Genomic DNA, 69407 nt, shown 5'->3' with positions numbered 1-69407 from the left:
ACGCGGAATTACTTATTTATATAGTAAGTGGTAGTTTCTGTGATTTAGTCTTTGTTAACACCATTTGTTTTTGCTTACGGTAAAACTTTTAATTTGTATCTACAATATGTTTGTTTGTGGGGTTTTATTTATTTATTGCTTTATGTCTTCAGTTATATTAAGTTTCTTATTTGCAGAGTTTCCCTGTTTATGGTTGAAAAAGTCTGGTTATTGGTGGAAAAAACGAGATTCAGAAAAACCTAGAGTGTTAAGGACAATGTTATTGATGAAGATCATCTTTCAGAATCATAGCTGAAAATAGAACAGTTGTGCAGGAAAGAAATTCAAAATCAAAAGAAAGGAAAGGAAATTAAAATGTCATGATGGATACAATTCAGAATTACTTAGTAGAAGGTCAAGGTCTAGAAATTACCAAGTATACAGGTTAGAGCATGGCTGTGCTTATAATGAAAAACCCTAGCCGCTATAGTGGGAATGCTTAGTCGCATATGAGTCATATGATATCTTTCTATCAGTTATTTCTAGGCGTAGAGTCCAAATTTGGTTTATCCACAAAAGTGAATTCAACTTACAGCCGGAGTAGTTGTTTTGATTTTTTTTATTTAAAAATTTATATTTACTTGACTTCTTATATGCTCAAAAGTAAACAGTAGATGATTACTATACCTTCGTGTAAGTGAAATTTGTTCTTGCCAAGGTAAGTTGCACCTTCTTGTCTACAATGCAAATAAATATCTCCTCATTTAATTTCTAATCTAGAAATCTTTATTTGATCTCGGATCTCTTTCCGTTGACAGTAAACAATATACTGTAATAGTTAGCGACTCTCTCTCTCTCTCTCTCCCTTGCGGCAAGCACAGGGACCTTCATCTTCTTCTCAAAAAATAGGGGCCTTCTTCATTTTTTCCCCCACTATTCAGTTTAGATATATGCTTTTTTCTATAGTTTGTAGTGTTTGCTTAACAGTTCATGAATGCTGTGTCATGACATATAGAATGTCTGTTGGAGAATGCAGAGCTGCCTGTGCCAGAGTATATTCTCTCGTGCAATATTATTTCTGAATTCTTATAAAACTGTTTGCACTCAAGTTGTTGCTCAACACACGCATCTAATTTTATTGAATTATTGTATTCAAAAAACTGACGGAATTTTTTTTCTCATCCTCTCATCTCCTCCCATCCCCTTCCACCCTTCTCCTCCACCATTTTCCCCCTCTCCCAGCCATGGCTGTCCATAGCCCAGGAGGGCCCCTCTAAACCCAGAGGCAACTCTTGTGGCTGCATGGCCCCTGGCCATGGTTATTATTATTGTTTTGGTCAACATGGTTGTTATATTTATTATTATTATTATTATTAAACACAATCTCCATTAACTATTTACAAATTGAAACAATTGACACCATAGGAGGGATGAAAGATTGCATAATTTGATTTCATGCTCTTTCCTGCTTGTCAGTTTTACATAAATGTTTAATTTTTTCCATACTGGATGCTATTTTTCCACAATTGATAAGTGTCCGTAACACATAACATGACTGCAGGAGAATGCGGAGCCACATGTAAATGACTTATAAGAACGGAAGCTAAGTTTTGTAGAAATTTATTAGAAAGAGTAGCAACCTTTTACTCCGGAAAGTTTTGGTTTGTATTATGTAGTTCATTCTTTTCTGTTCTTAACAATGTAAGTGGTGATGACACTCGTCTATGGCCAGATTGCTTATCTGTGTAAACCCCGATTGTTACATTGAGTATACTGTGTATTCTTTGGTAACTTCTCAAATAACTTACTAGGCATTTGACATAATGCAGTGCTTTGCAGTTTAAGAGCATGTCTCCAGGCTTTGGGCTGTAGCATTTTGGTGTAATCTCAATTGACGGCCTCCCTCGCTTGATTAATCTGCCATTCCTGTTATATACTGTTTCAACAAGTGTCTTGCCTAGTGTCTTGGTTGTTTGGTGAACTTATAAATGTCGGGCCATGTTGTCTTACGGCCGCATTTGGTGGGTGGGACTAGACATTGACTATTTCAATTAAAATGAGCAACAATTACAAGTCCCATATAGAGGAGTGAGACTCATAAGGACTAACTTAGAGTTAACTTCAATCTCATCCAAGCCAAGCCACTTAACAAGGCGTTAACCCCTTTTTACGCGAGAATGCAAAATCATCACTAAAATAAAAGTAACAAACATTAAAATCATCCCCAAGGAAATTAAATACGAAGAAAATAGCAGAGAAGTGAGTTCATCTTCTTAACATCCTCCTCTATATCCTACGTACTTAAACATTGTCCTCAGTCAACATTATTATTCAGGGAAACAAAGCTCTCCAAGTAAATCCCAACTTCATTAACTCTAGGTAATCCGGAGATTGAAATATTCCGAAATCTTGGACCATTAGAATTGCACAAAAGCAATTGGTCCCTGAACAACACCAAGAGATCATGACTCTTCTTCCAGAAACCAGAGTGTCGTGATACAGAATATGCGATGGGGATCCTTATTTTAGTCCAAGACTCCCTCACGCCGTATTCTTTCATGATCCAAAACTCATTGTGCATTCCTCCATCAGCACCACTACGTATTACACATAAGCAATCTCTGAAGGCCCCAACATTATAATCTCTAGCATCAATAGAAGCAAGAGGTAGTGGAATTTCTCGGACATTCTCCTCTGCTAAATTGAAAGATATAATCACCGACGACCGATGTTCAACTCCAACTCTATCCATCAACAACCAATGAAGGGCTCCATTCAGAAGTATCCCCTTCTGCATGCGGTCGCATTTGTAGGGATATCGCCTTTGAATCATTCAGGGATATCGCCTTTGAATCATTCGCCAAGAGCCAGTTTTCAACGTGTAGACACTGAACATAATTCCACCTTCCAAATATGACAACATAACGACCTTGTAATCACCAGAAGAGTGATCAAAACCAAAACCAACGCCGCTGGAATAATACGTTTTTCCGACATCTGGTTTCTCTGCAAGTTTCTTGGATTCTCTTGTTGCAGGGTTAACCAGATAGAAACCGCCGTTATGTAAGAGGCACAACAATAAGCCATTGGAGTGAAACAACAAGAAAACCCAATAATTTGGCAGTTCACTACAAATATAGTGGAGATCAGTGGGCACTAGTAAATCATCATCACCATTAATTTTATCAATATGATTATCGTTATCTTTACCAAGATAATTATCAACTACTGCATCATTATTATTATTGAGAAATTCATCGAGGTTTAAAGATTGAAAATATCCTCATTCTCAATAGCTTTGTTAAGGTGCATCTTGACGAAATCGGGGTCGGCGATTCAAGAACGCCATGACTTTGATACACACCTGAAGCGGCATAATGACTTCACTGGTAACCTGGAAAGAATCTCAAGTATGATGTCGGATGGAAAGTCAGGGTTACCCATTAGCAGGTGGTGGAACACGGAAGCAGGTGGGGGGTGGGGGGGGTGGTTCAGGGTTGGGGAGGTTGGCTTTAGGGTGAATAAGAAATTTTGTGGTTTTAGAGGGCGAATGTTGGGCTAGGCTTGGGCCAGGTCGATTAAAAAATAGGGAGTTTCACTAAAATACCCAAAATGGGGGCTGAAATTATAAAAATACCCAACACCCAAAATACTTTATAAACATACCCAAAACTCATCATTACACACACTCAAAACTCATTTATAAACATACCCAAAACCCATCATTACACACATACCCAAAACCCATTTTGGGTATGTTTCTATGTTTAAATAGTGCTTGGGTATTTTTATAAATACATGTCTAGGATTGGGTATTTTTATAAATATCTATAAAAAATATTCAGTGTACCTGGGCGAAACGGCGTCATTTTGCCCGTGCATTGAAAAAAATGAACAAAGAAGTCCGAGGAGAAGTAGATCCGCTTCCAAGGGGTCGTTCAAGGGACCTCCCCGCCATTTTCTGGCTTACATAAGATCGAGTGACTCCATTGATCCCACAGTGGATCCGCTTCAAGTTCCTTTGCCCTGCGCATCTTTGGCAAAAAGAAAACTGTGCTTGAATCTTTATACCCCGAAGTCCAAACCTCAACAACCCTTTTTAAGGACTAAACATAAAAGAAAATTGTATTTTCGGATTTTCCTTTGCCCCACATTGACTGGTCATGTTAAATATTGGGCCATGCTATTGATGAAGTTCATCTTCAGAACTGAAAATAGAACAGTTGTGCTTATAAATTACCAAGTACACAGGTTAGAGCATGGATGTGCTTATAATAAAAATCTCTATAGCCACTATAGTGGGAATGCTTAGTCCCACATGAGTCATATAATATCTTTCTGAATTTGGTTTATCCACAAGAGAGTATTCAATTTGCTCTTTATAGGCTCAAAAGTAAAGAGTAGACGATTACTCCGCCTTCATATAAGTAGGGCTGCACACGGGTTGGGTCAGGTCAGTTATGAGCTCAAACCATACGCCGAACCGGCCCATGTTGGCAAGCCCAAATAATAAACCGCGCACCTGTTTGTTAGGTTCATTTTCAAATTAAATTGAAACCCGAATTAGGCGGGCCGGGTTGATTCGGTTTGGATGTCTACCGAGGCCCAACAAAAACAACAATTGAAGGTGTTTTTTTTTTTTTAAAGTTTTCCAGGCCCATTCTTCTTTTTTGGTCAGATTTCCAGGCCCATTCTCCTTTTTTGGTTAGATTTCTAGGGCCCATTCTTCTTTTTTGGTCAGATTTCCAGGCCAATTCAAGTTTTAGGGTTCCTTACGTTTTTCCAGGTTGTCTAATTTTGCATATTTAAAGGACTTGGGAAAGCTAAGGATTGTGGGCTTTGTTGAATAGAGGAACATGCACTCATATTCGTTGGAGTGCCTGCAATTTCCATTGGAGATGGCTTGCATCCCTATATCCAAAATAAAATAGACATTTAAAACAAAAAATTAAACAAGTAAAATATGAATGAAGAAATGGATTAACAGAAATCTAAATAATAATAAAAAGTCTGCTTGGAAAACAAATTAGTATATGAAGCAGGGTAAAGTGATGACTTGCTGGGTAGGCATCATCATTTGGCCCGCGGGCTCATGGGCTTATGGGAGCCCGCCTGGCCCATCGAAAAAAAGCCCCGCCCGGCCTGTTATGGGCTTTGAGAGGGCCCGGCCCGCTTGGGCTTGGGCTAGGCTTGGGCTTGGGTGTTTGAAGCCCAGCCTGGCCCATAGGCCCGGCTCGATTAAGCCCATGAAAGCCCGGCATGGCCCGCCCACAAAAGCCCTACCCATTAGGCCCGCATACATATATAATTATGTATAAATAAGGGTTTAGGATTAGGATTACATCACTTGAATGACAAATCCCCCTCTTTCATTTTTGTGTGTGTGTTACTTGTTTGAAAAATTGTGTTTGTATTGAATTCTACTCATTCCTAGTTTTTAATTGGATGATTAGCACATTAATTTGTGTCATTTATTAATACAACAATTATATATATATAATAAGACGAACAACATATCATATCACCAAACATAATCATACCACCAAATATAATCATACTTTTCTTTAACACATCACAAAACATTTGCATATTTATTCATACCATCCTTATAAAAAAATAAAAAAAAATTTACACTTATTATTTTTTAGGCCCATTTCGGCCCGGCCCGTTGGGCTTAGCCCGGCTTGGCCCGATGGGCTTTTTCAAGCCCGGCCCATGAGATGGGCTTGGGTTTTGAATTTCCTAAAAAGACCCGACCCAGCCCAACCCAATATTTTCTCTCTCCTCTTTAAAACCCGGCCTGACCCGACCCAAGCCCATTAAATTTGGGCCGGGCTAGCCCGGCCCGGCCCATTCAAAAACAAAATTGCATGACCAAATCTCAACAAATCATAACCTATTTTTTTTAAATAACAAAATCTATTGAGACGAAAGGAGAAAAGACCGTTTCAATATAGTCCAGATCCTAGCTCATAGCAATACCAGAACAGAGAAACAGATATGCAACATGCATGTGCTATTATTCAATTACAGAGAAAACAAAAATCAAAGGGGGTTTTTGCAGTTGTGGAACAGATTAATTTGGGAAAAAATATAAAAATCTTTCAAACAATTAAAAATTTCTCCAATGATAATCACAGATTCAACATGATGTGCATGCAGATCTATGAACACGAAAAGCAAAGCCCAATCTAAAAAGAGCTGATTCAGCTGAATCTGAATAACAAGGACACCAGAAATTACAATAATTTCTGTCCCAAAATCAATTCTATGATCGTACATATTACCAGAAATTACAACAACAGAGAGAGTGATATATATATGCATGATCTAGTTGAATATATATATATATATATATATATATATATATAGACACACACGAACTGGTTTAATTGATAGTGTAAGAAGCTGTCTGCATTTAAGTTGTAAACATAAGTAACAAACATGAAAACTCATCCCCAAAGAAATTAAATAGGAAGAAAAATGGCAGACAATCCCGTGTTTTAGAGCAATGGGTACAGATTCATCTTCTTAACGTCCTCCTCTATATCCTATCTACCTAATTATTAGGCGAAACAAGGCTCTCCAAGTAAATCCCAACTTCATTAACTTTGGGTAATCCGGAGATAGAAAGATTCCGAAATCTTTCACCATTAGAATTGCACAAAACCAATCGGTCCCTGAACACCAAGAGATCATGACTTTTCTTCCAGAAACCAGAGTGTCGTAATACAGAATATGGGATGGAGATCCTTACTTTAGTCCAAGACTCCCTCACGCCGTATTCTTTCATGATCCAAAACTCATTGTGAGTTACTCCATCAGCATAATGCGTTACACATAAGGAATCTCTGTAGGCCCCAACAATATAATCTTTAGCATCAATAGAAGCAAGAGGTAGTGGAATTTCTTGGACATTCTCCTCTGCTAAATTGAAAGATATAATCACCGGCGATCGATGTTCAACTCCAACTCTATCCAACAACCAATGAAGGCCTCCATTCAGAAGGATCCCATGCTGCATGAGGTCACATTTGTAGGGATATCCCGTTTGAATCATTCGCCAAGAGCCAGTTTTCAATGTGTAGACACTGAACATAATTCCTCCTTCCAAATATGACAACATAACGACCTTGTAATCACCAGAGGAGTGATCAAATCCAAAACCAAAGAGGTCGAAATAATACGCTTCTCCAACATCTGGCATCTGTGGTAGTTTCTTGGATTCTCTTGTTGCAGGGTTAACCAGATATAAATCCCAGTAATATAACTGGCACAACAACAAGCCATTGGAGTGAAACACCAAGAAAGCCCAATTATTTGGCAGTTCACTAAAAACATAGTCGAGCTCAGTGGCCACGACATCATCGTTATCGTCAATGTTAATGATAAGGTTATCATAATCTTTATCAAGATAATTATCAATTGCATCATTATGATTGAGAAATTCATCGAGGTCCAAAGAGAAAAGTGACCTGTGTGACTCATCAGTAAATATAAGCCTTCGTCTCTGGTTGAAAATATCCTCGCTCTCAGTAGCTTTGTTAAGGTGCCTCTTGACAAAATCAGGGTCGGCGATTAAGGAAAGCCATGACTTTGATACACACCTGAAGCGGCATAGTGACTTCACTGGTAGCCTTGAAAGAATCTCAGGTATGATGTCGGATGGAAAGTCAGGGTTACCCATTAGGTGCCTCAAGGGGTCGTGCTGTAAAAGTTCCGAAAAGTGGCGGCACAGAAGGTGGTGGATGGCGGCAGCACCACCTGAATGCGGAAGCAGGTGGGGACTGGGGAGGTTGTGGTTAGGGTTTGAGGAGTTTAGGTTGAGAGAATAAAGAGAGTTTGGGGGTTTTGTGGGGAGAATGTTGGGCTGGGCTTGGTAGGGAAAGGCTGAACAAATTGTTTATATGTTTTTTTTTTTTTTTTTGGGGCCAGGTCAATTTGAAAAACCTTCAGTATACTTGGGCCAAAACGACATCGTTTTGCCTGTGTATTGAAAAAAAAACATAAAGCAGAGCGAGAAGGGGCCGCTGCACAGCTTCCTTGGGACATTTCATCTACACTTGGTGGGTAGATCAAGGTCACTTAACAAGCTTCCAAGGGGTTGTCGGAGGGATCTTCCATCCATTTATCTGGCTTCCACAAGGTCGAGTGACCCCATTGACCCCACAGTGGATCCGCTTCAATTTCCTTTGCCCCACGTATCTTGACAAGAAGAAAACTGTGTTTAAATCTTTATAACCCAAAGTCCACACCCCAAAAAGCCCTTTCTAAGGACTAAACATAAAAGAAAATTGTATTTTTAGATTTCCTTTGCCCCACATTGACTGGACTTGCATAGAGGTCCTGTTAAATATTGGGCCATCTCCTATACTAATGACTTCGAGCTTGGGGTTACCAATTCAACAATGATTTAAGCGTTAGAGTTCTAATTACATCTCACTTGCAAGTTGCAAGCAACCGTTTTCTTTCCTTCTGGTAACTACACTAGCTCCCAAATAGACTTCTTTCTGAGAGCTCTCAATTCCTCGGGCTCTTTTCTCATGGAAATAGGAATTCCTAAGTCATCATGAATGCAACAATCAATTGGATCATCAGGAAGGAACAACAGGAGAATCAGATTCAACAAAACTCTACCTCAGGATTACTTGTCGTTGGGGCAACAGACTAATCATGTTGCTTGAGAGGTGCCTTATCACTTTTTTGATATACCAACTCATACGATGACCTACAGGAGGGAGAGTCAAAGAACTGCCGCTTTCGTTTTGTTTCCATTTGTTCTATTTTTATTCTCCAAATCGGATCAATGTAAAACTTATCTTCGCTACTCAAGTTTTCCTCCTGACGAGAAGTCTCAGAAAGATGATTAGAAAAACAATGATGATCCTCATGGGACGTAACATCCAGCGAGACAAAGAATACCACTGTGCTGATGATGATATGTCATTCATCACTCTTAGAAGAGATTTAGATAGTTCACAGCTTGATACAAAGGAAGGAGATTAAGGCTAAAAGTCAAACTCGTATGTAGGAGAACTAATCGAACAGCTATTCAGCTAATTACAATTAATTATATACAAATGTCAACAAATACTTGGTCCAAAGATGTTTACTGGACATGCAAGTTGAACTACTCTGAGTTTGCAAAAAGAGTCTGGAGCAAGTAAATTGAGTTTGCCAAATTGCAATCATAAACTTTGCTAGGCCAAGCATGAGCAATGTCTCCTAGTTAGGAAATCCTACCTGCATATATGTATATTCATCATAAGGCTTGTTAAGAAATCATTTAAATTGAAGTGAACATATTGGAAATAAATTAAACGACTGCATAAAGAGAAACAGAGGTGTGTAATTTACCTTTCCTAAAAAAGCATGGTACATCAGTTTGAAGGTTCTCCCTGGAGTCCTTCACATCAATTTCTTTGGTGATTGTAACATTCTTGCTTATAGTATTAGAGATGAATGCCCCCAGTTTAGGACTGTGTCGTAATTGCAATCTCTCCAAGGATGGAAATTCAATATAACTTCCTGCGCTAAATCTGGCGAGGTTTGGAAGATCTTTTAGATGCAGTAGCTTATGAAAAATGTTATTTGCATTTTCTTCACCAAATTCAGGTGTTGATACTATCTCTTCCATGAGATGATACCCGGATATCTGTAGATATTTGAGTTGTACAAGACTTGTAGCCATGGAAGAGGAAAACATGAATCTTAAACCATCACATTCATGAATCCTTCTTCAACCTTTTTTCTTTCCGGTAAAAAAAAAATGAAAGAAGAAGAAACATACACTTAGAAAAACAAAAGGAAATGCAAAACAAGGAATGTACCTACTCATTCATGAAGAGTTGCAGGGGAGTACCAATCTCATTCTCCAAATTGTTGGACTCTCTAGGCTCTGCATCATTTGTTAATTGCTTATCCATGGTTGCAGTTACAACAGATCTGCCACCTTTGGAGGAGAAACCAGCTAGCTTTGGCAGGTACCGAAATGTCAAAGATCATAAGTGACAGAATTGAAAAGGATCAACTGCTTCATCGTTGAAATTATCTTCTTTTTCTTCAGCAACAATCTCTTTCATGGTCTTGCAATTCTCCACTTCCATCTCTTCAAGTTGAAAAAAGCATCTAGAGACGGAAAATGAAAAGAGAATCCTCAATCTGTGACAGCTTTCCACTTTTATGATTCTTAATTTTCAGAAAGACTTAGCTGTGAGTTGGCCATAACAAACACTCTCTAGACTAACAAGGTTGCCAAGAAATAGGGACTCCAAGATGGGGAAGGAATTATGAGTGTAACTCCAGTGGATTGAGTTAATGATATATGTAATTTCAGCATTGTTTTGGACATGGAGATGTGTAAGTTGTTGGAATAAACCCTCATTGTCCAATTGATAGACAATATTATTAACACCCTCCAACACATCCGAGTACAAATCTTCAGATCTCTTCAGCAGCATTTTTAAACCTTGGTCCAATTGATTGCGGGTGGTGAGCTTGAGTTTTAGAGTGTTGAAGGTTTAATCCAAACCATACCATTTCCACGCATTGCCAATCAATATGTGGTATCTTTCTAGCTTATCAGAGAACGGGTTTTCTGGAAGAATGTTGCCATCTGGAATATGCAAGTTAATGAGGTTAGCTTAGACAAGTGCTTCAGCTCTGAAAGGCTAGCATTACTTCTTTGGAGATTGACTCCTTCATCCTCCCATTGGTTAAAGCTGTTTCCCATTCTCAAGTCCTCTAGTCTTTCAAGCTTGAGATAACATTAGGTGAAATCACTTCAATTTCAGAGAAACTGCTCAAATCTAGCAATCGCAAACGACTCAACTGCCCTATTCCTTCAGGCTGCTGTTTAACCTGAGATTCCAAAAGGCTAAGAATTTCTAAGTTTCTTAATTGTACAAGTAGAGCTATGTCTCCCAACATGCATAGGTCTAAACACAATGTTTGAAGATTTGTCAGGAATTGAAGAGATGGAGGTAGTGATGGAATACACAAATTGTTTAAATCCAACACTTTAAGATGTTTCATCTGTTCAAAAAATTTGTAGAGGATCTCCAGTGAGTCATCATTACTCCACAAGAAGAACATTTTTAGTTCTCCGCATTCGAGAGCTTCAGGAAGCGTAGGGATATTGCAAGAAGGGAAAGAGATCAGAGAGTAATTTTTAATGAAATCGATATTTGGCCGTTCTTTCAACTCATCTCCATATGCTATTGATAAGATGCGTTGATCTCTAAAGGCAATTGAGATCGCAATAACATCACGTACAAGGTCATGCATTCTAACACATGTATTGTCAAAACCATCTAGCAACATACAAGAATCTTTAAGTTTTTCAACAAGTGAATGCAATGCATTTCGTGCTTCTTCCAATGTATTGACGTTTTTAAACAAACCCAAACCCATGGTATATTTCAACAAGTCTCCAAGAAAAATATAGTTTCTCCTAGTAATTCCACAGAGCAAGAAGAGTGGTTAAGCTCCTCATCATGCAATTGATAGTAACTCCACTCTAGAGCTGAGTGTACTTTCTCTGTCAATCTTTCTTTGTCAAACCTTTTCAGGCATCTCAAAGCATATTTCCATGCATGTAAAGTACTTCTGTTTCTCAAAGCGCTTGCAACTGTGACAACTAAAACTAGCAAACCTCCACATTTTTGGGCTATTTGGGTCGCTACTGCACGTATAGTGGGATCTTTAACAACATCCCATGCCATCTTCTCAAATAAACTCCAAGTTTCTTATTCACCTAAAACATGAAGCCCAAACTCTTTTTGCGTACGCATCTCAGAGGATATTATCTCTCGACTTCTAGATGTCAACATTGTTTTGCATACAACACGGGGAAGTCCCAAAGCCTGCAAATCAATTCTGTCCCAAACATCATCTAAGATTACAAGAATCTCTGTATCTTTTAACCTATCACATAGAATCCGCGCTCTTCCCGCTACAGTATGATTTTCAAGAACATTAAGGGCTAACTTCTCAGAAATTTCTTTTTGAATTCTTTCCAGGTCTGGATTCTGCTTCACATCTAGTACTATAACCACATCATGAAATAACTCCTCTTTTGTGGCTTGCCTAAAAACTTCTTTGACGAGTGTCGTCTTCCCCACACACCCCCAATCCCATACACCCCAATCATGTTGGTATTAGGATTTCTTAGTTCCTCCACGATTTTCTTCACAGTTGAAGTCCTTGATTCTCTTCTGTGGGTATGCTCCACATCTCTTGTGGGGTGCATTGTATGAAAATCTGGGAAATTCTGTATTTGCATGGAGTTGAAGAACGACATGCACCAATTTTCTCGATTTCTTGCTTAGCTGATAACGGCGGATCAGAGTAGGACACAACCCATGGAGACACTGTGTCTTTGCTTGGCTTTGATCTTTCAAGAATTTGTTTGCCTCTCCAGTAATTTGATCTACTCTTGTCAACCATTTCTCAACATCAATATCCACAGTTTTACCTTTTCTTTTAACTTCAATAACTGTATGTTGAACCCTTTCTCTGGCAGCACCTAAGTTGTCCACCTGACTCTCTAGATTTTGAAGGTTGCTTTTGTGGTGAACTAGATAACTCATTTGGCGCCCAACTGGTTCAATTGTGTACTCAACAATATTCCCAGCAATCCCTGAAACAATGGCACTAAGACAATCCATGCTTCTTTTAGTTTACTATTTATCTGCTTCTTCTTTTTGTTCTTATTTTTACCTTTTGTTTTTGGTGCTGTTATAAATCTGTTAAATATTAAACAAAAAAAGAAGCTACAGGTGTATTTTGCTTAAAGCCTCCGTCTCCTCCTGGCTATTTTTCTAAACTTTAATGCCTCCATTTGTACTGGTGCAAACTATGCTTGATGATATTTTTGTTTTGTATTAAATAAAAAAAATAAATGTCAATGTTAATTTCTTTTTATATTAAATATATGGAATGCATGTCAATATTAGCTTGTAATGCTGTTTATTTTCCAACAGGCTACATCGGAAGTTGCAGATCCAGTACTTCCAGTTAGAATAAGGCATATGTTGAAAAAGTAATGCATATTTGTGTAGATGTAACTACACAATTTTAGAAAACTCAAGAAACTACAAACTAGATTATGGAATATTGGCAACACACAAAAAAAATATGTAGAGAATATTCTAGTAAAAGCCACATACTTGTGGTTGGAATAAGAGACCAAGTCAGTGGACTTGGTGATTTCAGCAAAACCAATGTGAAGAATAAAGATTATTCTAGAGAAAGCCACATATATGTAGCTGCGGTTAATCTTCCCAAGTCGGTGGAACAAAGCATGTCAGTTGATCAAGCCTATAAATAAGCATGCAACCACAATGAAAAGTGGAGTCCAACAAAAAGAACTTCCAAACTATAAGGGCGCCAAGAGCTCAAGCTAGGGCCAAATAGCCCAAACTAATCTAAATCAAGTGTGATGGCCAATAAGCCAATAAGCTAAAAGGAGGCCAATTAGCCTACATCATTATGTACTATTCTCCTCCAATGTAATAAAATCACTTTGTTTTCACTATTGTTTATTTTCCTAAACCCCTTCACCACAACAATGGTATCAAAGCAACACATCACACCTCCTAAATTCCAACTAGGCAGTTCTTCAAGATTAGTCAATTCCTGTGAAGCATACCGACATGAGCCAGAAAATTGACAAAAACCCTAAACCACATGGTACTAGCAATATGTTCGCCCTTTATCCCTGCAAAGGCATGAGAAAGATCACTATCACGAGAGCGAGAGAATTGAGGGCAGCGAGATGCAATGTGACCATATTGCTGGCAATTCCAACATTGAATTGGAGAGCGAGAAGATGGGTGTTGTCCCAAAATGCCAGATGAGTGGGGTGGATGGACGGAACCACCCTGATGGCGGGAGCCTCTGTGAGAACCAATATCATAATTAGTGTAGGAAGCACGGGTTGTACCGCTAGAAGGGAAAAGAAGTTGTCCAAAACGACCGCGACCACCGCGAACATCACGACGTCCACGGGAGGCCAAACCACGCCCATGAGAAGAAAATAATGCAGTGGGCGAAGGAGCAGGGGATGTAGTGAGTGTAGAGAATGCTTGCTGAGACTCAAATGAGAGTAATCATGCCCGCAAATCAGAAAATGGAGGTAACGGTGGAAAGTTAAGGATAGCAGTTACCAATATAGCATAATCAGGGCCAAGTCCACGGAGTACGGATGTTACAAGATCAGTCAATGTCACTGGTTCATTAATGGCAGCAAGTTGATCGGCCAAACTTTTGGCATGTGAAAGATACTCATAAATAGATTTGGAGCCCTTGTTGATAGAAAGTACAGTTGGAACCGGGGATGGGTTGCATTGGCAAGAGATTGTTGAGAGAAATGTTGTTGGAGACACTCCCAAATCACACGAGAGGTGTCCAGACCGACTACTTGGGCAAGAATAGGTTCAGTGAGAGTAGCCCGTAACATACTGACTAATGTTTGATCCGTTTGAAACCACTTAATATACTATGGATTGGGAGTCGGGGAAATGGGTGGAGAGAGTCAAACAAAGTATGGCAAATATTTAGTCATACTCAGATATGCTCATATTATTATTATTCTCCAATATAGAGGTATTTATACAAGTACAAAGATGTGTTAATCCTAAATAAAATAGGAAATATATCTAAATTACAATAGGAAGTAAATCTCTATTACAATAGGACTAAATAATAATTGGTAAGTAACCAAAATTCTAATGAAATAAGGAACCAAAATCCTAACTAAGTAAGGACTCGCCAACACTCCCCCTCAAGTTGGGCAAAGATATTTCGCACGCCCAACTTGACAAGCGAGTCACAGAACACCATACTTGAGAAGCACCAATTATAGAAAAGGTCTTTTTGTCAACCACGAGTGAAACAAGTGACAAACTAAAGCAAAGTTCGCAGCGGAAACACAAGAGCAAACCCTAAAAAATAGGGCACATAGCAGAACACAGAAACCCTGTGAGCACGGCAATAGGTAAGGCAGAACACAAAAACCCTGTGAGCACGGCAGTAGATAAGGCAGAACACAGAAACCATGTGAGCACGGCAGTAGGTAAGGCAGAACACAGAAACCCTATGAGCACGGCAGTAGATAAGGCAGAACACAGAAACCATGTGAGCACGGCAATAGGTAAGGTAGAATACATAAACCTTGTGAGCACGGTAGTAGATAAGGCAGAACACAAAAGCCCTGTGAGCACGTCAGTAGATAAGGCAGAACACAGAAACCCTGTGAGCACGGCAGTAGATAAGGCAGAACACAGAAACCATGTGAGCACGGCAATAGGTAAGGCAGAACACAGAAACCCTATGAGCACGGCAGTAGATAAGGCAGAACACAGAAACCATGTGAGCACGGCAATAGGTAAGGCAGAATACAGAAACCATGTGAGCACAGTAGTAGATAAGGCAGAACACAGAAGCCCTGTGAGCACGGCAGTAGATAAGGCAGAACACAGAAGCCCTGTGAGCACGGCAGTAGATAAGGCAGAACACAGAAACCCTATTAGCATGGCAGTAGATAAGGCAGAACACAGAAACCATGTGAGCACTGCAGTAGGTAAGGCAGGCGACAATGATGGTAGTAAGATAGATAGCGGCGGCGGGCTAGGATTATAGGCTAGGTGTATAGTGCAGTGGAAATAGGTAGTGTTTAGGGTTAGGGTAGAGACATATCAAAACACAGCAACATCATCAGCAACAATAGCAGCAACGGTAACATCAATTGCAGCAGTATAGGCAACGGCAACGACAACAGCAACAATTCTTCCCTAGCAACTTTAGCTAATTCACGCAGACATAACTTCTCTTCACTCATCCTCTCCCCCTGAAGAGAAGAGGTCGTCGGAGTCAAGAAATAAGCAACATCTTCATGGCAATACGTCAAGGTAATGGGGATACGTCAATAAATATATCATTTTCACTCCCCCTCCCACCCTTGAAGAGGAGGGGAGAAGAGCACTTAAATTTCAAGAAGAACGCAAGCACAGGTCACAAGAGAACCTGGCTCTGATACCAAGTCAAACAAAGTATGGCAAATATTTAGTCATACTCAGATATGCTCATATTATTATTCTTCTCCAATATGGAGGTATTTATACAAGTACAAAGATGTGTTAATCCTAAATAAAATAGGAAATATATCTAAATTACAATAGGAAGTAAATCTCTATTACAATAGGACTAAATAATAATTGGTAAGTAACCAAAATTCTAATGAAATAAGGAACCAAAATCCTAACTAAGTAAGGACTCGCCAACAGAGAAGGAGTAGTAGTACCCGATGAGGAAACTGTGGACTCTGTTGAGATAGCAGAAGTTGCTGAAGCCGTGAGAAAAGGAGGAGGACAAGGGTGAGAGCCATCTATAAATTGCCAATAATTCTGTCCAAGGAGAAAGGGCTTGACTTGACTTTCCCATAGCAAGTAGTTGGTCTCTGTAAGCTTAACAGAGACAAGAGTAGAGATATTTGGGGTAGAGAAAGATCCCACAGGAGAAGAAACAGGAGCGCTGCCAGAAGAGGCCATGAAAAATGAGAAAGAGAGAGAGAGAGAGAGAGAGAGAGAGAGAGAGAGAGAGAGATGGAAAGAGGAAAAAAAAATGCAGATATGATCTAATTATGCTCTTGATACCATGAAGAAACTGGTTTGTTATTGCTTGCATTTGTTTACAAGATGCTGACTATATTTATATACAAGCATTCTGCATGTGGGTAGAGACTTTAAGAATAAAATAACATATTACTAATCTGATAAATATTCTGCACTAGTCAAGACCACATGCAGTTGTCTTGGTCCCACACCTACACTACCGTTTGTCCAGCTCTGTGTACATGCACCAGAATATTGTGTTGTCTGCTTAATGATTATGTCGTGTCTTCTTCTCAACATGTTTAAAGAGGGTTCATGTGAACTGGATGTGTGACCTTATCTTGAAAATTTAACTAGCAATGTGTTTTCTCGAACTGCATTTAGAAGTAGCTATGAAGAGGAAAGAAAATATTTCAATTACTCATAGAGGAAGCAAAAAGTGCGATAAGGTTTGGCATGACAGACCTCCTTCTTCCCTTGTGTTTGTTCTTCAATCGGATGGTCTGCCTTGCCCCCCATGTTAATCTCCTTTTGTTGGCCGGAGGCTGACGTGCTCCTTTGGTGATGTCCTAGTTTGTGGCCCTCTAGTTTCTGTTACTTTCTGCTTTCTTTTCCCTAGCATGACTGTGTGGTTTTTTTCTGCTTGCTCCTGGGCGGGTTTGTCCCCTAGGCTGCTATCTTTTTCTTTCCTTGTTTCTGTTCCTTTTGGGTTGTTTTCCCTTCGATGAAGTTTCCCTTTCAACCAAAAAAAAGATGCACAAAGTCTCTACATTCCAGGATGGAGGTAAAAATTTAAGAAAGGAATAATAATCTGAGAGTGTGAAATTTTTTAGACTTTCTAGTTCCTGTGTGTGGGAGACAGGAAAAAGTTCTGAGGTTGGATTATTGTGGGAGCAAATTTCCCCACAAGAATATTCGATCGGAAAGATTCCCTTTTCGTCTTCTCCGCCTCTTTCTCCCAGCAAAATAAATTGGATAAGAGGACCACACCTAGGGGGTGTTGGCCAAAGGCCCTCCGATGCCTAAGTTAGTTCAATTGATTTAGGGAAAAACCAATAGCTAAATAAGGTACGGAGATATATATGTAAGGTGTAAACCGGGCGGCCGGAGCCTTATGTAAAAGAGAGAGAGAGAGAGAGAGAGAGAGAGAGAGAGAGAGAGAGAGAGGAGGTGGCTAGGGTTTGTGAGGGGAAGATCTCTACAGAGATTTTAGTAGTAATCCTGACGTACCCCGATCCTTGTGCGTAGCCAAGTATTTATAGGGGGCCTCGACGAGGTTGGTGAGGTTGGTGAGATTGGTGAGGTTGGTGTATTTAGGGATTTGATTTAGGGATTTAAATCAAATCCCTAAGGCCCCGTTTGGTTCACGGAATGAATTTGATGGGAAATTATTTCCCAAGGGATGGGAAATGTTGATTCCTTTCCCATGTTTGGTAATGCCGGGAAAGTGATCCGGAAATATCACTTTATTTCCTTTCCCATGTTTGTTTTGAGTAGGAATGGAAAACAAATTTTGTTTAGTTTCCCAATTGTACCCCTATTAAAAAAAAAAGAATACCAATAATTGTTGGATAAAAATTGTAATTATGAATTGTTAGTAAGGACAAATTAGTCAAAAAAAATTGTATTTAATGCTAGTTTTACTTTCCCATGGGAAGGGAAAGTGAAACCCAAGGAGGAAGGAAGGATTCACTTTCCCTCCTACTTTCCCATGTGCTAGGAATCGCTTTCCCATGCCTGACTTACCAAACATGGGAAAGGAATTGATTTCCCATGCCCAAGATTCCTTTCCCATGAACCAAACGCAGCCTAATTGTAGTAGGTATCCAATCAATTCCCAATCTGATTAGGTAACTCCTCATTTAATTGGGAAATGTGGTAGGAATCAAATCAGTTTTCAACTTAATTAGGTCATTCTCAATTTAATTGGATATCCCCCAATTAAATTGAGTAACTCCAAACTAGGTTGAGTAATTCCCAATTAGGTCAAATAATCCCCAAATGGAAGGAATTATCTAACCTAGGGTTTTGATTTAATTTGGTTCCCACAAATGCCCCCCAGCTTCTGCATGGCGTGTGGTGGCATGTAGAAGATGTGAATTATCTGTTGGCCTGTCCAGCCATAACTGGGCTTCCTTCTTGGATTTGGGCCCCCAATTGGAGTGAGCTTTTGACTGTTCTTGGAGTTGGGTTCCCAGTAGGAATGGGCTTGCAGTGGGCAGCAGCCGTGGTGGAGCAGGTGGACCAGCCACTGCCTATCGTCGCATGTCTGGGTTGAATCATGCTTGGCCTCATGCGTTGTGAGCCTCGTCAGCTGGGCAAGTATCGGGAGAAAGTTAGTGGTCTGCCCCCTGCCCATGATGTTGAGAGATGGAAGCAGAATGGTCCAGACTCAGATGATTTGCCAGCTGGGCAGGAGAAATGTTATGCCGGACTTTCCTAAAAAATGAAGACTGATGTCAAGTCTTTAAGAAATGGAGTTGCGACTTCGTGGGCGAATGATGTGTCTTCATTGAGGAAGAAGCCAAAGCTCCATTATACTGAGAAGATTCAAGTAGGAGCTGTTCCCTAGTCATCTGCTAGGGTTAAACATCTCGTTGGTGCAGATAATAGGAAGGTTGGTGGTATGCGCAGTGCTCGGGATGTTCTACTCGAGCCTCCTGTTGACAAGATTGGAAACCGTGACCTGCTCCGTGGAGTGGTCCGCTCGCGAACTAGTTCACTTGTTGAGAGGTAAAGAGATGCAGATATTCCTCTCCGAAGTTCGGGTCGTTTGCACCAGTCAAAGAGTGGAGGTCGATCTGGGAGGTCTGCTCATCCATCCAACCATCATGATCCAGTTGTTGAGTCACGAGCCGTCAAGTGTGGAGTTCATTCGTCGTCGCCAATTCCTTTGAAAGTGAGGTTGGAAAAGGCTAAGAAAGCGAGAAAGTCATCTGCCCGGGCGAAGGGTTCTTCTACAACGTCAGTGGTTGATCCCACAGTGGACAAGCCCAGCCCTGCAGGAGATGCAGGCGTGTTTGATCTGCTCAAGACGAATTTTCTGTTAAGCCCGTCCACTTGTGATGAGCTGGTTAACCACGTCCGCCAGGTCGACGATCTTGGCACCTTCTCGAGTCTTTCCTTGGAAAAACAAAGGGAATCGACACTTCATTTGCTTAAAAAATGAGTAGTTTTTGCTGCTGAGACTATCCGGAACTCATCTATTTTTTGCCCCCTCTTCTACTCAGCTCAGAGAGCTGGAGAAGAAGAATGCTGAACTGGCCAGCAAGCTTTCTGCCAAGCAGGCCCGGTATGAGAAAAAGACGTCTGATTTAAGGGCGATGATATCGGAGTTGCAAAGCTCCCTTGCAGACAAGGATTTTGAGCTCAGTGCTTCTGCTGCTGATTTGGCTAGTCGAAAAGATGCCTTCTTCCATCTTGAGCGCAAGAATGCTGACATCTCCCTTAGTTATAACAAGCTCCTGGCTAGGTTTCATGCCTACCACATGACTGCTGAAAAGTCCAAGTTTGAAGCCACCGTAGATGCGTACAAGTTGGGCTACCTGTACTGTGCGGATGGGACTGCTCCCTTTTATGCAATTAAAGATGTAGACATTGAGACGCTTTGCCCTGACTTATTCCCTGTGCAAGGAGGAACTAAATAGTAGGCAGCTGGAGCGGATGGAGCTGAGGAGGACGCAGTAGATGAGATGATGGCAGATGTTGAGGATCAGATAGGTGGAGCTGCTGAAGGCATGCCTGATCAGGTGGATGCAGAAGAGGTTGCAGATCAAGGGCCTCCTGCCGGCATCTCGGAGTAGATAAAGACTTTTACTTCTTTTCAGCTTTTGTAGTTTGCTTTCTTGTTTAGCATAAGTGGTCTTATTCGACCATCTTCCTTTTGTTGAACTTGGCCGGTTGGTCAGCTTGCTATGGAAATTTCAATTATTTTTTCACTTCAATTTTCATATTGACTTATGAACTGCTTGAGTAACCAGCTAATGTCTTGCTTGTGTATTCCCATTAGGAAATTTATAAGTGCCAGGGTCCCCCTTGAGGGACTCCGGGCAAGTTCTGCCTATGTCCAGAGACATGTCGATGAGAGTGGCTCATTTGGCGTATGTTCGGAGAAGTGTCGATGAGTGTGGTTGGTTTGGCCTACGTCCAAAGACGTGTCGATGAGAGTGACCCATTTGGCCTACGTCCGAAAACGTGTCGATGAGAGTGGCCTGTTTGGCTTAGGTCCAGAGAAGTGTCGAGGAGTGTGGCTTGTTTGGCCTACGTCCGGAGACGTGTCGATGAGAGTGGCCCGTTTGGCCTACGTCTGGAGACGTGTCGATGAATGTGGCCCGTTTGGCCTACGTCCGGAGACGTGTCGATGAGTGTGGCCTGTTTGGCCTCGTTTGGCCTACGACCGGAGACGTGTCGATGAGAGTGGCCCGTTTGGCCTACGTCCGGAAACGTGTAGATAAGTGTGGCCCGTTTGGCCTACGTCCGGAGACGTGTCGATGTGAGTGGCCCGTTTGGCCTACGTCTGGAGACGTGTCGATGAGAGTGGCCAGTTTGGCCTACGTCCGGAGACGTGTCGATGTGAGTGGCCCGTTTGGCCTACATTCGGAGACGTGTCAATTGCATTTGTGAACACTCCATTTGAGAGAAAATCTTGAACTTGTATTGATGTATGCGTGACTACATTGCTTTATTGAACAAAAGAAATGAGTTGCAGGGATAACATCAAAAGTAACTTGTCTTCAATGGAGGTGAGGGAGGCTTGGCCGCCTGCTTGGAGCCGAGCTGATAGGCGAGGAGCTTCGTGGATAGTACCTCCGGAGATGATGGGCATTCCATTGTCTTGGAATTTCCTTCTCTTAAAAGATGATGCCAGGATCGTTTTCCATAACTAGGTAGCTGGTGACAGCTTGGGAGACAAAAGTCACTTGCTTGATCCTTCTCTGTTGCTCCCCGGTGGTTAGCTCGGGCTCTTAGAGTCGGCTAGGATCGTGCTGATCCATATGATTTTTTTTTCGTGGGAGGCTCGTTGGCAGTTATGTCACTATCCTTGATTTGCTGGACGGCCCCCCTTGCGATGAATTCCGTGCCATGGCCGTCTTTGACCAGTTCTTCGAGGTGTTTTTTCCAGGCAAAGCAGTCATTTGTGTAATGACCGTGCCCTTCATGGAATTCGCAATGCCTACTGGTATCCTTCTTGGCTGGATTTCCCTTCAAAGGCGATGGTTTCTTCAACCAAGGCATGTTCTTTACTTGGGCCAGGATATGGTGTATCGGGATAGTGAACTTGGTATAGCTCTCGGTTGCACCTCCATCAGGCTGTAATCCACGCTTGCCTCCGTCCTTGTCCTTTATCCTGCAGTTCCTTTGGCTTGCCTGCTTAACCGGTTGATTGGCTTACTTGGCAGCCTTCTTTGCGGCGATCCGATCATCGTCCCAAAGTGTGTAGCGCTCTGCTATCGCGAAGACTTCTACTAGTGTTTGGCAGGGAGAGATGGTCAGCTCGCGATACAGCTCACACTCAATTGGCAAGCCTCTCTTGAAGGCCGATGATGCGATTCATTCATCACATCCAATAATGTTTGCCCTTTCTGCTTTGAACCTCTTGATGTAATCTCGGAGGGATTCATCGTGCTTCTTTTGCAAGCTGAACAAGTGGTCAGGGTTCTTCTTGATCATCCGATAAGAAGTGCATTCTTTGGTGAAAATGTAAGCTAGCTCCCTGAAGCTGTTGATCGACCTTGATGGCAAGGTGTGAAACCAGTCTTGGGCTGCTCCTAACAAGGTCATTGCAAACACCTTGCACATAAGCGCGTCGTTGGCCTTGTAAAGCATCATGGCACTTTTGAAGTGCTTTAGATGGCTATCGGGATTGGAATCCCCTTTGAAATGCTTGAATAAAGGCGTTGAGAATCTCTTTGGGGGAGCAGCCTACTCAATTTCCGCAGTGAAAGGCGTAGAGTTTGCTTAGTCCATCTCCTTGCGTAGCGCATTTTTGAAGTTCTCGTCGGTCTTCAAGTCTAGAAGTCGATCATTCACAAGCTTCTCAACGTCCTCCGCACACATTGCTGGTTGGCCACGCTGGTGACCTTCTCGATTTGGGCGACGCTGATTGACCTCCTTATTGATTCGCAAGGTTCGACCTTCTTGGTTGCGCTGCCTAGGCGGCGTATTGGTGGACTGCACTTGCGAAGGATTTTCCGTAGCTTGTCGACGAGAATCGGCTCTTCGAGAGTGAGCAACGGAGCGCCTTTCCTCATGATCCACATTGCGATGGTTGTCAGGTTGACGTCCCTGGGAGCCTAGCCTTTCGTGAATGTTCCTCTTCGAGTGGGTAGCGAAGCGCCTTTCTTCATGATCCACATTGCCTAGCCTTTGAAGAACATTTCCCTGCGGGCCCAGGCGGGCGTGGATGTCAAGTCATGGGCCCAGCCTTTCGCGCACATTGCTCTGAGTGTGGCTTGCGGATGTTTGTGACATGTTGGCAAGCTAATCACGTTGTTGTCCCTCTCCTTGTCTGCTTACTCCTGCTCGACTTGCTTGGTACCCATCGAGCTGCCTATCGGCGCATTCGTCCATCCTTCTCTCTTTGCCCAACTGTCCAAGGCCAAGGTTTTGAGCCAAATTTGTTTGGTTGAGGAGCTGCCTCATCAAATTGCTTTGGTTGTCCATTCTCTGAGCTAGCTGGTCAACTCTCATATTAAGGTCTGCTTGACTTCGTGGATCGGGAGGAGAGAAGTGTGTAGAGCCCAACTGCATACGGGCTAGGGTTTCATGGGAGGTGTATGCGGGAGCGTGCGTCGAGCGTAGAGGCAATGGAGGGAATGCTTGAAGTTGTTCCAAGATCAGGCCCAAGTTGGCGGCGGCAATGAGCCCACCTTGATGGGAGGTTCCACCATGCTCGGCGGTGGCGCCATGAAGGTGGTTAGATCCGGCCATGGGTCCTTGGTTTGACATGGCGACGACGATGGTCTCAACTGCAAGTCCGGTAGGTGGCACGGTAGTGAGAGGTGGTGGTGCCACCATGTCGATCGCGGGATTGTGGGTGGAGTGGCTTTGGGCCGTCGCGGATTTAGCCATCGGGGCGGTTTTGCTCGTCGTCTTCTTGCTTCCAACCATGGTTGTTTGGAAGGCTTCGGTGGATTGAAAAATAGGTTTGGAGCACGCTTTGAGTATATCTCGTGCTCTCAATGAAAGCACCAATTTGTGGGAGCAAATTTCCCCACAAGAATATTCGATCGGAAAGATTCCCTTTTCTTCTTCTCCGCCTCTTTCTCCCTGCAAAATAAATTGGATAAGAGGACCACACCCAGGGGGTGTTCCCTCCGATGCCTAAGTTAGTTCAATTGATTTAGGGAAAAACCAATAGCTAAATAGGGTACGGAGATATATATGTAAGGTGTAAACCGGGCGGCCGGAGCCGTATGTAAAAGAGAGAGAGAGAGAGAGAGAGAGAGAGAGAGAGAGAGAGAGGAGGTGGCTAGGGTTTGTGAGGGGAAGATCTCTACAGAGATTTTAGTAGTAATCCTGACGTACCTCGATCCTTGTGCGCAGCCAAGTATTTATAGGGGGGCCTCGACGAGGTTAGTGAGGTTGGTGAGGTTGGTGAGATTGGTGAGGTTAGTGTATTTGGATTTAAATCAAATCCCTTATTGTGGTAGGTATCCAATCAATTCCCAATATGATTAGGTAACTCCTCATTTAATTGGGAAATGTGGTAGGAATCAAATCAGTTTTCAACTTAATTAGGTCATTCTCAATTTAATTGGATATCCCCCAATTCAATTGAGTAACTCCAAATTAGGTTGAGTAATTCCCAATTAGGTCAAATAATCCCCAAATAAAAGGAATTATCTGACCTAGGGTTTTGATTTAATTCGGTTCCCACAATTATGATAAAGAAACTTAAAAGAAGACGCAATATCTTTAGCTTCTCTAAATTTGAGTTGCCCTCTCAAATTCATCAGATCTGTTGAAGGCATCTTTCAGATCTTCTGCATTCATGGGGCCCATCCAAATAAAAGAATTCCTACCTGCAACAAAAGTCACAATTTAGATATAAAGAAGATTACACATGCATATAAAGTGGGGGTAGCCATGAATTTAAACTAGTACTTGGCAATACCGTAAAGTGTTCACAATTTGATGAAAAAATGCAATGACACGTGGCGCTATGTCATGGGGGTGGAGAGTTTGATGGGCTTGTGTGTGAGATTTGTGAGAGAAAGAGAGACGGGTTCTATACTGAAGACAACTTGTTTGAAGACGAATTGATGCAAAGGCTTTATGGAACTCCTGTCCAAGTTCATACAATTGCATAACCTCTTAACCTATTAACCCATTAACCTATTAACCTTGAATTGTGTCGCAGAAGGATTAGCTAACTGGAACTATAACATGGGTCTTGGCGTGTGTTATTTTGATTTTGCTCCAAGTTGGATACGTTCTTTAGTTATTGACGACTTGATTGGGGTGTCTTGTCCCATCTTGTTTGTGATGATTTTATGTAGTTTTGTTGCTTGGGGTTCTTCCCTCCCAGTTCACCGGAAAAAAAAAAAAAAAAAAAAAAAAAGATCACTCTAGTGAATTTGCTCGAAAACCACATTGTTATAGTCTTATTGAACTAGGTAGATTGAAGCACTACTTAAGTCTTTACTGTGATATGATTATCAGAGTGGTAAACTGTGTTTGGAAAGAAAAAAAACAAAGAGTGTAGGTTGCGACCCTTTTATCGAAGTCTCGAATTACATCTTGTTACATATCTGATATGTTATGATGCGAAATTATTAATCTGAACTGTGCGTATTTGTTTTTGACAAAATTCATGAAAAACAGTTACTTAAACTAACAATCTTGTAATATAAGATGTGAAACAAGGTGCATGTGTATGAAGCTTGTCCTTTCTTTGGGAGTCTGCTTTTACTTGGTGGGTAATATGAACCGAGCGAATTAATAAAGTATAATAGACCGGAAAATTGGTTGTACAGCCAAAAGACTCATAACATTAACATGAGAATGGCAATGTCCTTGAAAAAGAAAATTGCGATTTGGCCTTGTGTTTTTCAACATATTATGGACTCAGTTTACTATCTGCCATTTCATATCTGTCAATTGATAAAAATAACTATAAGACTTTTTACGTTGACAAAATAAAAGAAGAAGACTTTTTTATGTGGGTAAGGGGTAGAGAGGGAGATTGAACAATGGATAAGATTGAAGAGTAACCAATGGATGAGATTGCATGTGGCATAAATGTACTAATTTTCTTTTTAAACAATCAATAAACATTTGTTTTTATCTAAAAACAATAATTAATAGACATTGAAAATGACAAAACTCTAAGGAGAACATACGGAAATTGAGTTTCAGGAGGTAAAGTAACACAAATTGAGTTTGATAGGGCCAATCAATAATTAAGCCCTTCCAATTCTGAATCAAAAGACACTCGGTTTTCTCTTATTTGTGGGTTGTCTATTACGTTGCTCATCTATTCTAGCCTTCTTCTCAGTTTTATGCAGTGCTCAAAGCTCTTCTATCATCTGCTCCAATACTTAAAACTTCATGAAGCCGCGGGTTGTTACTTAATGACATGTTACCCTATTAACAGAATTTGCACTATAGTGAACATAGTGAAACAAGGAAAAAGGATCTCCATAATTTGGTTCTGTGGCTTTGGATTATTCCTTACTGGGGTTCGGATTAGGACAAGCCCAGGTTCGATTCCCTCCAATGTAACAAAAAAATGTAAAATTGAGTCACCAAATTTTAGATGCTACAAGGATTCTGGCACTGTGGCCACATTTCCTGCAGAGTTTAGTAGACGCAGATTTTGACATCACTTGTATCAAAATACAAATAAAAATAAAAGTAACCAAATTTTAGATGCTACAAGGATTCTGGCACAGTGGTCTCTGTCTCCAAATTCTAAAGACTTTTTTAGAGACAAGACCTTTCATTCGAAATTAAAAGGACCAAAAATTATGAGCATAATAAATGAGGTAAGCTGTCCGTCTGTGGCATCCTTTTCTTATATGTATGCTTCCATCAAGAAACACAAAGATAGTACCCTTCTTATGCAAGAAATGAGAGGTCGGTCCAAGTTAGGAGGTCGTAAATTCAGATATTTTAAATAGAAAACAACATAAAAACGTGATTATTGCTTTTAAATAGAAAACACAAAGATAGTGACACAAAGATGTGTACAAATTTGTCCTTTACAATAATGTTGTTGCATGCAGTTTATGTCTGGGTGGTCTCTTCAATGCATGGTCCAAGTCAATTCTTTCACAACTTTTTTTCAGATTAATTATAGTTATGGTCATGAGGCAAATAGGCGACCTATCATGCACTTAGATTATTAAAAACGTATAATATTCTCTACTTTTTCTGTATACTTCATGCCTTTTTTGCTTAATATTCTCTCTCGAAAATACTTTAATATGCTCAATTTGATAATCATTTTAATTTTATACTAGAAAAAAAAAAGCAATAATAACGTTTTTATGTTGTTTTCTATTTAAAATTATGAGCATAATAAATAAGGTAAGCTGTCTGTCTGTGGCATCCTTTTCTTATACGTACCCTTCTTGTATATCTCGCTCATCCATCGTATGTCACTTGGCAGTTGCAATCACAGACTCACATGTCACTGCTTAATCATTTTTAGAAAAACTTTATGTGATGGCTGGATTCGTATTTAATTCATATTTAATCTTTATGTCACCAAATTTTAGATGCTACAAGGATTCTGGCACTGTGGTCTCTGTCTCCAAATTCTAAAGACTTTTTTAGAGACAAGACCTTCCATTCGAAATTAAAAGGACCAAAAATTATGAGCATAATAAATAAGGTAAGCTGTCTGTATGTGGCATCCTTTTCTTATACGTATGCTAGTATGCTACCTACCTTGTTATTTTCCGTGTAAACAATAAATCAGATTATTCAAATTTTTAGGGCCAACATAAAGAGACCAAAGAAACGGGAGAGAGACCTAAGCTGCTACTGGTCTTCGGATCAGAGAGAGAGAGAGAGAGAGAGAGAGGAGTGGAAATGAGAGGGCAGTAAGCGATCACATGTTTAGGGAAGTTTTGCAGCTCAAAAGAAATGGGGGCGCGATAACACACTGTAAGTACTTCTTATTATTATTACTTCCATTCCATTAATTTCCAGCTTCATTTTCAGTGGAACTTCTTTGCAATTTTCATGAGCTTTCAGCTTAAGTTTTTCGCGAAATGATGTAAACGGCCCTGCAAAAGTCAAACCGTACTTAAAGTTCGAGAAAAAAACATCGTCACCTCCTTTATCGGTTAAATCGATTAATAAATTCGCTTAAGTACCATATGCATGCTAATGCTAGATAAATACCAGAAAAATTTAAGAACCATCTAATCAGAATTTATACGTTATTATACAAATTATAGTTTAATTAAGAAAAACATGTGTCTTTTTTCTCTTTATGGCGAATGACATAAACAAATATAACATTAGCACATAAGTTTAAAACCCTAACTTTTCACAGACGTATCAAACAGGGCAAGAGTTTTGCTATCAAGATGGAGCAAGTTATTAGCAAGAATCCAAAATATGAAGAAACCAAATGGCATGAAACCAAAAATTTAATCCACTCTTTCTTTGTCGTTAGCTCTTCGAAACCTCAATTGGAGGCCAAAGCTAACGATCTCGGCAAAATCCAAAAAGGCAAGCCGTAGCTGTATGATAATCCAGAAAATCACTCATTCTTTCAGCTTTTTGTTTTCTTATCATTTTCTCTCTTCTCAATTAATATCCTTCGAAACCTCATCATTACCTCTGTGTTGCTCTCTCTCTCTCTCTCTCTCTCTCTCTCTCTCTCTCTGTTTTTTTATTTCTAACATCTTAATGGCTTACAAGATTTAGCTTTTATTCATTATGATTAATAATAACATTAAAAAATATATGGCAAAAGACAGTTTGCTTGCAGTTCATTGTGTGTGTGTGGGTCGAGAGTTATAATCCATGTATAACTGTTACAAGCCAAAAAATAAGCAGTAAAAAAATAAAAATAAAAACAAAGTTAGGGATGGAAAAAAAAAATAATCAAAAACCTGTAAAGCTTTAGAAGAAAGAGGAGGAGGATGGGAAAGTCATTAACTGAAGAATTCTAGAGGATAGAGAACGACGAAATAGGAAGATTTGATAAAACATTGATTGAGGATAGAGAAACAAGAAAGAGAAAGTCGATTAATAATTATTTTCAATATATATTTTTCTTAAAAAATATACAATTAGTTTAGTTAATCTTAGCCGTTCAATCCATTTCAATCTAATGGTTGAAAACTTGTGTCAAAACTTATGTCAAAAATTTAGTGTTACGGAAGATTATTTTGATCAAAACAAACAAAATTGAAAAATAGGCTTTTGAATTCTCCCTTTAGAAATAAAGAAAAGTTTTAGTTCGTAACATTTAGCTAAATCAATTGTTTGTTAAAGGATTATTTTGTTTTTTCCCTACTGTATTTACATGCTTTTTTTCCCTACTGGATATGTGTCTCAACGTTTATATGCAGTATATATGCTGTTCAAATTTTCTGTATAATTAATAATGAACAAAGTTTTCTGTAGATTTGTCCCATAATCTCCTTAAGTTTATGTTTTCTCCGTATATTATGTGTTGGGACGTTGTAAGCAAAATGTCATAGCAAAATGCTAGATATTAAACTCCCCACTCTAGGTTTTAATTAAAAATTAATTTCAGTATATATGCATTTAATTTGGATGAATTAAATTCTAATTTTTCTAATTTTTCGAACATTTTTCTTCTCAACTGAAGCTCACACAAGCTGAAATGAGGAGAAGGGCAGGAAACAATGAAGCTCCAATAAATATAGAAAATCCCTATATTTTATTGGCAGCTTCCATTAGACAGATGTTGGATACATCTGTCTCGAGAGAAGGACATTGCATCTATAGAGTTCCTGCCTATCTACGATGCAAAAGCAAAGATGTCTACACGCCTTCAGTAATATCCATAGGCACACTCCATCATGACAACGGAGACTTAAAACCGATGGAAGAACTGAAAAGGAGCTACCTGAAAAAATTCCTGCATAGGGTCGACGTACGCTTGGAGGTCTACATTAAGAAGATAAAAGATCAAGAAGAAAAGTTGCGCGCTTGCTATGCAGACGTCATTGAGTTCAGTAGCGAGGACTTCATACAAATCATGATGGTGGATGCCGCCTTCGTGATAGAGATTTTGTTGAAGTTATGTGGTCACCGTTTCAACCCATTAGGAGTGGATGACCACGATAACATCTCCAGCAAGTCTTGGATAATAAATTATATTATGCCAGACATGCTCAAGTTGGAAAATCAAGTGCCGTTTTGCATCCTTGAGGATCTTCTTGAACTACAGAGAATTGCAGCCGATGCCAACAGTAACATTACTTATGTCATTCCTTCGATGATGAACCTCGCCTTTGAGTTCATCAATATGACATTTAGTTCGACGAGCATGGTACAGAACGTGGGGATACTAGGTTCTTCAAGTTTGAAAGTAGAACACTTTATTGCGTTTTTAAGACTATTTTATCTCCCCAAGGATTCACATATTATTAATATAGGAGGGGAAGTGAAAGCTGTAAATGCACCGAGCATCTCCGAACTAGAGATGGCTGGAGTAAAAATTGTGTGGGGATCAAGCACAAGCTTATCTGCCATACGATTCGTGGACGGAATTCTAGAAATTCCAAGATTACTGATTCACAACGGCAGTGAGCTTTTGTTTAGAAATATTGTTGCCTTTGAGCAATGTCATGGCTGCCCTTCTTATGTAAACAGTTATCTTTCCATCTTGGATGATTTTGTGAACGCACCGATGGATGTGGAGTTGCTTGTTGGGAAAGGAATTTTTATAAATATGCTAAGCGACCACAATGAGGTGTCTACTCTGATTAACGACCTTGGCAAAGGGGTTGTCATCTCAGACTTCTATTTTGGAAGTGTTCGTGAGGAGTTGGACCGCTACTTGAAAAGCCCGTGGATCAAATGGAAATCCACTTTGAAGAGACATTTTTTCAATTCTCCTTGGGCAACAAAGCAGATGATCCCATTCATTATCATTTTGATGTTGACTATCATCCAAATGGTCTACTCAACCATTAAATAGTAAGTTTAAATAATAATAACCATAAATATTCTTTAATGATTTTAGTAATATAATATTATTAACTTAATATTTCCAATTGAATTTGCATGCAGGAATTGGAGCTAACCTTTCATCCATCCAATGAAAAGGCAAGCCAATAAAGCAGCTCATGATCAATCTGAAAGGCGGCCTTCATGTGTGATTGTTTTTTTTTATTTCTTTTCGTCGAACGAAGCCTTCATGTGTGATCTTTGTATTTACTTTTTTGTATTGTTATCATTTCAATGACAAGATCACATTAAAGTGTTTGGTAAAGTTGTGGAACCCTGCTTATTATTTCTAACGCTTATCATAAAAATAAGTGTTTGGTAAAGTTGGGTTTCTTTGTACAAAACAAATCGTCTTCTCACTTTTCTTCTTCTTCTCCCACTGCATCTCCAAATTTCAGTCTCAATTAGAGAAGTTGATTGCTAAGAACGGCAACTCACTCATCATAAGTTAAAAAATTTCATTATAAATACATCAAATTACAATCAACTTCGTTTGGTGGGTTGGACTGGATTGATCGAGATTGAGTTTGGAGTGTTGTACTGAAATGACTTGGATTGGATTAGACTTCAAATCCTATTGAGTTGTTGAGTAAGCACTAGAATGGATTGGACTTAAGTCTAGTCCATTGTTTGATACAAGGTCACACTGGACAACATCGAACTTCATCTTATTTTTTAATTTCAAAATTAATTTATTGTTTATTAGATCATTTAACATCATAAAAAATTAATTAAAAACACATCAAATTACAGAACCAATATTTATAAAAACAATTATATAACCAATACATTCAACGAGATTGAGACTTCAATAAAATAAAAAATAAAAAAGAGATTGGGTCATGAACACTCAGAGAAAAAAACTACAATACGAACTGCAATTTGGCTACTTTGTCAAGTGTTGGTCATGAAAATATACAAAATAGGAGAGCTTCATTCATCTTTAGTCCATGGCTTTTTGGCTGCGTCGAATTTCAAAATCTTTAATTCCCATACCCATCAATCAGAAAACCCGACTGATCAATACAGACTCAGCACCAAAAGATGTTGCCAAAGCCATCCGTGACTCATTCAGAAGCAGTTGGAATTGGGACACTCTGACGACCAAATTTGAATCTGTTAAATTAGATGGAGGGCTCGTCGAGAGTGTTTTGTTAGAATTGAAGGAACCCATTGATGCAAAACGTGCTCTGGGTTTCTTCCACTGGGCAGCTCACAGGAAAAGCTTTGAGCATGGGGTTTGGTCCTACTCCATAACCATTCATATTTTAGCCAGAGCCAGGTTGCTCATGGATGCTAGAGCTTTGCTTGAATCAGTTCTGAAGAAAACTGCTGAAAATGGTTCCAAATTTTCAGTTGTGGATTCATTGCTTAGTAGTTATGAGGTTACTGCTTCAAACCCATTTGTGTTTGATTTGCTGTTACAGGCTTATGCTAAGCTGAGAATGTTTCAGACTGGTTTTGATGTTTGTTGCTATTTGGGGGAACATGGGTTGCCTTTAAGTCTTATAACTTACAACACTCTGCTTCACGTGGTTCAAAAATCTGACCAGACTGCTCTGGTTTGGAAGATTTATGAGCATATGGTTGGAAAAAAAAGTTACCCAAATGAAGAGACAATCAAAATCTTGATTGATGCTTTGTGCAAGGAAGGGAAGTTGAAGAAATACGTTGACATGTTGGACAGGATCCATGGGAAGAGGTGCTCTCCTTCTGTGATTGTGAATACTAGTCTGGTTTTTAGTATTTTGGAGGAGGGTAGGGTTGAAGAAGGTTTGATGTTGTTGAGGAGAATGTTGCAGAAGAATATGGTTCTTGATACAATTGCTTACTCATTGATTGTTTATGCTAAAGTTAAACTAGGAGATGTATGCTCAGCATGGGAGGTGTATGAAGAAATGCTCAAGAGAGGTTTTCGAGCAAACTCTTTTGTCTATACTTTGTTTATGGGAGCACGTTGTGAGGGAGGAAGAATTGAGGAAGCACAAAGCATGATGAATGAGATGGAAAATATGGATTTGAAGCCGTTTGATGAGAGCTATAATCTTCTTATTGAGGGATGCGCTAAAGCAGGAAGAGTGGACGCAAGCTTGAGTTACTTGAAGAAGATGGTGGAGACCGGGTTCATCCCTTGTCGTTCGGCCTTCAATGAGATGGTCGGGAAGTTATGTGAAACAGGGGATGCAGAGCAAGCAAATGCAATGTTAACTATACTGTTAGATAAAGGGTTCTTGCCGGACAGCATCACATACGCTCGTCTGATTGACGGGTATGGGAGAAAAGGTGAGATTCAGGAAGTTGTGAAACTCTATTATGAGATGGAGTCCAGGTCGCTTTCTCCAGGAGCGTTGGTTTTTACATCCTTGATAAAGAGCTTCTGCCAGTGTGGGAAAGTGGAGGAAGCAGAAAGGTATTTTGGAATCATGAAAGATCGTTCAATAGCCCCAAGTTTATGTGTATATGAGACATTGATTGCCAACCACTTTGACAAGGGCAATGCAGAAAGGGCCCTTCACCTTAAGAATGAAATGGAACTCATTGCATCGACTTAAATCAATGAACTCTCATTCGAGTTGTCTTGTAATTCTCTTTTTAGTGGGTTGGAACAGATCATGGAAAGATGAACAGAAACGAGAAGCACTTTGGAACCAATTGTCTTGTAACTCATCTGTCATTACAGCATGCTCCCATAAATATCAAGGCTCCATTTGGATGGAGGTATTTGAAATAAATTACTTGAATTTGACAATAGGGTAAATTTGAATATATTTGAAACTATTATCTAAAAAAGAATATATTTGAAACAACTATATGCACGGAATCATTTGAAATTCATTTGTTTTATTATTCTGATACATGGATTGTAATAGTTTAAATAAACAATGTAAACATATTGTCAACTGGATTCCAACATTTGGAATCACTTCATCTGAATTCCTAAGATGTAATGGGAAATGAGCGTTACAGAGAATTATGAGAAAAGTTTTGTACTTGTACATCACTACTATAGCTAAACCAACCACTTCTGGAGTCTTGAAGCTCATTTCCCATGGTGAATCCATATTTGCCCCTGCGACACAAGTATGGAAATTAATATAATATTTTCAATTTCATTTCTACAAATAAATAAAACAAAATAAAACTTATCATAAATCTATTTTTATTTTGGTCAGAAGCTTATCATAAATCTATTTAAATTTGAAAACTGAACAAACAAAAAAAATTCAGGAAAAACCTTACGAGACAAGGGCGCAAGTGATGAAAACAACCATGCTGGCGGGAGAGGACAATCCACCATTTCCTCAACAAATTACATGCAATCAGTTAGCAAAATCATTGATGAAAACAAAGAATAAAGGATAATCAACCTACAATAGAAAAAAAGTTTGGCCATGACTTGTACAAGAGCCAGGAATAAATGACATGAGGTACTTATTAAAAGCCAAAGATAAAAAGGAAAAAGTAATGACAACGTATCAGGAATTCACAACAGGATTCTTTTGACTCCTTCATTTCCTTACAAAGCCAATCTAACAGAAACACCCAAAATGAGTGAGAGATATGAGTAGTACGAGGCTAGCCAATATATAACATCAAGGACTTGTATCTATGAGCCCAGCTACCACGTCTAACAAGAAGGGTTTGTTTGGATGTGCTTTTGATATATTGAAAGATAATTTTTAGATGCCTAAAACGGTTAATCTTTGGCAAAAGTAGATAAAAATTCTTTTTGGAGAAACTTTTAGTGCTTCCTGATCAAGAAACACTAATAGGTTCCTTATCCGAAAGCACTGTCAAGTGAATCTGCAAAACCACTAGAGCTTTTGAGGAAAATTTCTATGTGCCTCTATCAAAAAGTGCTACTGAGCAAAAGTTCTTAAACATAAGCACTTCAAAACAATCCCAAAAATTTGCTGTTTCCTATTGAGTACCTAGCTCTAGAAGGACAAAAGGAAAGTCAAATTATGAAAAGATTTAGCAGATAAATATTTGGCATGAAAACATTATTATGTTCGGATATACTACAGTAGAATGGTGACAAAAAAACGCATAACAAATCCTGCCTAGCCTATGAATATTTATACTATCTTTGAATAATTTCCAGGCTGAAAAAGACTGACATGACAAAACTAAAACCACAAAAATTCATCTAACAAAAAAATGTATGCTCGTATGTGCGGTGATCGAAGCAACTTCTTCCGACTCCTTTTAGTCAAAGTACAAGCTAAGCACTTGTATTCAACACAGGGACCATCAAACAATGGTAGAACTATGAAAACCTTATTCAGTCATGCACCAAAAATACAGCAACAATTTAAAACATTCAAGAAAGTCCAGAAAGAGATTGAGTGGATTTACCTTCTTTACCTCTCTTATCTACAGTTGTCTCATGCTTAATGTTCTCAGTCAATAACGTAAGGGTAATAGGTGAAGCAAGGCTCTCCCTGTACATCCCAGCTCTACCAACTTCAGGAAATCGATAAATTGAAAGATTCTGACTGCTTCGTAAAAATTGTGCACAACCAACAGGTCATTGCACAACAACGGGAGTTAGAAATGCATGATTACGATTTGGAAACTCATCCACATTCAAAGAGTAGAGTGAATTATGTTCCAATTTAGAGAATTACATGGTTTAGATCCACACCTGAAGCAGCATAACAACCTGACTGGCAGCCATGAAAGAATCTCACCTATTATCTTCATCGGGAAGTTAGGGTTTCCATCAGCTGCTCCCTCATTTTTTCCAGCCACATTTCCTCGGGAACAACTAGAAAGTGTGGCCTGCGTGTCTTAACAAAATGTAAGTTGTGTGTTAATGCTGAGTCAGACTCCGGGTAGAACTTGTCAGGACTTGACTTGCAGTTGTTGTTGGAGCTGGGCCAGTCAAACTTGGGCCTTCGGGCATGACACTTGATAATCCAATTGACCTTGCAAATAAAAACAATTTCCGTTATTGTGGACTCCAAAACAATATGCCTAGAAGAAAAAAAATGATTGCATATTTACGTTTTTTTGAAATGGGGGAAGTAATGAATCAGGGAAATCATGAATAGGCGAGAAGGAATGGGCATGGGATCAACTATTCCCCCTAATCGGAAGGTATTAGCAAATACAACGGAAGTTAGGAATTGGAATAATTTCAATACTCATTAACAAGTAAACATACCATGAAAATCAAACTTCTAGAAAGAGTAAAGCATCCCAATAGAAAGGGAAAGAAATAAAAGAAATTCTTGACTTACATAGTAATTTTCATACGAGTACTATTTTAGTCCCTTTACTTATTCACCACCAAATGATGTGAAAGTACGTTTATTCAAATACAAGGCCACTGTAAATGTAATTTATTCCGAATAAACAGGCGTAGCCGAGAGACTGTTACACCATTCCAAGAAAATCCTTAATACTTTCAGAGTGTCTGTAAGACAGACAATGTATATTTGGCCCTATTCAAGGCTAGCAAAAGTTTTGGTTCTTACAGGATTCAGTTTGATACCAATGCTTTATTTAAGCACCAGCAAGTTTACAAAATTGCAAAGGGGAGGCCTAATGCCTTATTTGAACTCACGAGTTGGGGGTGGGCTAATTCTCTCAACCAGTTATGCTAACTTAAAATTTAAACAAGCATTGTAATCAAAGATACAGCGGCAATTAACAACCTATAAACTTTCATTTGAATTGTCTAGCAATTTCTTTAAGGATGTTAGAGCAGATGAAGAAAACATCAACATAACCTAGGAGTGCTTTGGAACCAATTTATATGCCATCATTCCAAAATGAAACTGATCTATCAACGAAGATTTCACAAAGAAAACCTAACACGTTGTTCAAACCAAAAAGATGCAACGGGAACAGACGGACAGAACCGCTGGAAAAGCTTTGTACCGGTACATTCTACGGTAGCCAGCCAAACCAACCAATTTTTGGGTCTTCAAGATCATTTCTTCTAGAACCAGAAAAGGAACCTAATGTCTTCTGGAGAAAACAGATCTGCTCCTGTGACACAAGGATGGCATTACGTAAAGATTTCCCACAGCCATTTCTATAAAATGAAAAAAGTTCATAAAATACCAGTATTCATATCTTTACAAAGTTCATAACTGAATCATAAATGCATTTAATTTGTAAACCGAAGACAAACAATAAAAGCATGGAAAACTTATGAGAAGGGAGCACATGTGACAGAAACAACGGGGAAAAGGGGCAACTAGCCACAATTTCTTTGAAAAATAACATTAAATAAATTAGCAAAATCATTAATGAAAACCAAGCATAAGAGAAAATTATCACCGTAACAATGTTGGAAATTCAACCCCAGTGAATATGACTCATAGAAGAACCAGGAATAATCAATCACATTAGCCACTTATTAAAAGCCAACAGAATAAAAGGAAATGGAAACATATTAGGAACTCACAACCGAGCTCTCTTGACTCCTTGATTTTATTACAAAACCAATCTAACAAACAGAAGCATCCAAAATCAGTGAGATACTAGTTCTATAGACTCATTAATCATATAACTTCATCGACTTGTATCTATACACCCAACTACCGTGTCTAACAAGAAGGATGTATTTGGAAGTGCTTTAAATGTGTCAAAAATAATTTAGATAACCAATATGCCTTTATTAACATTTGGAAGAAATAGACAGAATGCTATTTCAGTTAGAGAAACAATTTCTGTGCTACATGAAGAAGCACCTAACAGGTGCATTCTTCAAAAGCGTTAATGAGAACAAAAAAATGCCTACGAAATCCTACCTGTCCTATGGTCTTGTTAAATCCAATTAAAACGAACATGCATGCTGCTCTGAATCATTCCATGGGTGAAAGAGACACATAGGATAACACTATACTGCAAATGCAGCACACAAATTCTTGTTATTAAAAACAAAACAAAAGGAGGGAAAAAAAAATACAGACTCTGATATTAAGAAAGTCTAAGCTCGGCATATTAAAACAAGCAGCATCAACCAAAAACTATTATAAATAAATAAATTGTGTCCAACAAGCGTGTAGTGCTTTCAGTTGTGCCAAAACTGCTTTAAATATATATAAAAAAGAAGTTTTTGTTAATACTTGGAAAAAATAGACAACAATGCATTTTTGGTTGGAAAAACAATTTCAGTGCTTCATGAAGAAGCACATAATAGGATTCTTCGAAAGCATTTTCAGGTCAATATGCAAAACATATTTGAGTTTCAAATGAAATCGTTTGTCTTTTAGTGAACGCGGTACCAGATGCTCCCTATAGAAGTACTTCAAAACAGGCCCGAGCGTTTTCTGTCTCTTGACAAGTATCTAGCAAAGCACTACTCTACAACGGCAAAAGGAAAGTAAAAAGTACGAGAATGTTTTTTTTTTTTTTTTTTGTCTGAAAGTACAAGAATGTTAAACAGAGAAATATTTGACATGAAAGATTATTACATTCATGAATCATGACATACAACATAGGAACAATGCCGAAAAAAGCATACTTCTGCCCGTCCTATGGTTTTGTTAACTACCAAATAAAGCGAACGTGCATAGTGTTCTGAATCATTCCATGGGAGAAAGAGTAAGATAGGACAAAACTACAATACAAATGCACCACCAAAATCCTAGTTAATAAAGAAAAAACAAGTATAATTTTTTTTTTCGTAATAGCAGTTTGGTTTCCGAGTATGGCTGCCATTTCATTGATAGAAAAAGAAAAAAGGAAAACATACAGGCTCAGATATTAAGAGAGCCGAAGCTTGGCATATTAGAAACAATCACCATCAGCCAATAAAACTATAAAAACCTCATGTCCGACAAAAAGGGTGTATTTTCCAGTGCTGTTATTGTGTCAAAACTGCTTTGAGATTACCAAACACACTTTAAAAAAAAAATTAGCCAAAAACAGACAACAATGCTTTTTCAGTTAGAGAGACAATTTCAGTGTTTCATGAAGAAGCATGTAAAGGTGCAGTCTTCAGAAGCATGCCTAGGTACAGTCTTTACAAGCATTGTCAGGTGAATAGTTTCCAAGGAAATATTTTATGTGCTTTTAGCAAAAACAGTACTAAATGCTCAATATAGAAGTACTTCAAAACAAGCCAGAGCTTTTAGCAGAGAACCACTGTACGAAGGCAAAAGGAAAGTAAAAGTATGAAAACATTTAGCAGAGAAATATTTGACACGAAACACTGTCACATTCATGACACACAATACAACAATAGGAATGATGATGAAAAACATATGAAATCCTGCCTGTCCTGTGGTTTTTTTAAACACCAAATAAAATGAACATGTATACTGTTTTGGATCATCACATGGGTGAAAGAGACAGATAGGATAAAACTATAATGCAAATGCAGCACAGAAATCCTTGTTAAAAAACATTTTTTTAGTATAATTGTTTTCTGAGTAGGCCTGCCATTCCTTCCACAGGAGAAAAAAAGACAAACTCTGATATTAAGAAAGCCTAAGCGTGGCATATCAAAAACAAGCACCATGAACCAATAAAACTATCAAAAACTCGTCTCCAACAAGAAGTGTGTACTTTGAAGTACTTTTAATTGTGTCAAAACTGCTTTTAGATAAACAAAGATGCTTTTTTTTTAGTAATTGGAAGAAATCGACAAGATTGCTTTTTTTAGTTAGAGAAACAATTTCAGTGCTTCATGAAGAAACACCAAACATGTGCGTTCTTCAAAAGAATTGTCAGGTCAATGCCAAACATATGTGAATTTGTAATGAAATCGTTTATGTGCTATTAGCAAACAAGTTACTAGATGCTCCATAGAGAAGTACTTCAAAACAGGCCCAAGCTTTTGCTATCGTCTAATGAGTATCTAGCAAAGAACTACTGTACACAGGCAAATGCAAACTAAAAGTACGAAAACATTGAGCAGAGAGATATTTGACACGAAACCTGTTACATTCAGGACATACAACAACACTAGGACTGATGATGAAAAGCACATACAAAATCCTGGATGTCCTATGGTTTTGTTAACTACCAAATAGATTGAACATGTATTCTGAATCATTCCATGGGTAGAAGAGAGATAGGATAACACCATAATGCAAATGCAGCACCAAAAATCAATGTTAACAAATAAAAAAAAAGGTATAAAATGTACTTGGTTTCTTAATATCAGTTTGTTTCTGAGCATGACTGCCATTCCAATCATTGAAAAATAGAGAATAAATACATGAACACTCTAATATTAAGAAAGCCTAAGCTCGGCATATTAAAAATAAACACCATCAACCAATAAAACCATAAAAACCTTGTTCAATAGTGCATAAACAATACCGGAAAGAAATTCAAACAAACAATAAAGTCTAGAAAGAGATTGTGTGGATTCATCTACTTTACCTCTTCTATCTGCATTTGTCTCATGCTTAATGTTCTCGATCAGTAATGCCATAGTAATTCGGTGAAACAAGACTCTCCAAGTAGGTTCCAATGCAATCAACATGGGGAAATCCAGGGATTGACAGATTGCAAAAGCTTTGTTCCTTAAAATTGTACATAACCAATTGCTTCTGGAACACCAACAGATCATGATTTTCCTTCCAAAAACCTGAAAGTGATAATTCGGAATAAGGGATGGAGATCTTTATCTTAGTCCACGACTGCCCCTCTCCATATTCATTCATGACCCAAAACTCATTATAAGTTCTTTCATCACTACAATGTGTTAAACATAGGCAGTCCCTGAAGGCCCCCAACACACAATCTCCCGCATCACTGGAATACTCAACCGGCAAAGGAATTTCTCCAGCCTGCTCCTCTTCTAAAAGGAAAGCTACAATCATGGATGTCTGGTCTGGTGTTTCCATTATCCAATGAAGAGTTCCATTGAGCAGGACCGCATGAAAGGTATATGCCCCAGAATAGGGAAGTGAACACTCAAGCTCTTCCCATGAACCGGTTTTCAACGAATAGACACAAAACACAAGCATATCGTAAAACACAGCAGAAACCACCTTGTAATCATCAGTGGAGTGATCAAATCCAAAACCCAGGTGTTGTATATTATCTGGTGCCTCTGGCAGTTCCTCGGATTCCCCGGTAGTTGGGTTAACCAGATATATCGTCATTGGCATTTCAGCTAGCTTGCACAACAACAAACCATCACAGTAAAAAAGGTCTACAACCCTGTAAGATGGTAGGTCACCGCAAACCAATTGGGCCTCAGGGGCAATCAGATCATCAGCACCATGATCATTATTCTGATTCAGAATTAACTGGTCGAGGTTAACAGAGTAAAGGGAACAGCAACCTGGCTCATTGAAAATGAGTCTTCGTCTTTGGTAGAACACATCATCGTTCTCAGAAGTTTTGTCAAAGTGCATTTTGATAAAATTAGGGTCAGCGATGAGAGCATTCCATGGCTTAGATACACACCTGAAGCGGCCCAACGACTTGACTGGCAGCCATGAAAGAATCTCCACTATCAGCTCCCACCGGAGGCTAGGGTTCCCTTTGTCCATCAGCTGCTCCGCCATTTTCTTGCGCAGCTTCGTTCTCTCAGGAGCAGACCAAGCGTTCCCCATGGCCAAAAGCACAGTGTCCCTTCTTTTTCGCTGGAGAAAACCAAGCTTTCCCTAATGCCCCGTTTGGTTCACTTAATGGATTTGAGGGGAAATCAATTCCCATGTCATTTTCCAAGGAATGGGAATAAAAGATTCATTTCCCACGGGAGATTTCACTTTGTTTCCTTTCCCATGTTTGTTTTAAGTAGGAATGGAAAACAAAATTTGTATAATTTTCTAATTATACCCATATTAAATCAAATAAAAAAAAATGCATTTAATGATACGTTGTAATTATAAATTGTTCATAGGGACAAAATAGTCAAGAAAATTGTGCATTGAATGTTGTCTCATTTTCCCAAACTTTCCCATGAAGAGGGAAAACAAAACCCAAGTTAAGAGGAGGGCTTCACTTTCCCCTCTACTTTCCCATGTACCAGGAATCCGTTTCCCATGCCTGGACTTCCCAAACATGGGAAAGCAATTGAATTTCCATTCCCAAGCCTCCTTTCCCATGAACCAAACGACCCCTAAAAGTAAAGTGGTCTAATTTGACGCTGGGTGGACTAAATTTTGAGCGGCCCCTTCAATTGGGTTGGACTCGGTTTGTAGACTCGTGATTTTCAAATTGGGCTTCCAGTTGGGCCAAATTTGGGCCTACGTTTATTTCTGTTGAAAGACATGGGAGCGGAATCTCTGTCCTGGCCAATTAGCCTAATTCATATCTGCAAAATGTTTTTTTAACTGATTAAAAAATTCTAGTAGGTTTTTCAGTTAGATGTGAAAGAGATGTATTCTCTATACTCCCTTCATAAAAGAAGATGAGTAAAAATCTCATAAAATATTACGAACAACAACGAAATCCCCTATGCCAAATAGAATATATTGAAGATATAAAAAATATATATCCGTTACAAAAAAAAAAAAAAAAAAAAAGATGGTTTGTTTGGTTTTGTTTCTACTTTCATCGTGTTACATTTATACATGTAATGAAAAAAAATTACCTCAAAAAAATTTAGTATATAAATGTGTTTCCTAACATTTCTGTCTCTATTTGATGAAACATAGTATTGATTAAAAAAAACAAAATTTTATCGAAGGGAAACAAATAGAGAATAAAGGAAATGTAGTGTATAAATGTGTTTCCTAACATTTCTGTTTCAATTACTTCATCCAAAAGGGTTATGGATCGTTATTTCCCAATTACTAACGAAAATGTTGTGCCAAGTGCCGAGTCCCAGAAAGAAAAAAAGTTATATGAAAAGTTGACTAAAAACAAAATACAATGACAGTTTCTGAAAGAACTTAACTCAAGAAAAGAAAAAATAACAAAAATATGAGATTGTTTTTGTGATGATCCCACACAGAAGCCCACGGTGGAGCAAAATTGGTGTGTGGATCAACCATGTCTTGTATCTATAAATGGCTAAAAAGGCACTGGTCAAGGTATAATACCATTCAAGATCATCTACAAAGTAATAAAAACCTCATGCCAATAAGACTTCTTCTAAGACATTAGAAAGATGACCAGAGGTTTTGAGGACAAACACAAATCGGCTTTTGTTTTCTGTTAAGGATCAAAGCGCGCTATTGTTTATGACTTTGTGCCTAAGCTGTGACGAAATGTATGTATAAAATCTCTCTTGTGTGGCTCATGGTTTCTTTTTACTGCAGAAAGAGGAACATTTGGTTATATTGCTCCTGAGATGTTGTATAAAAATGTTGGCGGTGTCTCTTATAACGTACATGTCTGTAGTTTCGGAATGTTTTTTTTTTCCTTATGGAAATGGCAGGGAGAAGAAAGAGTTTGAATGGATTTTCAGAGCATTCAATTCAAATTTGCATTCCTTTGTAGTTTTGTGTGATCGTCTCTGTGTTATCGTGCATGCATATGAAGCCTACTGATTGTCCTTTTATGGAGAAAGTCATGGAGATGCTTGAAGGAGAAATTGAAGGCCTAAAAATGCCTAGCAAGCCACATGCCAATATGTTATGTATAATAAGAATCCAACGTGTACTGTTTCTCGTCTTTGTGCTATGCAGATGGCTGTTACTTCAAACCAAATGCAGATTACGGTGCAAAGTCTGCCATAGTTGCAAGAATTCAGCCTCCTCCGGGATTTGGTATACGAGCTGGACCACAGTTGCAGAGTTAATTGCTTGAAATTAATCATCAAAAGTTTGTAACCACACAAGTGTACAAAATGATTCAAAGTTCTGTCCTAATTCTTCTTTATTTGTATTAGTCTGCAGCAGCTACTGAGGGGTTAGTTTGATCTAGCCTTGTGGTTTTCTATGGTTTGGGAGAGGCCATTGCTTCTGCATCATGCAAGTACATTGGCGTTTTTTTTCCCCAATTTCTTTCATGCCTTCTCTAGCTTCGTGGTTTCTTTTTTCTTCCTTTTCTTTTCTTCATGTTTAACAAACCTAAGTTTTGCAAACTATGCTGAGAGAAGAGTATATAGCTTAGTTGTATGTCTTAAATCCTTGAACTTGAAAGTGACTAGAAATTTATACTCATCTATACTAAAAGCTTAAAAGGTAATTTGATGAATGAAGTTAAAATGATGACATAGGATGTTTAAGCCATTTGTGCAGTAAAAGAAGTTATTGGACTCCATCTGAATGAAATTATTGTTAGTAATTATAAGACAAAACCACAGAGATTTGATCCAAAAAGTAGATAAAATCAGTTTGTATTTCTAGCTACAAATACAACAAGAAAAGACAGAATAAAAGAAAAAACACAATCAAACCAAATCATATGTTATGCTGTCATCAACCAGCTCAAAATTCATCTACGAGTTTTCTCTCTAAAGCAAAACTGGAATTCAAACACGAAAAAGACGGGAAACAAAACGATCCTAACTGTTTAAGTCATCTTCATCAGCCCCAGCAGAAGCAGTTGCAGAAGGGTCATATCCAGCAGCTCTGTCTGCAAACCTGAATTCTGTTCCCAACCCTCTTGACTGCTGCAATGTCTGAGAAAATGCCTGGTATTTATGGATATCAGCATCACTAACACTCCTACGAGCATACTTCATTGATTCCTCGAAATGAGCTGCCTTGATCTCTGCTACTTCATCATCAACATCCTCCTCCATAGCCTTAGGGTTCTCATTTTTCCTCCTATCCCTCACAATATCCTTCTCAATGTTTTCTCTAATGGCATATTTGCACGCACGCTGGCATATTTCTGTTATATCAGCACCACTAAATCCTTGGGTGTACTTGGCAAGGGCTCTGATGTCCACATCTTTGGAAACAGGAGATTTCCTCAAGCAAGCCCTGAATATTTGATAGCGAGATTCTTCGTCAGGGAGAGGGATGTAAATCAACTGATCCAGACGGCCTGGACGTAGAAGTGCAGGGTCTATAATGTCAGGTCGGTTGGTGGCCCCGATAACGAAAACAGTTTTCTTTGCAGACATTCCATCCATTTCTGTAAGGAGTTGGTTCAGTACCCTATCAGTAGCACCCCCAGCATCGCCTACGCTGCTACCTCTCTGTGTAGCAATGGAATCAAGTTCATCAAAGAACAGGACACATGGAGCAGATCCACGGGCCTTGTCGAAAATTTCTCGTACATTGGCCTCGCTCTCTCCAAACCACATTGTAAGCAATTCAGGTCCCTTGACACTGATGAAGTTTGCTTGACACTCATTGGCAATAGCTTTGGCGAGAAGCGTTTTGCCACATCCAGGAGGGCCATAGAAAAGAACTCCCTTTGAGGGTGACATTCCAAATTTCTCAAATTTCTCAGGATGCTCCACTGGATATTGAACCGTCTCTTGAAGTTCCCTCTTTACATTCTCGAGACCTCCGATATCTTTCCAACTAACATTCGGCACCTCAACAACTGTTTCACGAAGAGCAGATGGGTTGCTTGAGCCAAGAGCCGTCTGCAAGTGCTCGTTTGTAACTGCCATTGAATTAAGTATCTCGGCATCTATTTCCTCATCTTCTAAGTCAATCACATCCATCTTCTCTCTGATGCATTGAAGTGCAGCCTCAGTACACAAAGCAGCTAGATCAGCACCAACATAACCATGTGTGTCCTTAGCTATCTTTTCTAAATTAACTTCTTCAGCAAGCTTCATGTTCTTGGTATGAATACGCAGAACCTCAAGACGCCCAACTTCATCTGGCACACCAATATCTATTTCCTTATCAAATCTTCCAAACCTTCTGAGAGCTGGATCAATGCTATTTGGACGATTTGTAGCCCCGATAACAATTACATGCGCACGGGATTTTAGTCCATCCATGAGTGTCAGGAGTTGGGAAACAATCCTCCTCTCAACTTCTCCATTTGTCTTGTCTCTCTTCGGAGCAATTGAATCGATCTCATCAATAAAGATGATTGATGGTGCATTCTTCTCTGCTTCCTGAAAAGCTTTCCTGAGATTGCTTTCACTCTCCCCAGCCAGTTTCGACATGATTTCTGGTCCATTGATGCAGAAAAAGAATGCCCCAGTCTCATTAGCCACAGCACGGGCAATTAGAGTCTTACCAGTTCCAGGAGGTCCATACAACAGAATACCCTTGGGTGGTTTCACACCAATTATCTTAAACAGCTGAGGATGCCTCAGCGGCAGCTCCACTGACTCGCGAATCTGAGCCATCTGTTTCCTTACTCCACCAACATCATCATATCCAACCTCATCTAATGACCTCTCCTCATCCTCCCTTCTCACAGGCTCCCCGTCACAGAAGATTTCGGTGTCGGGCGCCATCACGCAGTACTCAGGAGGGTCAGTGTCGACAACCTTGAACTCCACACTCCTCATCCCTCCTCTCACAAGGAAGAGATCACCCTTCCTCATGGGTCGGTAGGCCTCGAAAAAATAAGGTCTCAAATATGTATCAAACAGATTTCCAGTGACCCCTTGGATACTGTCATCCACAGGAAGTACGTGAACACGTTTTCCATACTTGACATCAGCGCATTGGTAAACAGAAACGACATCTCCAAGCCTAACCCGTAGGTTGCTTCTGACAACCTTGTTCATCCTTATCTTTGGTTCCTCACATTTGTCATCAGCAACTACAATGCAGACTGTGTCCTTCCTTTTCTTTCCCTTGATCAAGATTGTGTCCCCACGAAATAGCTGGAGCCTGTCCATAGACTCTGGGTGGAGCGTGACAACAGAGTTGTCGTCATGGATAGCTTCATCCACAACAAGGCGATTCACAGCCTTCTTGCGGTCAAGGATTGCCGTAGTGAAGTCCCTCTTTGAACCCCCAGCGTCCGAAGATTGATGAGCTTTGTTGTTCATCGTAACGAGGAAGCAGAAGATCGAAGAAGATGAAGCGAGAGAGTTTGAGGGTTTTTCTCAATGGAAGAATGCAAATAAAGAAGCAGAGAGAAAACAGAGAGCAGAATAGCTAAAAGCAATGTGGTGGGTTGTGTTGTGTTGTGAACTTGTCATATTTATGGGCGAGGGAAACTTTTTCTTGTTAGGAAAGGTTTCCTAGTGTTTCTGTAAACATTTTGCACTTTTTCCAAGATAATTTTCCTGCTTGAATATAATTTCCGTATTCAATAAGGACATAGACCAGTTTCCTAATTGAATTAATGTCCATCCCAAAGATTCCTAATTGACATAGGTCTACATATTGAGTCCCTGTAGTTTGCTGTTTTACATTTAAAAAGGACTTATAATTTTAATTTTGTCAATCAAAATTTTTATAGTACTTCAATTAATAAGTAGCCTCTACGTCCGGTATGTTTTATTTTTTAATGTTTTCAATTATATCTATCAAGAAATGTTTTTTTTTTTTGCCAACGAGGTCTAGCTTAGTAAAAAAGGACTTTGACTTGCAGACCAATGGTCTCAGGTTCAAATCCCCATGAAAAAACCAAGAAATTTTGACATATAAACGCTAAAAGCTATAAATTGAAGGGAAAACCCCAAAAATGACATGATGTGTGAAATATCATTATTATCTTTGCATTATGATTTTTAGAAGAAAGAAAACTCTGATGGTAGTGTTGTAATCTTTAGGGTTTTCAAGGCTTGTATGGTATATTTGGTCCATTTGAAAAGTCAAAATGGGTTTTTTCTCAAGGTACCGTATGGTTTTGTCCTAAAAAAAAATCGCATGGCTTTTCTATATTTTAGGCCCTACTTATGGGCTTACATGTGAAAAACCCTTATTATTTCATGTGCTTAGAGCCCAAGTTAGGAAGGGAATTACAGCAGCTTCTACAATGAAGAGTTTAAAGTGAGGAGCTTATTTGAGGGTTTCAATCCCACCATCAAACCATTTAAAATGTTTAAGTCCATTGATTTTCTCACATTTGTTGATAGTAAGATTGAACCTCTCAAATAAGCTCCTCACTCGAAACTCCTTATTATAGCATTTCGGGGAATTTCGCATTAGTTTTCAGTTGCAGCAATCTCAATTGGTACTACGAACTGAGTACAGCAAAATGAATTTCACAGAACCTTTATCATCAAACTTTATAACACACATAGATTAACTTTAATGAAGCTTTTAAACAAAGAGAAAGGAAATAAGCAGCAAATGATCTTCGCCTGACAACAGGAACAAAAATATTTCAGAAAAGAATTGCACGTCATAGTCCAGTTTTTGTAGAAGATCAAAATGCTAGCTCACAAGTTTCTTCATTATTTTTCTCAAATCTTATCTGAAAATTGCATGCTGCAATATGCCCTACTAATTTATCATATAACAGATAATTATATTTGAGACTTAACCTATATAACAGTTGCTGAACTTTTCCCCATCAGTCAAATTCCAGAAACCCAAACGTTATATTTTTGGTAGCCAATATAATTCTTTAATTAGAAAAGAAAAGAACTAACTCATTTCTTTTCTATTTGCTTATATAGAAAATATAAATTAAATACAAAGTTTGAGACATTTTCGAACAAGGCGGTACTTGATTTATTTCTTTTGAATTTTTTAGGATCACCTTTAAAATGAATGATTTCAATCATCATACGATATTATAGAAGAATAAAAAAAGAGGGAGAAAGTAGAAGAAGAAAGTACAAATTTATGATAGTGGCTAGGATTCTCCTAATTAAGAAAAACACGAGTTTTGAACTTAAATAAGATTGTTTATTGCAGATTGGGTTATGTCAGTTAGTCAAGGCAATGTAGAATATATCGCCCTTGTCCGAAAAAAAAAGATTGTTTGGTTGGTCAATGACGAGTACTGAAATAAAACATAATTCAGATGGTTCTAAAATTTTATAAAAATCAATGACTTTGATGGTCAATAACATAATAAAGGAAGATTCAAAATCATTGATCACGACCAAAATCTTAAATTTTGATTATGATAAACAAAACTAAAATATGATTTCTGAATTTAAATAAGAAATGCATGATTCTTCTGATAAGGACCTAAACTAATAAAACATATTCCATATGAAAAATGACAAAAATACAATTCATTTGATGGTGAATGACATAATATAATTTGACCAAAAAAAGGAAGAAGAAGACATAATATAAAGAACATGTGCACCACGACCAGGGTCTCCCTGTGCGGAAAATCGTCTACCTTTTATCTATACAATATCAATGAGTCTGGTGATTCTATATATATATATATATTGATGATATGAAGGGATTATTTACATTCACAATTTCTACGAAATTTTTTCTTTTTAATTTTTACGTAACACTTTGAAATTATATGAATACACTTTTTGAAGCTCCAAATATTTTGCAAACATAAATTTGCAGATATGGGCTGAACCAAGTTGGCTAAAACGAATGTGCTCCCCACTCTGTACCCAAATTCGAATTCTCATTGTCCATAATTTAAATTAGGATATTAAAATAGAATATCGTTCATATAAAAACACTCAATAAATCTGAAACACCGCTATCGAATGTGAATAGAATTTATGGTAATACAACAATGTGATGCAAACTTATGCCAACTATATTAGATTAGTAAAACAAATCTGGTCAAACATACAAAATTTGACCAATGGAAACTGTGAACGTTTTGGCTCATCCTCATCACAGTACGTTTTGCCTTTTGGCTTGGAATCTAGTACATGGTTGACCCAAAAAAAAAAGATGAGACTTGCATCCGCACGTAGCTCCAAATTTCCACACACACTATCATCAACCAAATCGAAAGGTGGGCGAAAAATGCGGTCTATTTTAGATGATGATAAGAATGGCATGTTGAGGCCTAGATTTGTTTTTTTGTAGTTTCTTTGGTTTGAAAAGAAAGGCGGGTAGGTTTAAAGATGCCATCCATAGTTGGGGTCCATCCAGGACCACCTCATGATTCAGACCAAAAAAATAAAAAAAGTGGGTAAAAATAATAAAGACAAACCCGACAAGGCTACTTAGAGCATTTCCACCCCGTTGTGAAATGGCAAATTACAAGGGTAAGTTAGGGTTAATTCACCGCACAAAGTGTATTGTGAAAATGTTGAAATGATATGTTAGGGTTTGGTTGTTTTGTATCGTGATTGACTCTGAAAAGTGGAGGGTAAAAAAAAGAAAAAATTAACTCAATCCAGGTAAATTGGGAAACTACAAGTAACTCAATAAAAATATCCTCTTAAGCTGGTTGTGTTCAAACTACAAAGAAACAAGAGAGACCAAAAGAAACATACAAAAAAGCCAAAGTCAACATCTCTCTTTCTCTTCACCTATCAATGAACACCAAATGTCTTCCACGTGAAAAAAAAACAAACCCAATGACCAAATGCCGTCCTCATATGCTTTCTTCCCCAACAGAAGCCTCCTCATTTTGTGAAACAATGAGAGCTTCAACAAAGCACCGATTCTGCTCCTCCATTCTCAGCCTCACTTTACTCACTTTCTTCTCACTTGCCACCTCCAAAGACACCTTGTCTTCCACTCAATTCCTCCAAAACAACCAAACCCTTTTCTCCGCCGGCGGCGTCTTTGAGTTGGGCTTGTTCAAGCCAGGCACAACTTCAGGTTGGTACTTGGGAATTTGGTACAAAAATATCCAAGAAAAAACAGTTGTTTGGGTAGCAAACAGAGACAACCCAATTTCAAATTCATCCTCAGCAACACTCAAAATTGGTGACCATGGCAACCTTGTCCTTCTTGATGGTGAAAATGGAAACATCACATGGTCCTCCAATGAAACCCAAGCTAGGAACCCAATTGTTCAGCTTTTAGATTCCGGCAATCTGGTCCTCAGAGATGGGAATTTAAACCGAAACGGCCCGAAAGACCAGTTCCTCTGGCAGAGCTTTGATTACCCAACAGACACTCTTCTGCCAGATATGAAGTTGGGGTGGAACTTAAGCTCAAACTTGGACAGGTACATAACCTCATGGAAAAGCACAGAAGACCCATCAACAGGTGACTTTTCTTTCACGCTAGACTACCGCGGTTTCCCGGAGGTTTTCCTGAGAAACAAACAGAGTATAACGTACCGAAGCGGCCCCTGGAACGGGGAGAGGTTCAGCGGTGTGCCGGAGATGGCACTTTTAGACGGTCTCCAATTCAATTTCGTGGCCAATTCAGAAGAGGTCTACTACTCTTTTTCGGTACGCAACAATTCAGAGTCGTTTTATTCACGATTGATTGTGAACCCAAGTGGGGAGCTTCAACGCCTGACGTGGATCGAAAGTAGAAACATTTGGAACAAATTTTGGTACGCCCCAAAAGACCAATGCGACTATTACAGGGAGTGTGGTCCGTACGGCATTTGTGACTCAAATGCTTCTCCGGTTTGCAAGTGCTTGAAGGGTTTTGAGCCCAAGAACTTGCAGGCGTGGGATTTGAGGGATGGGTCTGATGGGTGCGTGAGGAAAACGGATTTGGAGTGTTCGAAGGACAAGTTTTTGGCTCTGGGGAAAATGAAGCTGGCGGATAGCGGCGGCGCTTTTGTGGACATGAACATGAGCCTGGAGGCGTGTAAGAAAAAGTGTTTGGAGAATTGTAATTGCACGGCGTATTCCGACGCGCGGATATCAGTTGGAGGAGGCTCAGGCTGTGCCATGTGGACAGGGGAGCTCTTGGACATGAGGCAATATGCAGAAGGTGGACAACATTTCTATGTGAGATTGGCAGCTTCTGAACTAGGTACCTTCCCCTTTTTCTTTATTTTTCATTGTTAGGAAAATATGTTTTTTAGTCTATATGTTTTGTCTCTATTTTAATTTTGGTCACAGTGTTTGATTTTGTTAGGAATTTTGGTCACTCACATAATTAATTAGATAAAATCCATATTTTCAATTCGAGAAAAAGACTATTTTTAAACCCTTACTAATCGCACTTACATCCAAGAACGTAAAGCCTTATACATGTATCGTTTTGTTTTTATGCAAGTGATATTGTTGGAGAATCTCAAATATAGAATAACTACTCGTAATCACTTAAATTACAAGTCTCTTACTATGCATGCATCGTTTTGTAGTTGTGTATCATTTTCGGGGGTAATTAAAGTTTATGTCGAGTGTGCTAGGATATCATATGATTATCCGACGAGTGAGAACGACCAAACCCCAACAAACGAGAGAGAGAGAGAGGAAATTCGCGTCACAGGTGTGAGTGAGGTGTCTATATGTACTATTAGCTATTATTATATGTCAATTTTCATGCTTCAAGTCTGCATCATGTGTTATGCATTTGTTTGGTGGTAGTGGTTCTTCTTCGTGAAGACAGCTTCACTCTTTTTCCTCAATTAGAATTTCTATTTGATTCTTTTTTAATTGGGAGATTCAGTATTATACCTAATATTGAGGCCTAAATTATAAAAAAACTCCTATATAAAATCGACTTTAGAAACACATTCAAAACCCATTTACAACCTAATAAATTCAATTGGGTCAGTTGTCATTTTTTATGTTTGTTTATAAAAATTAAATGATATGGAGTTTGTCTATATTTTTTTTTTTTTTTTTGATACGAGAGTTTATCTATATCATTACTATTAAAAATGAATATATAACTAAATATCTCTTTTTAATTTTTAGTGCCGTTATTAACCATCCCCCACCCCAACAAGAAAAATTAAGAAAAGAGCCTTGGACAAACGGCCGTCATTATTTCTTTTTACTGCTTTTTCAGACGATCACATGGCACCTGGTATACTAAACAATGTTTTAGGTAGCTCTTGGTTCAAAATTTAGGGCTAGTGGGCCGACATTTTTGACTTGGTTAGGTTTTCTTGGGCCACCGGTCCTTATCAATCTTCGCTGTGCGAAATTAGTAATACAGCGGCAGATGGCCTGAATTTTTCAGGCGGGACAATAATGCTGTGGGGTTCCACTCAAGAATTTAGTCAAGGTAAAATTAGACCTTTTGATTAAAAAGTCCAATGTGGTGTAATTTATGTTAGGAATTTTAACAAAAAATTGTGAAATATTCAATTTGAAGTGCGAATGGAGAACGATGAGTGCAAAATTGCTAATCTAAATTTACGAGCCGATATTTCTTTTGAGTAGGGGCGAAACCACAGTCAAGGCTGTGGTGGGCTATAGCCTAAATCAGTTTTGAAGATAAAACAATAATTAACTTATATTTATATGGCCCACTAAGGGAAGTTTGCTGCCTTTTGATTTTTTCACCACGAAATGTGCTGCCTTTTTTTATATATTTTTTTTGCAAAGTCTATTGTCATTTTTTTATATGCTGCCTTTCTTTTTAATGTGAAATTATCTCCTGTCTATTTTTATTTTTTTTGTGAAATTATCTATTGCCTTGGCAAAAGGTTTTTGAAGAAAAAAAAAAACCTATATTGCCTGTGTTTTTTATTTTTATATAAATATATTAGAGATGTAATAGTTCCTCAAGTGATTTGTGTCATCTCTCCTTCGGTCCTTCCCATTAGTTGCATCTTTCTTCGTTGCGGCCTCTGTTTTTCTCCACAAAATATTAACAACTTTAGTGCAAAGTGTAAAATTGTGGGTGCTATGGTCCAAAATATGTAGGAGCTTTAGGTTTAGTACTTGTCTCATGTCAAAGGTCTATCAATCTTTCCATTTCATGAATGCTCTTAGTTGTTCACCAATTAATGCTGCAGATATGTGGGCCAAATTGCCCGTGGTTAGGTATGATTTGTCACATCTATTTGGAGGGACCCTCCTTGGGATATTTTGGTAGCATGGTTTTCGTGCACATTTCTAATGTTATGCCACATGCATATCTGAAGAACATTCCAATCTCCACCTTAGATCCAAATAGGACGCTTACTAAAGTGAAGAAATATACATTTTGTAAGAACATCAAATATGATCACTAACTATGTACAGTAATGTTCATTTCAGATGGAGATGGGAAAACGAAACGATTAATCATGATTGTAGGCATTGTAGTTGGTATTGGCATTCTGCTAGCAGGACTTGCTATCTGTTTTGTATGGAGGAGGAAATTGGCTATTATGAACCGAGGAAGGATAGAACAAAAAGGTACTACCAAGTAACTTCTACATACTCAACAATCGTAAAGATTATCTGGAATCAATACCAATTTACAGTCTCGAGTACATTGTTGATATTTGATAATGTCGACCAAATATCTCGTCAAACATCGACAATGTACTATGTATTGTAGATTGGTACCTAGTACCAGCCAATCACTCCCCATTCAACCATGAAGCTCAAAACTTTGATATTGAGGTACAAGTTTTTTGCTTACTTATGAACAGGTCCTAATGAAAGAAGCCAGGATTTTCTGCTAAATGGGGTTGTTATCACAAGTAAGAAGGAGAGCTACTCAGGTGAAAGGGGCAATGATGAGCTAGAGTTGCCATTGCTTGATTTTAGCACTGTAGCAGTGGCTACGGATAACTTTTCTGATGAAAATGAACTGGGACAGGGTGGTTTTGGTTGTGTTTACAAGGTAAGAACATTTTGTTTAAAATCAATCACCCGATCATACATACATTAAACAAATTGCAGAAGCAACGTGGGACAGATTTAGTAATGTGGTTAATCCAATTGCAGGGTACGTTGGTAGAAGGTGAAGTAGTTGCCATCAAGAGACTTTCGAAGAACTCTGGACAGGGAACTGAAGAATTCAAAAACGAAGTGAAGTTAATCGCAAGGCTTCAGCACCGAAATCTTGTCCGACTGCTTGGTTGCTGCATTGATATGGATGAAAAGATGCTGATTTATGAATACATGGAGAACAAAAGCCTGGATTCTGTTTTGTTCAGTGAGTGCCTTGCTCAACTACATCTTAGTTTAATAACCAAGCTTGAGATGGAACTAAAAAAAGTTGATGATAACTGTTGCAGGTGAAGCAAAAAGGTCTATGCTGGATTGGCAAAAGCGTTTCGAGATTATTTGTGGGATTGCTCGAGGACTTCTTTATCTTCACCAGGATTCTAGATTTAGAATTATTCATCGGGATCTCAAGGCAAGCAATGTTTTGCTTGATGGAGAATTGACCCCAAAGATTTCGGACTTTGGAATGGCTAGAATATTTGGTAGGGATCAGACAGAAGCCAATACCAGAAGAGTTGTGGGAACATAGTAAGTACCAACGCCCTGCATATACAATAAGCTTTCTATTTTTCTGACCATATATGCTGATTTCACTTTATTGGCGATCTGCAGTGGATATATGTCTCCTGAATATGCCATGGACGGGCTCTTCTCGATCAAGTCTGACGTCTTTAGTTTCGGTGTTCTAGTGTTGGAGATCATTAGTGGTAAAAAGAACAGGGGATTTTATTACTCAAACAATGAGCTTAACCTCCTAGGACATGTAAGTAAAAAAAGGCACAATCTAGAAAAAAAAACTTTAGATTTCATTTCATTTCATGCCTATGCATCACTAGATTCACTGCTAACAGAAAAAATGACTTGGAACTTTTGCAGGCTTGGAAGCTATGGACAGAAGGAAGGGGGTCGGAAATAATTGATCCCTCAGTTGGGGATTCGTGTTCCCCCTCCGAGGTGTTGAGATGCATGCAAGTTGGACTTTTATGCGTCCAAGAGCGTGCGGAAGATAGGCCTACAATGTCGTCTGTGGTTTTAATGTTGAGTAGTGAAACTGCAACAATGCCTCAGCCTAAAAACCCTGGTTTTTGCCTAGAAAGGAATAAAAATCCAGTTGAAACAGATTCTTCCTCTAGCAAGCAAGACCAATCCTGCACTGTAAACCACGTAACAGTCACAATGCTGGATGGTAGGTAGGTAGGTAGTGAAAGCTATCACCTCATCAAATCATGTTTGTATATCTTACAAAATCCCAATTTTCTGATTGATCAAAGTTATACATTTTAATGTAAAATTTTTATTTATATATGGATCAACTTTGAAGATATATTCTTGCTAGCTTGAATTGTTACCAAATCAACCCAAAACAATAAAACCTCCATTTGGATGGTAGTGAAATAATATTGGGTGGCAAGGGGCTAGTTACTTAAGTGGTTAATTGATTTACGAGTCATTTAGCTCATGTGATCGAGGAAAAAAATATTTCCATTTTTTTTCTTCTTGTTTTGGACTCCTAAAATTTAATTAGTAGGGGGCTTCTCCAATGCGAACTCTAAGATGCGAACTCGTTGCGAACTTTTGTTTTTAACCGTTGGAAGAAGAGCGAAAAGAAAGAAAATAAAGCCACACAAGCCATCCAACGGTTAAAAACAAAAGTTCGCAACGAGTTCGCATCTTAGAGTTCGCATTGGAGAAGGCCCCTTAATTAGTAAGCCTTGGAATGCAAGTCCATTCACAAAATAATTCCCGTTGTCTCACCACTTTCACCAAAATTCCTAAACTTTGCAACACTACAAAACCCGCTTGCTCAACAAATTTTGAAGCCTTTTGGCCGTGAATTTCCAACAAATTGGTACAAATTCTAAACCGGAAAATATGCAGAGCCCACTGACCACTGTCCTCCAAAATCCCCAGGTGGTTAGAGTGAAGCTGCAACGCCGCGTGCCTCCTCTGTTCTGGTAATCGACTATAATATTGTTCTTTTTGTCTTTTTTTTTCTTCTGGTTAACATCAGGATATAAACCAAAATACCAAAAAATCAGAAAAATAGAACAAAAAGAACCCTAAAATATCCAAACCCAGCACTGATTAGGCATGTAAAACTACGAAATTGAGTTTTGGGAATTACCCATCTGTGCAAATATTCAGCTCTGTCTGTTCATTTAATTCTCCGAATGAGTATGGTATTTGTGTTTCTTCAGATATGCTCATGATGATAGAAAACGCATTAATGTGCATGGTTCTTAACTCAATTGGATTTGCACAAGTCTCTGATTTTTATACTCTGACTAGGCATTGTAGTTCTTACAACATTGGATAACATAAGCCAACAACGATTACTCTGGAATAAATACAAACAGTTAACTATCTCATAGTTAGGATTTTTCAGTAGGCGGAGGATGATACGAAATGGGAATCAAGTGCAGATCTTGTTTTCTTCGGACTGCAATGCCGAAGGCCTCAGTCATGTCCAGGTCTTCATGCTTCATCCCGTCGGGGAGTTTCCAATCAAAATGGTATAACAAGAATGCAAGTGGAAGTTCAACGTTGGCAAGACCATATGATATGCCAGGGCATATCCTCCTTCCAGCACCAAATGGGATATATTCAAAGTGTGTTCCCTTGTAGTCAATCGAGCTATCGAGGAACCTATCGGGATTAAAGCGCTCAGGCTCATTCCAGTAATTGGGATCTCTACCAATTGCCCATGCATTCACAATTACCTTGGATTTCACAGGTATTTCGTATCCATCAATCTCGCATTTCTCTCCGCATTCTCTTGGAAGTAACAGGGGAGCCGGGGGGTGTAACCTGAGCGTCTCCTTAATAACCAAGTTCAAATATTTCATCTCTCTAATGCATGTTTCATCTATCTGTCCTTTTCTATTAAACACTTCCCTCACTTCATTCTGTGCCGTTTCCATTACTCTTGGAGTTTTTATCATTTCTGTTATTGCCCAATCTACAGCTGTAGCTGATGTCTCACTCCCAGCAGAAAACATATCCTGAAAGTGATTAATTGATTAAATGATCAAAAACTAGTTTTTCTCTATGAATTGTCAAAGAATTCTAAGTAAAGAGAAAAAGAACTATATTCCTAAACCCAACATAAATAATCTTAAATGATAAAAAAACAAGTTATAAATGTTGACTGTTAAGAGTACCTTAAATATCAGGGACAGATTATGGAGAATAACAGACACATGTGAAATACTCTCATCAGTAAATCACACATCATGCAAATGCTGTACATTGGAGTTTTAATGTACAGTTAGCATGCAGGAATACTTTTAATCAGCCTTTTCAACTCTATAGTGTGTCATATGGTTTCGACTAAAAGAACTAGTTGTAGAAGTGTTGAATGGCTGAAGGGACTTATGTAAGGTATTAGCTGAACTTGCTTAACTAGGTCATAACCCAAATTTTCAGTGTTTGTAGAGGTAAATCGATGAAAAAGACCAGCCATAATTTTGATGGTGTCCTTGCCAACATTGTTTGAATCATTAAAGACTACACCAGTTGTGGCGTGTCTACTATCCTGTTTTTGCTGTGGTTACTCTTCTAAGGATGAATGTTGAAGGCAATAAAAGGTGCTTATTGAGAAAATGCATAAACTGATTGGGGGTATAATTACCAATATGCTGAGACCCAAGATCCATTCACCATGGTAGCCAGGATTACTTGAGGTGGTCGAGGTGATTCGAAGATATGGTGTCATGGTGAGATATATGTATTTCCATAGTCTGAGGCCTTTTAAGTTTCTGAGGTTCAGTTAAGTCCAAACCAAACGATACTTGACTATGTGGGGACATTACAGGTTGTACCAGAGTCTAAACCAGCCGAAGGTATGTGTCTCTAAAGGGAGTGGATAGTGAGACACAAGATCCTTCGAAGATGTATAGCCAAGATGGTTGAGATGATTGTTAGATAGGGTGAGGTGAGCACAAACATCTATGTGTTGAGTACGCCCACGTTGCTTGGTGGAATACATGTGGACTTAGTATCTTTAATAGTTAGAACTACTTTAAACAATTAAGGGCTGGGTTAAGTCCACAGCAGAAAACATCAGATTGTAGATTGTGGATGCACGGTGCGCAGCATTCTAGCATATAAGTTTTGGGTGATCAAAGTGAGTATTGTTTCATGGAGTTGGACAATATAATTTGTTACAGGGACTTAAATATTTCAAGTTAGACTGCCACAAATATTATGTATATAAAACATGCTAACGGAATCTCATCGCAGGAAAGGCCTTCTCTAGCTGTCTCTTGTTGCAGTTCAGTGTAGTTCTTTTGTTGATGATTATATATAAGTTTATTTTACAAATTATAAATAGTGGTGTATGTGTGTAAAGCTAAGCTAGAAAATCAAATGATAGAAAATGAGTAGAGCCTTGTTCGAAAGGGCCAGGTTCCAGATTGTGAGGTTAAATGCAGGTTTACCAAGTGTTATTAAAACATGATATCAAGAGAAAGTGTGTATACTTACAAAGATAACAGCTTTGATGTTGTCAGTAGTTAGGGAAAACTCAAGCCCACTGCCATGCTCGTGAAATTTAAGGAGAGCATCTACCAGGTCTTCCTCTGCTTCACCCTCGACAATTTTTGTAGTTACCATCATGGTCTTAAATATCGGAGGTATCGGAAGTATCGGAAGTCAGAAAACACGGAAATATCGCAGGAAATATCGGGATATTATCGGTATCGGAAAAAATTGAATAAAAACCACGGAAATTGTAAGAAAAACTTGGAAATTTTTATTGAAACTTTGTAGGATGTTTATTTAGTCAATTATCTATTAGTTTATCACAAAAAATTGGAAGGAAATGCATTGCATGATGGATTTAATTGATTTAAGTTGATTATATAGCGAGCTGGCAAACACCGTAAGTGTAGAAATATGTAGTAATTAATGAAAGAAGATTAAACACACCATAATCATTTATATATAATGAATTACTACAATATTTTACACTTTATACATTGCATGGTAAGATACATGAGTGACTTAGTACCACATAGAGTTCCTATGAGGTTCAAAATTTTCACTATCTTCATCATCTCTATGTGTAGAGTAAGTATATTTTGAAGAGTAGTCATCAAATGATAAATCCCCAAAATAGTTTTCCATATAATTGTTAACATGTCACCCATATGGATCCGAGATTGGTTGACGTTGTCCATAAGCAAAATCATTTGAAGATTGAGTCTCGGATTCTTTCCATGTGTCACTTGATTCCATCCCAACAGGAATGGGATATGAAGGGTAGGGAAATGGTTGGTTATGAGTATAACCATAGTTACTACTTCCTACTCCAACAGAGTCCGAAGTTATAGATAACGAGTCATTTTCTTGACTTGACAATGTCCCCTCGCCTCTTTCTCTACGAGTATAGTTCTTCCCTATGGCGCCAATTCCTGGTCCTGCCCGCCTACTGCCATGGTAGGGTAAGTAAAAGCAGGTGAGTGGTTGAATGGTAGGGTAAGTAATGTAAGTTGAAAAAACGTTGGTGAGTTTTATATTTTATCCATTTTGTAAACCAAGCCAGGAATCCAAAGCTAAGTTTTATATTTTATCCATTTTGTAAAAGCATGTGAGCATTCTGTCGGCTAGACATGCTTTGTTTATTAGCTCAATGAGCTACTTTTGTATTACTCTAGGAGACATGCTTTCCGTAGAGTACCCAAATCAGTTCAATGAGCTACTTCAGTTCTCTACATTTTTTGAGTTTCATATCGGGATATTATCGATAATATCTCGATATATTGACCAAATCATTCATAAAAGTGTTGAAAATATCTTTCCGATATTATCCCGATATTATCGGGATAATATCGGGATAATATCGATATATTGACGATAACTATATGGTTAGTTGTTAAAATATCGGACCCCCAAAAATCAGATATTATCGGGATCATGGTCTTAAATATCGATAATATCCCCGATATTATCCCGATAATATCTGATTTTTGGGGGTCCGATATTTTAACAACTAACCATATAGTTATCGTCAATATATCGATATTATCCCGATATTATCCCGATAATATCGGGATAATATCGGAAAGATATTTTCAACACTTTTATGAATGATTTGGTCAATATATCGAGATATTATCGATAATATCCCGATATGAAACTCAAAAAATGTAGAGAACTGAAGTAGCTCATTGAACTGATTTGGGTACTCTACGGAAAGCATGTCTCCTAGAGTAATACAAAAGTAGCTCATTGAGCTAATAAACAAAGCATGTCTAGCCGACAGAATGCTCACATGCTTTTACAAAATGGATAAAATATAAAACTTAGCTTTGGATTCCTGGCTTGGTTTACAAAATGGATAAAATATAAAACTCACCAACGTTTTTTCAACTTACATTACTTACCCTACCATTCAACCACTCACCTGCTTTTACTTACCCTACCATGGCAGTAGGCGGGCAGGACCAGGAATTGGCGCCATAGGGAAGAACTATACTCGTAGAGAAAGAGGCGAGGGGACATTGTCAAGTCAAGAAAATGACTCGTTATCTATAACTTCGGACTCTGTTGGAGTAGGAAGTAGTAACTATGGTTATACTCATAACCAACCATTTCCCTACCCTTCATATCCCATTCCTGTTGGGATGGAATCAAGTGACACATGGAAAGAATCCGAGACTCAATCTTCAAATGATTTTGCTTATGGACAACGTCAACCAATCTCGGATCCATATGGGTGACATGTTAACAATTATATGGAAAACTATTTTGGGGATTTATCATTTGATGACTACTCTTCAAAATATACTTACTCTACACATAGAGATGATGAAGATAGTGAAAATTTTGAACCTCATAGGAACTCTATGTGGTACTAAGTCACTCATGTATCTTACCATGCAATGTATAAAGTGTAAAATATTGTAGTAATTCATTATATATAAATGATTATGGTGTGTTTAATCTTCTTTCATTAATTACTACATATTTCTACACTTACGGTGTTTGCCAGCTCGCTATATAATCAACTTAAATCAATTAAATCCATCATGCAATGCATTTCCTTCCAATTTTTTGTGATAAACTAATAGATAATTGACTAAATAAACATCCTACAAAGTTTCAATAAAAATTTCCAAGTTTTTCTTACAATTTCCGTGGTTTTTATTCAATTTTTTCCGATACCGATAATATCCCGATATTTCCTGCGATATTTCCGTGTTTTCTGACTTCCGATACCTCCGATATTTAAGACCATGATCGGGATAATATCGGGGATATTATCGATATTTAAGACCATGGTTACCATATCCCTTTGATGTTCTTTGATGATGTTTTCCATTATCCTGTCAGCTTCCTTATGCAGCCTTTCAAGTTTAGGCCTCATTCCACTTAAGAGCTGAAGCAAACTGACAGAAGGAAAAACATCTGCAAGAGCGAAGCCAGACAATGTCTTTACAGCTTCCTTCACAACGTATATGAACTTTTCTTGATCCCTGGTTTTTTTACCAAAGGCTACTCGCGAAGTGACGCTATATGTCGATGAGTAAATTTCCTGAGTAAGATTGATAGGTGATCCTGCTCTTGAGGCAATCCATTGAATGAGATTCACTACCTCTTCTTCTCTAATAGGTCGGAAAGATTGAACACGTTTTGTGCTTAAAAGCTCTAGCGTGCAAATTTTTCGTAGTTGTCTCCAGTATTCACCATATGGTGCAAAGCCAATGTTTGTGCAGCCGTAAGAAAAGATCTTTGCTGCAAGAATAGGGGGCCTTGATGCAAAGATAAGATCATGGGTTTTCATCACCTCTTTGGCAAACTCTGCTGATGAAACTACTACAGTGGAAACTTCTCCAAGCTTCAGGTGCATAAGGGGTCCATATTTCTTGGCCAAGTCTCTTAGTCCATGATGTGGTAGAGAGCCGATGAGCTGGTGTAGGTTTCCGATAAAGGGTAGCTTCCATGGCCCTGGGGGTAGATTTGAAGCAGAGTAATTGGTTTTGCCTCTGATCTTCCCTATTTTCAGTACCATGATCACAAAGAGAGCGAAGGCAAACAGGGCTCGGAAGGAAGGGCATTGAATCTCCATCAGCAAAATGAAGGTTACTTTGGATTATAGTGGCTTTTGGTGAAACTGCATGCGTTTTACATCTATGTATAAGAAATGATGTAGCAATCTTCCTTCTTTTTCTTTCTCTGATGCAAAGATTCTTCCAACTGGTTGATGTCTCTTTCCTGTAATTAAGAATGGTTAAGAGCTTATCTGAAAATGGTTGGTCCTTGTGTCTTGATGATCTTGCTGGTCTGTCTAGGACCCGTGCTGTTTGTGTAAGCCTTATCTTGTAGTTTTTCATTTTTGTTGTGTAGGGCCCCACTTCATGCATGGCTAAGTTCAAAAGTGACTTAAGTTGTCATCTAATCCTACTGCATTTGCAATACCTGCGGCTATTAGATTTTCTACCTGGCAGCCCTACATTCATTGCATGCATTATCACTTTGAGTTGTCATGTATTTATCATGCATTTGCATAGCATATGCTATATTTTAATTGCTGGCAGCGTTACCTTGTTAATGACATGCCAAATTGACAACACATGCATATCTTCTACGCCACAAAACAATTCTCCAATGGGAGCTTTGCTTGTTGCCGACTTACCTTAGTATAAATAGGTCCCTGTCTATCGTTTCTTCACAAATATTAGACGAGTCTTGTGTAATACTAGAGATTGAATGCAGAGCATGCAAAGCGACACTTTTTAGAGAGAGAGTGGTGATGAAATTCTTGGAGGAGATAAAGGGCGTAGTTTGTGTGTTTTCTTAACTTGGAGCTAACTTTGGAATCAAGATAGAATAGAGGGTTCTTGGGGAGCTTTTACGGAGATTGATTTAATTAAATTTTGTGAGCGCTATATTATGCTTAATTTGATTAATGTTCTTGACATTCGCGTTGGCCAGGCGACCTGTCGTTTTTTGCCTAAAGAAGTGAAGTCACGACTTCTCCAGGCGACCGGTTGCTTGGCAAAATGACCGGTTGTAGCGTCAATTAGTCCGTGCGCTGTTTCGACGTTTTGGCGTGTTTGACTTGGTTTTCCTATTCTTTTGGGGGTTTCTAGCCTATTTTAATAGGGTTTTAGTTTCCTATTCCTAGTTAACTTGTAGCAAAAATCCTATGCATTATAAATAGAACTTTTAGGGCTAGGTTAATTGAGAAGAAAGGAGAATTCAAAAGTGAATTTTCAAGGGAGAAACACAAGACAAAATTCAAGGGTGAATTCTTGAGTGTTTATAAGGGCATCAAAGGGTTTGAGCAAGGGTGAGAGAAAAGAGAGTTAGGGTTCTTGTGAGAGTTAAGGGAGTTTAAGTTGTAACAAAAATTGTTCTTACATACTAGTGAATTTCTTGGGTGAATCACCAAGAGGACGTAGCCACGAGGCTGAACCTCTATAAATCTTTGTATTCTTGTGTGTTTGTTTACTCTTTTCGATGTGTGTGTGTGTTTATTCTCTAAGGGGTTTGTGTGTGTGCTGCCGCATAATCCATCAACAACAAGGTCTTGGAGTGTTTCCACACAACAATAACCTTGCTTGACAATTCCTGGAAGAAGTGGTAGTCTTGTACCCATGGAAGGCACAATATTGTTTGGATGTCTTCTTCGATGGGTTTTGCTCAAGAGGAGGCAGCCTCTGAATTTGAAAAATAAAATGAGATGGAAAATAATTCAAAATAAATAGTAGCATCAAAGTTTAAATAGTAATTGATAGTATGGACAAATAAACCTTAGAGAGGTGAACCAACTTCGTGTCATCTTAACTATTATCCTTAATCATCTTAATGATAAAATTTAAAAAATCTAAACCTTTTCCAGTACCATACAATATCCTTGGCCTTGTTGCAAATATGTAGCCTCCATTGACATTAGGGAGAAAGTCATTTTTGGGCCCCCGCTTGCTCAAACAAGTTTTGATGCCTTTTGGCACAAAATGGCACAATCTAAACCGGCATATATGCAGAGCTCACTGGCATTTGACTAAATTGAGGGGTGTTTGGTACCACTGTCCTCCAGGATCCCCATGTGGTTAGAGTGAAGCTGCAGAGTGATTTTTCTGGTTCAGAAGTCCTATACCGCGTGCCCTCTGTTCTGGTGATTGACTATAAAATTGTTATGTGTTTTTTTTTTTCTGGTTAAGATCAGGATATCAACCAAAAAAAAAAAACAAGAGAAGTCCTAATATACCAAAAATAGCAGAAAAGTAGAACAAAACGAACCCTAAATTATCCGAACCCAGCACTGATTAGGCATGCAATTTTACGAAATGGAGTTTTGGGAAACTCTCATCTCATTATGCAGTTTTGGTGTCTGTGTTTCTGCTAATTTGCACATGATGATAGAAAATGCATTAATATGCATGGGTCTTAATTAAATACTGGCACTAGGCCTTGTAGTTCTTACAACATGGGATAACATAAATAAACAACGACGATTACTCTCAGATAAATACAAACAGTTAAGCATCTTATACTTGGGATTTTTCAGTAGGCGGAGGATGATAAGGAATGGGAATCAAGTGCAGATCGTCTTTTCTTTTGACTGTAGCGCCAAAGGCCTCAGTCATGTCCAGGTCCTCATGCTTCATCCCATTGGGGAGTTTCCAATCAAAATGGAATAATAACAATGCAAGTGGGAGCTCAACGTTGGCCAGACCAAATGACACGCCAGGGCACATTCTCCTACCAGCACCAAATGGGATATATTCAAAGTTTGTTCCCTTGTAGTCAATCGATCTATCGAGGAACCTACTGGGATTAAAGCTCTCAGGCTCATTCCAGTAATTGGGATCTCTACCAATTGCCCATGCATTCACAATTACCTTGGATTTCACAGGTATTTCATATCCATCAATCTCGCATTTCTCTCCGCATTCTCTTGGAAGTAACAGAGGAACCGGGGGGTGTAACCTCAGTGTTTCCTTGATAACTAAGTTTAAATATTTCATCTCTCTAATGCATGTTTCATCTACCTGTCCTTTTCTATTAAACACTTCCCTTACCTCATTCTGTGCCATGTTCATTACTCTTGGATTTTTTATCATTTCTGCCATTGCCCAATCTACAGCTGTAGCTGATGTCTCACTCCCAGCAGCAAAAATATCCTGAAAGTAATTAATTTATTAAATGATCAAAAACTAGTTTCCTCTATGAATTGCAAACAATTCTAAGTAAATAGAAAAATATTATAAATAATCTTAAAAGAAGAAACCATTATTCATGTACCCAAGTAAGCTCATTCACAAGTTATAAATGTTGACTCTTAAGAGTGTCTTAAATATCAGGTAATGATTATGGAGAACAATAGACACATGTGAAACATTTCTCATCAGTAAATCACTCATCATGAAAATGCTGCACATTGGAGTTTCAATCAATAGTTTAAGATAATGCGTGATTAGAATGCAGGAAGAATTTTAATCAGCTTTTTCAAGTAGATAAGTTGTTATATGGTTTCGAACAAGAGATATATAGACAGCACAATGTTGTCTCTTACAAAACATATTGTACTTGAAGAACTAGTTGTAGAAGCTTTGGACGGCTGAAGGGAATGATGTAAGGGATTAGCTGAATTTGCTTAACTAGATTATAGCTCAATTTTTTGGTGTCTGTAGAGGTAAGTCGATGAGAAAGACCAGCCATATTTTTTCTGGCGTCCTTGCTAACATTGTTTGAATCTTTGGTGACTACACTACTTGTAGTGTGTCTACAATGCGGTTTGTGCTATGGTTACTCTTCTAAGGATAAATGTTGAAGGAAATAAATGGTACTTTTGTGGTCATCAAGAACCAGAAAATATTACCAGTATGCTGAGACTGATGGAGGGCCATGTGTGGAGACAGCTTGCGAAACTACTTCCAATACCCAATCACTTAATGATTATAGCATAGCAAGGAATAAGCCCAAGACAGAAGCTAGGAAAACTATCAGGTTTCAAGATGAGTATATTCAATAACTTGGGAACTCTACGTTTGTTGGGCTGGGACCTAGGACTTGCTGTCAGTCATTAAATATGATTTTAATCTTCTGTTTGAGATTATCTCCTATAAGTATGTTGTATGGACAACTCTTGTAATCCAAGTTTGAATAAAAAACCATTGAGTTAGCTGTCAAAGCTTCTCTTTTAGCTTGTATCTTGTTATTCCAATCCCAATTCTCTGCAAATTCTAGTTGAACTGCATCAGAGACCCAAGATCCCTTCACCATGGTAGCCAAGTTTACTTGACTTGGAAGATATGGTGAGGTGACACAACTATTGAGTCTCACAATGCCTGGTGAAGTTAAAAGTGAAGTGTCATATCTATATTTCCAAAAGTTTGAGGCCTATTTAAGTTTGTGAGGTGGGGTTAAGACCAAACCAGACAATATTTGACTATTTGGATGCAGATCATTACATGTTGTACCAGAGACTAAACCATCCGAAGGTGTGTGGCTCCAAAAGGTTCGATACCAAAGCAGATAATAGTTTTTTGGAGTAAAAAAAAATTGAAATTTGAAAAAGTGATTTGATTTATTAAAGCATGATATCAAGGGAAAGTGTGTGTACTTACCAAGATAACTGCTTTGATGTTCTCAGTAGTTAGGGAAAACTCAAGCTCATTTCCATGCTCATGAAATTTAAGGAGAACATCTACCAGGTCTTCCTCTGCTTCACCCTCGCCACTTTTTGTAGTTACCGTATCCCTTTGATGCTCTTTGATGATGTTTCCCATTATCCTGTCAGCTTCTTTATGCAGCCTCTCAAGTTTAGGCCTCATTCCACTTAAGAGATGAATCAAACTGACAGAAGGAAAAACATCTGCAAGAGCGAAGCCAGATGCTGCCTTTGCAGCTTCCTTCACAATGTATATAAATTTTTCTTGATCCCTGGTCTTTTTACCGAAGGCAGCTCTCGAAGTGATGGTAAATGCCGATGAGTAAATTTCCTGTGTAAGATTGATAGGTGATCCTGCTCTTGAGGCAATTGATTTAATGAAATTCCGTACCTCTTCTTCCCTAATAGGTCGGTAAGATCGAACACGTTTTGCACTTAAAAGCTCTAGAGTGCAAATTTTTCGTAGTTGTCTCCAGTATTCACCATATGGTGCAAAGGCAACGTTTGTAGAATCGTAAGACAAGATCCTTGTGGCAAGGACATGGGGCCTGGATGCAAAGATAAGATCATGAGTTTTCATCACCTCTTTGGCAAACTCTGCTGATGAAACTACTACGGCGGAAACTTCTCCAAGCTTTAGGTGCATAAGCGGTCCGTATTTCTTGGCCAAGTCTCTTAGTCTATGATGTGGTAGAGAGCCAGCGAGCTGGTGCAGGTTTCCTATAACGGGTAGCTTCCATGGCCCTGGCGGTAGATTTGAGGCTGAGTACTTGGTTTTGCCTCTGATCTTCCCTATTTTCAGTACCGTGATCATAAAGAGCAAGAAGGCTAACAGGACTTGGAAGGAAGGGCACTGAATCTCCATGAGGAAAACAAAGGTTACTTTGGATTATAGTGGCTTTTGGTGAACCTTCATGCATTTGACATCTATGTATAAGAAATGATGTAGCAACCTTCTTCTTAAATTATTATTATTATTATTATTTTATGCAAAGATTCTCTCAACTGATTAGTATCTTTTTCTTGTAATTAATAATATTTAAGAGCTATTTGTCTAAGGATGGTTGTTCTTTGATAGTTGTCTTAAGGTCTAGTATTATTGCTTGAAATAAATATTTTATCACAGGTAGCTTTGGAGCAATCAATTTACTTGAAATAAATAGTAAACAAAACAAAATGTCAATGCTTTGGTCAGATTGCACGGGTTCTAAATCTGATTGGTTTTGACGAAAAAAAAAATCCGATTGGTATCCTTTTCCAGCGGTACTTAATAATTAACAACCTCAATTAACAAAGGTGAGATCGTTTCACATTTTCTATTTTCTTTATTTTCGAAGTATAACTTGGAATCTCGAGGATATATAAATCTTTATTTTCAAAGGGCTCTGCCAAGTGTTTGATTAGTCCAAAATATAGTACATTGCCAAGAGTATAACTTAATAACAGTGGAGTTAAGAATTTGAATTGAATCAATTATTTCTCTTACATTTTAGTAAGCGCAGGTGAAGTCAGACGTTTAGTCATTTCCTATAAGGGGTAGCTTCCATGGCCCTGGGGATAGGTTTGAAGCAGAGTACTTGGTTTTGCCTCTCTTCCCTATTTTATGGACCATGATTATAGGGTTTAGCAAGAAGGCAAACTTGACTTGGAAGAAAGGCCATTGAAGGTCCATGAAGAAATACATGAGAGTTCCTAGTGGAATTGCATGCATTTTTCAATTTTAATTTTTTTTAGTACAACCGATTCGGGGAGGGGGGTTTATACAAACATTCATTGGGTGCCTGGCAATTTCGAACATCTGACCCACATAGGTGGAGGTGGAAAAACTCAATGAGCTATATTCCCTAAAGGATTTAGTTTCCTGTTTATTCGTATTTATTTTCTAGATTTGCTGTATATATTCCTTGTCTCTCAAGGACTTCATTCTTACTTAGAATAGGAAATCCTTTGTGTAGGTACCAAGCAAAGCTTTGTATATAATTATCATACGATTGTTCAATGAAAAGCATTGAGAATATTCCAAACCTTTCATGGTATCAGAGCCTGAGACTCACAGTCCTCGATCCTCCGTTTTTTTCTTGTTCCTCTTTTTTTTTTTTTTTTTTTTTTTTTTTTTTTTTCCGATGCTCTTCGTTTTTTTTTTTTCCCACATCCATGGCCTCTTCTTCTCCGGTTCTTGACATCACGAGTATCAATCACGTTATCTCTATTCGTGTTGTGCATGAGAACTATCCAACATGGCTAGCACAGATTGTTCCTGTTCTTCGCTGCCGTCACTTGCTCTGCTTTGTTGATGGTAGCAGCCCATGTCCTCCTCTAACCATTCTTGATCCCAAGGCTAAGAACGATGATTCTTCTCCTCCGTCTCTCATCCCCAAACCCGAATATGATGACTGGGTCTAGAAAGATTCATCAATGGTTCTCTTCACCATGAGGTCCTTACCACCGTTGCTACCAAAACCACTGGCCTTGACACTTGGGTGGTGCTTGAGACTCATTTCACTTCTCCGAATCAAAATAGTCTTCTTCAACTACGCAGTGATTTGCTTCGCATGACCCGTGGTGATTCTCCCATCAT

At 38.6% G+C, this 69407-nt stretch overlaps 8 protein-coding genes, 1 long non-coding RNA gene and 3 pseudogenes across 22 annotated transcripts in view; 5 read left to right on the top strand and 7 right to left on the bottom strand.

Moving 5' to 3' along the window:
- Window positions 1-2062, top strand: part of EMB2453 (Tetratricopeptide repeat (TPR)-like superfamily protein) — a 4356-nt gene extending 2294 nt beyond the window's left edge. Inside the window, exons 2-3 of one of the 6 annotated variants that reach the window (XR_015835297.1) lie at window positions 1-23; window positions 1819-2062. The exon at window positions 1-23 is cut by the window's left edge and continues 1231 nt beyond it. Coding sequence is in view for 3 of the 6 variants with exons in the window: in XM_021971547.2 (XP_021827239.2) it covers window positions 1819-1864 (46 nt within the window). In the remaining 3 variants the exon portion in view is untranslated. The other 5 variants (XR_015835296.1, XR_015835295.1, XM_021971547.2 and 2 more) reach the window with 5 other exon arrangements.
- A 231-nt stretch (window positions 2063-2293) lies between these two features.
- Window positions 2294-3423, bottom strand: LOC110767877 (F-box/kelch-repeat protein At3g06240-like; annotated as a pseudogene).
- A 3028-nt stretch (window positions 3424-6451) lies between these two features.
- On the bottom strand, window positions 6452-7867 carry LOC110767874 (F-box/kelch-repeat protein At3g06240-like). Its single transcript, XM_021971540.2, has one exon. It carries the CDS (start codon window positions 7664-7666, stop codon window positions 6539-6541), a length of 1128 nt encoding a protein of 375 aa, XP_021827232.2. The 5' UTR covers window positions 7667-7867; the 3' UTR covers window positions 6452-6538.
- Window positions 7868-9208: 1341 nt separating this feature from the next.
- On the bottom strand, window positions 9209-12647 carry LOC110767876 (disease resistance protein At4g27190-like; annotated as a pseudogene).
- A 14875-nt stretch (window positions 12648-27522) lies between these two features.
- On the top strand, window positions 27523-31023 carry LOC110747067 (UPF0481 protein At3g47200-like). The gene is made up of 3 exons (XM_021947275.2): window positions 27523-27707; window positions 29392-30728; window positions 30822-31023. Coding segments are annotated over exons 2-3 (1323 nt in total). The 5' UTR covers window positions 27523-27707; window positions 29392-29406; the 3' UTR covers window positions 30823-31023.
- A 546-nt stretch (window positions 31024-31569) lies between these two features.
- Window positions 31570-33490, top strand: LOC110747064 (uncharacterized). Its single transcript, XM_021947271.2, has one exon. It carries the CDS (start codon window positions 31709-31711, stop codon window positions 33308-33310), a length of 1602 nt encoding a protein of 533 aa, XP_021802963.2. The 5' UTR covers window positions 31570-31708; the 3' UTR covers window positions 33311-33490.
- Window positions 33491-33570: 80 nt separating this feature from the next.
- Window positions 33571-41360, bottom strand: LOC110746536 (F-box/kelch-repeat protein At3g06240-like). 9 transcript variants are annotated; one of them, XM_088252211.1, is made up of 6 exons: window positions 40110-41360; window positions 36648-36758; window positions 35453-35689; window positions 35118-35257; window positions 33994-34059; window positions 33571-33828 (listed from the first exon to the last, which is right to left on the bottom strand). In XM_088252211.1, the coding sequence occupies exon 1, from the start codon at window positions 41291-41293 to the stop codon at window positions 40136-40138; it is 1158 nt and encodes a 385-aa protein (XP_088108337.1). In that variant the 5' UTR covers window positions 41294-41360; the 3' UTR covers window positions 33571-33828; window positions 33994-34059; window positions 35118-35257; window positions 35453-35689; window positions 36648-36758; window positions 40110-40135. The 9 variants fall into 9 exon arrangements, with proteins under 9 accessions (XP_088108337.1, XP_088108338.1, XP_088108340.1 ...); XM_088252212.1 differs by having other exon boundaries at window positions 33999-34059; XM_088252214.1 differs by having other exon boundaries at window positions 33999-34059; window positions 35407-35689; window positions 40110-40138.
- A 2714-nt stretch (window positions 41361-44074) lies between these two features.
- On the bottom strand, window positions 44075-46651 carry LOC110748577 (cell division cycle protein 48 homolog pseudogene; annotated as a pseudogene).
- Window positions 46652-49930: 3279 nt separating this feature from the next.
- LOC110767392 (receptor-like serine/threonine-protein kinase SD1-8) lies at window positions 49931-55531 on the top strand. Its single transcript, XM_088252204.1, has 7 exons — window positions 49931-51340; window positions 53527-53667; window positions 53907-54100; window positions 54205-54415; window positions 54498-54735; window positions 54820-54970; window positions 55084-55531. The coding sequence occupies exons 1-7, from the start codon at window positions 49933-49935 to the stop codon at window positions 55399-55401; spliced, it is 2661 nt and encodes an 886-aa protein (XP_088108330.1). The 5' UTR covers window positions 49931-49932; the 3' UTR covers window positions 55402-55531.
- Window positions 55532-55897: 366 nt separating this feature from the next.
- On the top strand, window positions 55898-62470 carry LOC148294977 (uncharacterized). The gene is made up of 3 exons (XR_015835299.1): window positions 55898-56162; window positions 56594-58779; window positions 61543-62470. It is a non-coding gene; the product is annotated as an uncharacterized LOC148294977 (long non-coding RNA).
- On the bottom strand, window positions 56481-62278 carry LOC110767394 (cytochrome P450 71D11). Its single transcript, XM_088252205.1, has 3 exons — window positions 61499-62278; window positions 58693-58821; window positions 56481-57209 (listed from the first exon to the last, which is right to left on the bottom strand). Exons 1-3 carry the CDS (start codon window positions 62276-62278, stop codon window positions 56580-56582), a joined length of 1539 nt encoding a protein of 512 aa, XP_088108331.1. The 3' UTR covers window positions 56481-56579.
- A 1800-nt stretch (window positions 62471-64270) lies between the features above and the next one.
- On the bottom strand, window positions 64271-67773 carry LOC110767390 (cytochrome P450 71D9-like). The gene is made up of 2 exons (XM_021970914.2): window positions 66786-67773; window positions 64271-65339 (listed from the first exon to the last, which is right to left on the bottom strand). Exons 1-2 carry the CDS (start codon window positions 67692-67694, stop codon window positions 64704-64706), a joined length of 1545 nt encoding a protein of 514 aa, XP_021826606.2. The 5' UTR covers window positions 67695-67773; the 3' UTR covers window positions 64271-64703.
- Window positions 67774-69407: the final 1634 nt, after the last annotated feature.

This window comes from Prunus avium, chromosome 4, assembly GCF_965620075.1.
Source record: "Prunus avium chromosome 4, drPruAviu1.hap1.1, whole genome shotgun sequence".
Classification (NCBI taxonomy): Eukaryota; Viridiplantae; Streptophyta; class Magnoliopsida; order Rosales; family Rosaceae; genus Prunus; species Prunus avium.
This window is presented reverse-complemented; position numbering and strand designations above follow the sequence as displayed.

Bases quoted from the DNA above. Each gene is read 5' to 3' on its own strand.
- LOC110767394 (XM_088252205.1), bottom strand. From the start codon at position 62,278: ATGGAGATTCAATGCCCTTCCTTCCGAGCCCTGTTTGCCTTCGCTCTC. The intron at 58,822-61,498 runs ATGGTAACCATG...TTTAAGACCATG, and splicing joins TCAAAGAACATCAAAGGGAT to ATGGTAACTACAAAAATTGT. The intron at 57,210-58,692 runs GTAAGTATACAC...AATCACTTTCAG, and splicing joins ACATCAAAGCTGTTATCTTT to GATATGTTTTCTGCTGGGAG.
- LOC110746536 (XM_088252208.1), bottom strand. From the start codon at position 41,293: ATGGGGAACGCTTGGTCTGCTCCTGAGAGAACGAAGCTGCGCAAGAAA.
- LOC110767874 (XM_021971540.2), bottom strand. From the start codon at position 7,666: ATGGGTAACCCTGACTTTCCATCCGACATCATACCTGAGATTCTTTCA.
- LOC110747067 (XM_021947275.2), top strand. From the start codon at position 29,407: ATGAGGAGAAGGGCAGGAAACAATGAAGCTCCAATAAATATAGAAAAT.
- LOC110767390 (XM_021970914.2), bottom strand. From the start codon at position 67,694: ATGGAGATTCAGTGCCCTTCCTTCCAAGTCCTGTTAGCCTTCTTGCTC. The intron at 65,340-66,785 runs GTAAGTACACAC...AATTACTTTCAG, and splicing joins ACATCAAAGCAGTTATCTTG to GATATTTTTGCTGCTGGGAG.
- LOC110767392 (XM_088252204.1), top strand. From the start codon at position 49,933: ATGAACACCAAATGTCTTCCACGTGAAAAAAAAACAAACCCAATGACC. The intron at 54,736-54,819 runs GTAAGTACCAAC...GGCGATCTGCAG, and splicing joins AGAAGAGTTGTGGGAACATA to TGGATATATGTCTCCTGAAT. The intron at 54,971-55,083 runs GTAAGTAAAAAA...GAACTTTTGCAG, and splicing joins AGCTTAACCTCCTAGGACAT to GCTTGGAAGCTATGGACAGA.
- LOC110747064 (XM_021947271.2), top strand. From the start codon at position 31,709: ATGGCTTTTTGGCTGCGTCGAATTTCAAAATCTTTAATTCCCATACCC.